This window comes from Triticum aestivum, chromosome 1A, assembly GCF_018294505.1.
Source record: "Triticum aestivum cultivar Chinese Spring chromosome 1A, IWGSC CS RefSeq v2.1, whole genome shotgun sequence".
Lineage (NCBI taxonomy): Eukaryota > Viridiplantae > Streptophyta > Magnoliopsida > Poales > Poaceae > Triticum > Triticum aestivum.
The window spans coordinates 303,224,832-303,296,920 of record NC_057794.1 but is presented as its reverse complement, the minus strand read 5'-3'; positions in this window follow the sequence as shown (position 1 = coordinate 303,296,920).

The window sequence follows — 72,089 nt, the reverse complement described above, 5'->3', positions numbered from 1 at the left end:
AGATTCATATATACACAAGCTCAGCATATCTATGCATCCAAATGATTGATAGATCACACGACAATATTCATACATAATTCACAAAAAGATTCAGATATACACATGTTCAGTATGTTTATGCATCCAAATGATTGAGATCACAACCAATATGATCCATGGACGAACTTTAATTACCTAGGGTACAGACTGGTAAATGGTGTTCAATCGGAGGTACTTCTTGCTAAAATTAGTTCTTGTACGAGTAAACTTTCGAGTACATAAGAGGCAGCACAGACAATCTGAACTTTGCTTGTAGGTTTATCCTCAAATAGTGGCCTCGTGCCGAGGGAGGTTTGAGCAACTTGGCCACTACTTTCATCCAACTAGTTTACTGGCTCATCTTGGTCCTGTATCTCGCCAAAATTCTACATTGCAGACGAGAAAGGAGGCGGTTGAGAAAATGAACCACCCAAATTTTTTGTGCAGTTCAACTGAAATGGAGCATCCTTGGCGTGCAGACTGATTAAGTGCCAGATGAATATACGCGTCAACCAACTTGTCTGGAATCTTTAGACTCCATGCCATATAGTTCGCTACCATATGTGCCGATAACCAAAAGGCACAAGTTGGGACCAAAGACTGGACTGCGTTTTTCTGGGCTATGCACCAAGCAATATTTTTGGCGTTCACTCTCCTAATACTTGGAGTTTGACAATTGGTTGACGCCGGTTGATACTCGAATGAATATAGGCACTTCTTGTCAACATCGATGCTTGTCTGAGTGAACTTTGGAGTACATAGCAGCAGCATAAGTACCTGTCCATCTGATCATTTTGTGCAGTTCTACTGAAATCACCCGATGTAATGATTTGCCTGCGAGTTCAGGCTCCAAATTACTCCTTTATGAAATCGGCAAACAGTAGCACAATACCAAATTACCAATACATATGACAGGCACAATAATCAGGATAAAGACCAGTACCAACCTGTGTGAGGTAGCATATCAATTACTATTTCCTTTGACTGGAAGCCGAGATAAGCCAAGCGACTGACAGCAAAGGAAGAAAGCAAGCGGAGATTAGCGACTGACAGGAAAGGACGGAAGCTGTCGAGGCAATGAAGCACCCAAAGTTTTTGTGCAGTTCCACCAAAATCGAGCATCCCTGTTGGCACATATATTGAGAGAGTGAGATTACTGTAATAGTGGGACTAGTTGATGAAACATACACTAACAAATAGAAGCACCCTCATTATCTTAATGGGTAAAGTTAGCAACATAGTAGTCTTGCTTAAAGAGAGGTATTAGTTTATTTAATCAGTGCCAATTAGCTCAACTCAACACTCAAAGCATTGCCATTTATCATAGGTTGCAAAACTTTAACGTGCAAAGATAAAGGAGTTTCTCATGACAGTAGCACGATACAAATAGAGATGACAGCAAACTAATATGGATGAAGGCCTTAGGCCCGTACCAACCTGAGAAAAAAAGCTTATTCATGTAGTCCCATAAGAGATGATAAAGCACTCACTGGAATCACACAATAGTATATATTTTTGTGCACTTCAAATGTATGGTTGAAATCACTCTTGTTTACCAGTGCTGAGATTATATCGAAAGATTATCAAGAACTTCCAGCAGAGTTAAAGCACTGGCTGGGATACAGTTCATTGTATTGTCTTGTGTAGTTCCACTAAAATGTATGATTGGCACAACATGATCCCTGTTTGCACAAGTAGGAACAAGGTGAAACCTTCATTAGCTTAGTGAGAAAGGATAGGAAGACATTAGCATATTACTCAAACAGTAGCATCAAATTCATGATGGACAATACGCAAAACATTGCCTCATTGAACCAATGGCAATAAATTGACATGCAAAACAATAGCACTATTATGTCATGACACTAATAATATTCCCTCCCTGCTCCACCACATGATTCACCTCCATAGACAAACATACACACGTACATGATTCAGCATAGGGTCCTACTAAAGATTTGTTTAACTCCAACAGGAAAATTAGGCAGTAATAAATTAGTGGTACTTAAGTACTCCTAATTAATTAAGTGAGACAGCAGAAGTGGAAGGGCTCCCTGGAGGATCGTCTCACATGTAAGGTAGTCGTTACCGGAGCCCTTGAATGGCCTCGACTGAGGCCTCTGGCTTCAGCAAGATCGCCTTGGCACTGTTTATTCTTCTTCTTCTTCCTCTTCATGCTCTGTTTCTCTTTCTCCTCACCAGTTGGTGAAACCAAGTACATGATTGGCCTTCTAATTCAGAATTGGTTTTGTCAGTGAGGGAGTACAAGTGTACTAGTAAAAAACAGCATTATTTTCTCATGGCAGTCGGAAAATAGAGATGAACACATGCATTAAATATCATTCTTACCTAAAGGAAGGTTATGGCGCAAATATGGATGATGAGGATTGGAACACAGATCTCCCTTTGTGCAGTTCCACCAAAATGAACCAACTGTTCCATTCTGACATTCCAGTTAAACAACACAAAAGTCACTTCTTTTAAGAAGAGTTTTGTGCAGTGCACCAAAAGGTCACAACAGCAACCAGGTGAATTGGATATCCCTGTTTGCACAAAAAGGCACAGAGGAAACAGTCAGAGTCTCAAACAATTACAGGCAAAAACATTTGGCTAAACTTGTCATGGCTTATAACAGTGGCATGGCTTCATTTTTACCAGGGACATTAGATTAAGAACAGTGGGTGCACCAGCAGTCCAGCACCATGTACGTAAACAGGGGCATAAAGTGGTGATTCATAGTTTGTTGCCCCGAGAAACAAACATCCAAGAAACATATCTGGGTTGGTCCCATTTTTGTTCACTCTAGCCACCTACTCCTATGTGTGGATAGCAAATCTAGTCCTGGTCATACCACTGTGTACAGCGTTACCCCTATATTTCCCTTTTCGACCAAGAGACCGGTTGGATGACCAGTCTGTACTACTTTCACCCCCTTTCCTTCCTGTTTGTACCAAGTCCGATGTACATACTAAATTCCCCCACCCCCACTTTATTTCTTGTTTGAACCAAGTACTCCCTCCGTCCGGAATTACTTGTCATCAAAATGGATGTGTCTAGAACTAAAATACATCTAGATACATCCATTTCAATGACAAGTATTTTCGGACGGAGGGAGTACAAGATTCGACTCCATGAAGTAGCTTTACCTCTAACAATAGAAAAAAAATGTGACGTTGGACCATCCGATCGAGAGGGGCTGAGAGGTAGAAAATGATGCACATGCAGCGACGTAGCGAGCTGGGGAAGTAGAGCTAAGGCGGTTTCGAACGAAGATATACCTGAAGGTCGTCGGGATGTGGATAGGTGGGCGGCGGGAGGCCGGATCCGCCCACAGGCAACGACGAAGGGATCGGAGGACCTCCCGCGCCGGCGCTCGGCCAGAGATAACGGTGCGGCCGGCAGTGGGTCTCCTCCCTCGCTGTCGACGACGGCCTAAACGCTGCCCCTCCTCCCCTTCACCGGCGGAGGGGGATACGTCCGGATCTGTAACCAGCGGTGAGGATAGAAAGCCAGTGTTTTTTGAAGGGAGAAAGACAGTGTTACTACCCCTATCTTGTTTAGATCTGGAGAGGATGAGAGTGTGTGAATAGAGCAACCCTAGCAAGCAAGCGCGGAGGCTCCGGCCTATATATACGTAGTGGGGTAGTTTTCCTTTTTCACTCCATCAAAACAATCGTTTAAAATTGTGTACTACTACATGCCAGGTCGCGGTTTTTTTAGTTGTTGATTGTTTTTTGAGATAGCTACCCGCTTGTTCCAAGTGGTGTTACGGTGTGCCAGGTCGCACTTTGTATCGTTCAAGTCTGGTACTACAAGTCCCTCCATTAAATGAACAACCACCCCCTCGTAAAAATTGTGAACAAGCCCACGGCTAAAATTAGCGGAAACGTGGGTTGCCCCAACATGCATTATTATTTATATTTTCTACTCCCTCCGTTCCTAAATATAAGTCTTTTTTATTAGCCACACCTAAGACAAGAATTTTTTTATTAGCAGTGAACCCCACATGTCATAGACACAAAAATTGTGGCAAGATTCCCTTAGGCAAGCCAAAGTGTGTCTAACAATTTGAGCAACTCAGGTTAGGCAAGTGTGGCAAGTGTGGGAAAAATAATGTGGCAACATAAGACAAACATAGTCACAATCCAAACAGCCCCGTAATTTTTTGTGACATGCATGAAAATTTGGTTAGTTAAATTTATAGTCAAAATTTGGCAAGGTGCATCAAATCAACACATGCAAGTATCAAAAGGAAAGTCACGGCATGCATGCATGCGTTGTACTCCCTCCGTTTCCAAATATAAGTCTTTTTAGAGATTGCAACAAGTGACTACATACGAAGCAGAATATGTCTACTCCTACATACGAAGTAGCCCATTTGAAATGTGTAAAAAGACTTATATCGAGTGCAGTGCTTTGATGTGTCGCGTCAACTCGTACAAGACCGAGAAATTTGATTACTACAACGCCCTCTCCCTCGCGGACTGAGCTCCGGTGCCTTAACTGCACCTGCCTTTGGCTGCATGACAGGAGGGCCAACCACCTGTTGGGCCCACCTGTCATAGACGCAAAGGCAGGAGCAGTAAGTAGAAGCTTTCGCTACACGCTATCCCTCCCGCACGAGGTGGACGGACATGCAGCAGTGGATTCGATACTGTAGAAGTAGGAGTAACATCATTGTTCGTCTTCTCGAAGAGGCGAAGAGCCAAGCGCAACCCGAACGTGGCAGTTGCGAACGCTCGCGTGGTGCGGTTCCTTGGAGTACTAGCCAGGCTCTTGCATGAGACAAAATTGCTATTGTTTAACAATTAAACTCCATTATCCATTGGTTGATACTCATTCTGCATAGGTCCACGCGCTTAGCACCGTTTCCTCCTGGGGTCACCAATGTTTATTTGCTAATTAATAGCATTGCATGCAATGAACTAGCCATTGCAAGTCATTAAAAGCATGCACACCTCTCATCTCTTATTGGTTGATATGTCAAGAAACAAGAAACAAGGTAGAAGTTAATGCACCGCGCCTAAGTGTTTTGGGACTATTTGGTTTTCGTAAGATGACTTACACACCTAGACGGAGGGAGTAGTATAGCCCTGTAAACCGGAAAGGAGTATTTGCCTTTCTAGAGATTTCAACAAGTGACTAGACTACACCGTGTGCAGTACTCCCCTCCCTTTCGGTTTATAGGGCTCAAATCTCAAATCTCATGAACCAAGGCATTTTGCGATTGGAGGAATGTATCTCGTACTTTACAAAACTACCCTAATTAAACTCATGCATTAATTATGTAGTTCTCTCGTTTTCCTCTCCGCCTTGGTCGCGGTGCACATGCGAGGACATTTCAAAGCATCCGGGCCCGCGTGCCATCCACCAAATCACAGCGAGGTGCTACAGTCGAGACTCACCTGTCACCCCGGTGTGGCCGTCATGACCCGTCATATCACAAAACCCACACCTTTACCAGCAGTGGTAAGGTGGCCTCCAAGTTGGACTAGACGAAGCAACCATCATTTCACTGGAACGCTCGTTCAAGCCCTTTCTTCCCTTTCTTGAAGAAAACCTCACTCCAGGCTACTCACTTCTGCCATTTTTCTTCTGTACCGACGAAGGAAAGGTGGGCGAATCAGTTATGCTGCTATATTTTCATTCCAAGAATCTTCTTTTTGCGAAGCACCGACCGATTCTCACATCCTATTCTTTTCCCGTTTTCATTGCGATTGTGGTTTCCTTTCGATTGCTTTTTGTTTGTCAGTTCATTGATGGATCCTGGAGCACTAGGCAAAGAGTTGCCGGCGGACAACCCACTGGAGACAGCGATCTCCAGGAAGCGAGCACCGACCAACGAGTTGACCATGTTGGCGGGCCAACCCATGGAGACGAAGAACTCGAAGAAACAAGCACTGGCCAAAGAGTTGAGGACGTTGGCGGACGAACTCCTCAAAGGAAGTTGGAAGAACAGCAAGGGCCCCACCGTGCCTACCCCAGGAACTCTGATTGCCACCTATGTGAGGCTCAAGACCGAGTTTGAGGAGATAGTCGCCGTTGAGAAGCAGTATTCCCCTGGCAAGGTGATGGCCCCCATCGAGGACGAGGAGATGGCCCCCGGAGGGATGAGATCCCCCGGTGAGCTGCACAAGGTAAAAAATAATGGCTTATTACCATAGTTGTGGTTTTTGATTATTTGCAATGTGCTTGCTAATATGTTAGGGTTGTGCAGGTGCCGGTGGACGTCCTTGATGATTCCGATGTCGTGGCCCGTCCTGTTGGCATCGCCCCGGAGATCGATTCCGATGCCGCTGTCCATCCTGTGGACATCGCCCCAGAGATCGATTCCGATGTCGCGGTCAGTCCTGTGGACATCGCCCCAGAAATCGATTCCCATGCCGCTGTCCGTGCTGTGGTCATTGCCCGAGAGATCGATGACAAGAAATAGTTGGTCGCGCTAATCCTTCAGGGTAGTTTGCATTGCCCTGTGTTTAATTACCAGAACGATGCGTGTTATCAAACCATCTTAGGGCTAGTGCACTGTCTTGTGTGGGCGGATCTTGCTACTTTTGTTTGATAGTGAATCATGCGATGAATCATGCGAACCCTCTCCGAGTTATGGAAACAGATGTATCCTCACCAGCTTTTGATGTAATATATGGCATGCTTAGATGTAAGTTTGAACTGTTTATCATATCAGCAGGGCTTGTTTGATGATTCTTGGTGTTAGTAGGCTAGCTACTGTGCGAGCTATAGTACTTGCAAAACACTCACCGAAGAGAAACGTTGGGGCTGATGAGCTCGTGGTACGCTTATACTTATCCCTCGTCGATCGACCAATAGCCCTAGCTCCTAAAATTGTAGGCTTAGCGATCGATCAGACAATAGTCGACATACATTCAGGCCTCATTTGGTTCATAGGGTAGGAAAATCGTAGCAAAAGTACAGAGAACGTGCAACACAAAATCATAGCAGTGCAGAGACGTACTCCCTCCGTTCCAAAATAGATGACCTAGGCGGGCTAGTTTGGCCTAGTGGGTTTCAGTGATATGACGTGGTACAGTGCCGTCCAGTCTTCGCGTGTGGTAGCAGTATTGCGGGTACAGTAAGTTTTCTTGAAGAAGCGGAATTCAACGAAGTCATGATGGTTCCTTCGTCCGAACAACTTACAGTGGGAAAGGTTGGGCCTGCGATACGACCGGGGTAGACCAGGATAATTTTGTGCATGGCAGGTGGACCAGGATGGTCGACGTCCCACATGTCGGCGAATGAAAGTATTCTTTCCGATATAGAGGACGAGCAACGAGTATTCATTGTTTATTTTTGATGAAAGCTATTGTCTCCACTGTTACGACGGAGGAGTGTGAAACACGGCAGCCCAGTGAACTTGGCATGTGCACCACTCCCTCCTTCCTCATGTAATGCCCAGGTTACAGCTTTTTCTCACTTTCTCTCTATCTATTTCCTCTCAAATGTTTTTTACCTTTCTTTTTTAAGACACAATTGTTTTTATGCCTTTTTTAGAATTATTTTTTATACCTAGGAGCACGTGTAGAGACGGGCTCTTGCAGAGCCCACTCCTTGACTTTGTCAATGCCTCTCTCTCCTCCACATAAGGAGTACTACTTGCTATGCATGCATGCGGCGGGCAGCTGGCGTCTTGAGGGGCCAGGGCGGTGAGAGCGGGCTCCGGAAGCGGTCCGGACTCCAGCATGGCCCACCTCACATTATCACCATATATTTCTTGGAGTCCGTGCGCGGCGGGCGGGCGATCTCTTCTCCCTCCCCCGTTTCTCTCTTCTCAGCCGACGCCCGCCGAGCGATTAGATTTCGGCTATCGACGGTTTATTCAATTACGGTCCCACATGTCAGTGAAATTGCAAGACAACGCGTGTCCCCTCTGGTGAGCGGCGTGCGAGCCGGACTGTCGGGGTTGCGACGCGTACGAGTCGTAAGTGTGCCGCCTTTTCCTTTAGAACTTGCGAAGCGTAACATTTTCGCGCGATCGATCGATAGAAATCCAGAACAAAATGACGAGGGCGGTGCTTTCCCGCTCGTTAGGCGGGCTAGTTCGAGTGATATGACGTGCTACAGTGCCGTCCACTTGCTCCATTTTTATGTAAGCAAGAGTTTACACTCTTACGCGGGAGGAGTGCGAAACACCGCGGATCTGATTTTGATCGAGGGATAACTGTTCCCTGCCAAATAATGGAGGATTGTTAGCGATTATAGCATGATAGTTAGGGCATCTCCAGCGCTGGCCCACAAATTTACACCGGCATCTGTCCGAGGACACTGATGGATGCCATCCGATGCTGCCCGCATACCTTTCGACAACTATATGAACTAACCGGACGAAATTCGTGCAAACAAAGCAAATTTCAAATTAACCGGATGAAATTCATTACATTTCGAAAACTTTTCCTACAAACTGGACGAAATTCATTACATATTTCGCACAAACCGTACTAAAACCTACTGTAAACCTAATCTAAACGATCGCCGGCGCCCGACCACCATGTCCGGCCATGAACCCGAGAAAGCCGGCCATTGCCTTTGCCTCCTCCTCATCCGCCTCGATAACCTCCTCCTCCGGAGCACAAGGTTATGAAGATTTCCGCCTCCACGTCGCCGTCAAGCGGCTAATCGGCCGCCGATGTTTACCCCACCAAGCTTGGCGTCGACTGAGTGGAGTAGCGGTGGCCTTCCCGGGACCAGAGCGGCGGCGACCTACCGTGTACTACTCTTCCTCGCTGCCGGCTGCGCCCGCGCACGCGCGCCGGCTTCGTGGTCGTGGCGGCGGAGGGCGGCCGGGGGGGGGTGGCGGCGATCTCCTTCGTTTGCTCCTGCGACAGTACGTCGAAGAGAGCTTTGGAGCGCGCCCGGAGCGGAGCCGCCGATGTCCCTCGTCTGCTCCTGCGACAGTACGTCCAAGAGAGCTTCGGAGCGCCAGGAGGCCATGGTTGAAGTGGTGCCGACAGAAGGAAGGGACCGGAGGAGAATAAGTGTGGGTCTTTGGCTATGGCTGGGAGCTGGGGCTCAAGTTAATATAGCGGGCGAATGGCAATGAGCCGCGGCAGACGGATGGACAACTGGCGCCGGAGTAGGTTCGTCGGGCGTGAATGCGGACGCTGCTTCAGTGACTTAACTGCAGATGCGTTTGGGTTACTGACATGTGGGCCCAACGGGCATCTGGCCCGCATGTCAGTGACACACCAATTGCACCTGCAGTTAAGTCCGGTGAATGCGGCATTGACATTCTGGAGAGACGGTGACCGTTTCAGGCGGGAAGCGCGCGCTAGCGATGGAAGGGGTTTCGGTGTGCAGTGGCACTAAGATCGGTCGCTCACGATAGTACATACTCCGTACCATACTACCATAGTACCCTCTCTAGCTTAGGCTGTTTTATAGATTGTCGTTGTGATGGACGATATACATGAGCAAGGCGGTCCGAGTATGACCGTTGGTGTTGAGCCAGGTGAATACATGCTCGGCGTTCGCGTAGGCCTCCATCAAACGTCTAAACAGTAATGTCAGGCACCGCCGGGGCGCGCAGGTGATGGGCTCGCCGTTTGCGTTGCGCCATGAGCAGGACTTTGATTTAGAGGGCGACGTGCATGCATTAGCATGCTTTGACAGCGTGAGCGTGAGTGTCTGACGCGAAGTATTTCATTTTCATTTGGCTGACGAGGGTGCGTTGCAGCGACGAGTCCGTGGTTTGATTCCCCACATACGCATAATTTTGGTTTTTACAGTATTTCTTTCTCCATTGACAGGTAGGCCCGCGTAGATAGATAAAGAACACGAGCTGATGAGGCGCATGCGGACTGTTTGACTGGTCAACCAGACAAATACGGAGCTATACGCTGAGCCAGTGACCGTATAATCACCATATCTCGTATACAATGATCAAAGTGAGCTATCAAGACAAGTTCGATGACCGCCAATGCATTTTACTCGGTAATAAATGACCAGGATTGAAGGGGAATCCAAATTTGCTTCGTCTTCTGTCCTTGAGCTCTTGACAAACCAATGCACTATACGATTGTCCGGCCACTCCACCCCAGAGCTCTCACCAAGCGTCGTTCATGCCACCGCGCCGCACACTAACCGGTAAGGCAGCGATGGCATCCCGCCGCGCCGAGTTCCTCGCCGCCCACGACCGCACACAAAATGGTAGGGAAGCGATGGCATCCCGCCGTGCCGAGTTCATCGCCGCTCGCGACCTCACAACTATGTGGGAGGAATTTGAAGATGCCAAGGCCGAATGGGCGGTAGAGCAAGAGGCGGCCAAAGCCGCACAGAGGGAGCGGAAAAGTCAGAAAGCACTCAAGAAAAGAGAGGCCCGCCGCCGCAAGAAAGAAAAGGACGCACGCGCTGCTGCGGAGAGGTCGGCGGAGATCCAAGCACGGTGGGGTGTCGCCGACAAAGCCGGGAAGGAGAACGACGGCGTCTGGCCAGCATGTGAGAAGTAGTAGTACTAGTAGTTAGTGTGTGTGTCTGTGTCTGAGTACGAGCATGTACCAATACTACTAGTTACTACTGTAGTTTTTAGAGCAAATTACCAGTACATTAGCCTAGACTAAATGGAAAAATTCCTATCCTAAGCATCAAATGGCATCTCTTTCTCTATAGGAATTGAGATGCATGTCATCTCACTTCCTATGATTTTCATATTCCTATCCTATGAACGAAAGGAGGCCTCTGTTGGAGTAACTACTGTAGCTAGCAGTACTGCTGGTACAGTAGTTTTCTTCAAGAAGCGGAATTCAACGAAGTCATGATGGTTCCTTCGTCCGAGCAACTTCAAAGTGGGAAGTGGGCCTGTGATTTGACGGCTCATTAGTCATTGTTACTGCGGCGCGACGACCTGGGTGACTCTCCCTTGGAGTTCTGCGTGCATGGCAAGTGGACCAGGATGGTCGACGTCCCACATGTTGGCGAACGGAAGTATTCTTTCCGATATCGAGGAGCAAGGAAACCGCGTGGTATAGTATCACTGCTGATTGGTTCGCAAAAAAATAGTATCACTGCCGATTTATAATTATTTTTTATTTCTGATGAATGCTAGCGTTTCAACTCTTACGACGAAGGGTGCCAAACACGGCACGTGCTGGATGTCCCACACGTCAGCGAAAGGAGTGGGACATGAACAGCGTGGTAGAGCCCAGCGTAAAAAAACAGCGTGGTAGAGCGTCTCCACTTCTTCCACTTCTGGGTCGGAGACCACACGTAGTAGTACTTAGTGGTATGAACGATACAAAGTGCGACCTGGAGAGAAAGACACGTCTAGTTGGAAGGTCTCGGGGCATACACGTAAACAAATATAAAAGTTAATATGTGCCTCCAACTAATATAGTAGTAGTAGAGTACTTAGGCACGTACTCCATAACATCACCGTGCATTGCACGTACAACATTTAGTGGTAGTACGTAGTAAGAGACAAATGCCGCCCAAGAGTTCCCTTCTCGACCTACTTTTGGGTGTTTGGTAGAGTGTATGGAGGGTGCATGAGTCCACACTAGTTTAGCACAAATACACTAGAAGCATGCATGAAGAGAGCATGCATGAAGAGGGGTGTTGAGTTGAGCATGCATGAAGAGGGAACAACTATGCTGAGACGAGAACGCAACCAAACACACCCTATATGCCACGCATGTTCATACCATTTGTGCCTTTCTACTTCACTTACTGCGCTACATTACTCAGGTTCGTACGTCCACTCCTGGGTACATGTCCGTCTCGTAGTTCCAGTCCCACGTGTTCTTCATATAGATGGAACGATCCTTGCATAACACGTGCACCTTGATGCTAGATGTCTCGCGTGTTGGCAAAAGGATGAACAAAGCTCACGTAAAAAAATAGAGTGGAAGAACATAGATTCCGGACGACCGAGAAGGAGCAAGGAACCTCGTGGTGGAGCGTCTGCACTCATAATATTTAATATTATTCAGCGATATAAAATTAACCAATCATCTCCACAGTGGACTGGAAGAGTACGAAACACGGCAGCCCAGTGTAGTTACATCATACTAGTACATGGCTAACCCACGCTATCACCATATTTCTTGGCTTCCGTGCGACACCTATCTCTAGTAATCCAGCAGCCCGTATCGCTTCTCCCTCCTCGTCTCTATCAAAGTGCGGCGGGCTGGCGTTTCTGCCGTCTATTGAGGTCGGTTAACTATCACATGTTAGCGACATGCCAAGAGCATTCTAAAAAAATTCCTTTCACGTTCCGTTTTCAAAAAGAAAAAATCCTTTCACGTACGAATTTGCCTGTATGCTTTGAGCAACTTGCATGTCCTATACTGCTCCTGTTTGATACTCTAACTTAGCTAGAGGTTAGACTAACTCATGACTAACCCTGAACTAACTGTAGCCAAAGAGGTGTTTGGGTGACAGGGTTAGATTGACAATAAATGCACTTCATGGAGAGAGAAAAGTGATTTTTCAGTGGTCCCAATGAGAACTATCTCCAGTTAGCACCTCTTGGGTGGGATAGTTTTTTTGGTGGGTTCGGTGCAACTTGCTCCAATTTAAACCCTCATGCTTGGATACTTTAGGGCTATTTGAGCCCCAACTAGCTCAAACTAACTCTAACCCATGGATCCAAACAGGGCCTATGGCCAGTCTCGACGCGGAGCAGTCGCGTGCACCGGGAAGCGGCGCTCTCTCGGCCGTCGCGCCACTTCAAAGCCGGCGCCAGTGAGAGGTCGCCTCCGCTCTGGCCGGGCATTAATGCGGCACTGACGCTCCAGGGCGACGCTGACCGTTTCACGCGGGAAGCGCGCGCTGGCAAGGGAGTATAGGTTTTGAACCGTTTCAGGTGTAGTACTGGTAGTTTGCAAAACTACTCAATTATTGCACTCAGTTTCCTAAGAAATTGTGGTAAAAAACGTTACTCCACAGCCCGCTTCCCTTCTCCTTCCTCTTCCACCGCCCGCGCACGTCCGCGGGAAGCGACCGGTCAACCCTTATATAGGAGTGCTAGCACAAAAAGATGCATGCATGACCACTAAAATTTCCATATTAAAGCGCCGCTCCGGCGGGAGTATGGCGTATGTTGTTACCTTCGGCCGGCCCATGGCTACCGGGCGACGGTGACCAGAGAAGAGGCGGCGGGAGGGGAATGAATGCAGCTACTGTTTGGGTTCGCCTTCCGGCTTAAATAAATGCGCAGCATCACGTGTACCCGCGGGTGCACAAATTGTAACATACGTGTCTGCTTAAGTGGGCGTCACGTAACTGGTGTGTGTGTGAGAGAGATTCTGAGAGACAGAGTGCGTGTGTGCGACTCTACTCTTCGGACATGTACTCAACCTTTTGCATCGGGATATAAGTATAATGGTATTTACTTTAGCTAGTGATTTACGTGGCCATGTTAACGTGGTTGTGTCAAAAAAATGTCACTTCCTGCTCGTGATTTGCGTTATATAATTACACGCAAGATTCTCGTGCATTGCAGGGAACATCAATATGCATTTTTTACAAAACACCTGTTGTGATTGACCCATGCAGGAGTAATCCCATGTGTAAAAACTAATGATATCTCGAGAATTTTATCGGAAAACTGGTATCTCGAGAATGTCAACGAAAAAAATGAAAGATGAGAGATAAGGCGAGGAGGAGTGGAGCGTGGTGGTGACTGGTGGTCGGAATGGGCGGAGGCATGGGGATGGACGGCGCCGGCAGGCGGCAGCGGCCACCATGCATGCTAGATTGTTCCAGAGACTTATTCCTTTTATAATTGCTGAGCAATGAGGTTGCGGGAGATAATTATGTGTAGAGAGGTGCGGGTATCTTTTGTAAAATTATCATAGTTTGCTTTCTATCCTCAGATATAGATCATATGGTCTGTATTACAAGATGGCAGGCACACCATCACCGCCAACTCGTTTTTTATAAGGGTACAAATGATAAGTTTTCTGACTACTAAAGTAAAGTGGAATTTGTCCATGCTATGCAAGTAAATAAAGGTGATTGTATCATACGGGTAAGGTTGGATGAAGGGTGGTAGGAACAAATGCTCCGCCTAGAGCATGTGTGTGTGAGATGGAGTCTTAGTGTGTGTGTGTGAGAGAGAGAGGAGAGAGAGAGAGGAGAGAGAGATGGAGTCTTAGTTTGTGTGTGTGTGTGTGAGAGAGAGAGAGAGAGATGGAGTCTTAGTGTGTGTGTGTGTGTCGCGGGGTCCTCTATGGCGGATGTAATTTAAGTGTGCATGGCTTCATCATAGAGAGGTGATGTGTATGGCAGAGGCCACCAACGATGGGGTGCGAGAGAGAAAATGCCCGTAGAGAGGGAAGAGAAGGTGTGTGCACGTGAGAGGAGTCGACATCGAGAGAACGTGTTTGTTCGAGAGACACTGAGGAAGACTACTATATATCGATGGTGCATGTAGGCGGGAATTAAACAAAGGGATGGTCTTATTGGTTTCGGGGATATAGGGGAAGAGTGAGAGGCGGGGGGGGGGGGGTAGCTAGAAGGAGATTGTTAAGTGTGAGTGTGTGTTTTACCCATCCAGGCGGAAGTTATGTGCACAAAAGAGGAGAACGATTCGATGTGGCATTAGGATTGAGGGTAATTAACTACGTATGGAGACATAGAGACCTTGAACGTGCATGTGTGAGAGGTATACATGTATACGTGGGATGTGTGTGTGTGCGCCGCGCGCATGATCGAGATAAAAGAAAGAAGACATAAGTCATAAGATCAACGACATGGGAGAGACGGATCGGTATGACAATATGCATGCATGTGAGAATGCAGGGAAGAAGGCCCGACAATTGAGCATGTGTTTTTGTCTTTAAGAGATAGTGGCGTGGGCTGGAGCATGCATCTATGGCGAGCAGAGGGAGTGAGGCGCAACGATTGTGCAAAAGAGACCAACCTATAAATGCATATGTATGGAGAGACATATATAGTGTGGGTGATAGGAAGCAAGACTCCGTGCGAGAAAGAAATGTTGACGGAGAAACTACAGATAGATACAGAGATGGAGATGCTAGCTAGAGGGACATCCGCTAGTTTGGGTGTTGGAGATGACCGTCGGGTGGTTCAAAGGGTGAAGTTATATATGTGTGTGAGAGGGCACTTGACTGCATGTAGAGAGAAACATATGTAGTGTGCGTGATAGGAATCAAGAGTGAGGGCGAGAAAGAAGGTTGATGGAGAAACAGATAAATAGAAAGATAAAGATGCTAGCTAGTGTGCGTTAGAGATAGGAGTCGAGTGGATCAGAAGGCTGGGTTATGTGTGTGGGTGTGAGAGAGATAGAGAGAGGGTGCATGTGAGTCACATACAAACAGATATCAGAGAGAAATGAGATCCAGAGAGACGGAGTTTTGTGTCTGCGAGAGAGAAAGATATTTCACAACGAGAGTGATAGCTAGAGAGACATACGAGGGAACGCAAGATATCTCTAGGGAGAGAGGGTGTGTGTGAGCGACATACAAGAGAACAATGGAGAAATATGAGACCCTGGGAGACAGAGTTTGTGTTTGTGTGTGAGAAAGAGATATTGAAGAGGAAGAGTCGTAGGTTCTCATATCTAAGGAGCGAAAGACATCTCTGTATGAGGGGTGTGCGAGTGGCACACATGGGAATAGTAGAGAGAAATGAGACCCCGGGAGACAAAGTTTTGTGTTTGTGTGAGAGAAAGAGATTCCACATGGAGAATCATAGTTAGAGACACATAGCAGGGAGCGAGATATACTTAGAGAGAGATAGAGTGATGAAGGTCGAGGGAGAGAGTACCGTCAGTGTGTTACGAAGATAAAAGATCATTGTCGACATACAGGTAGCACGAGAGATACCTGAGAGACGATGAACGCGTATAGGTCCAGAGAGATAGTCCTATATAAGCATGAGTGATAGCTATATGAGACGAATATCTGGATTAAAGGGGATTCAAATATTTAAACTGGAGATCACGACATCGATAATATCATAACGCAAATTGGTGTATCAAACATGCATATTCATTTGAATTTGGGCACACGTGTAATGTTATATAGTTTATCAATATTGGTGATCCATAGATTCTTCAATTACAAACAATGCATGGTTTATATGAAATTAATGTCTAAATAGGATTACACTATATGTTGCGTGTGTGAAACACATTATACATGTTTGAGAAGTAAAAAAACCCGCATGAAACACACATTAATTGGAGACAGTTAGTGAGGAATGCATACATTGGATTTCAACATAAAGTGGTTTCAAATATTTGAAAATCCATATTGATGGTTACAACCTTATGAATCTGAGATCATGCCATTTGTAAACCATATTTATGTATAAATGGTGTTGTGCTTTTGAAAGTATATATAAAAAATGATGTATATAGAATGTAATTCCAATTGAAAATGGACCCCGCCCGAAAAAATAGAATACAAACGAGATTCGAATTGAGTTGGCACGGTAAACGTGCACTCTGCAAAATTTGACGAAGGGGGGAAAGTCGCAGTAACCGCCCGAAACCAAAATCTGCGAGATGGAAATCACTACTGCCTATCCCTGCCACGCAAAGCCTATCTCCTGGATTTCTATAGGTTTCGATAGGGGTAGGTTTGTAATTTCACCCAAACGTGACGTAACCGCCTCTCACCCGGATTCATACACGGTGGGCGCCAAAACACAGTGTGTCCTCGGCCGAAATCGACTCCCTCCCCATTTCATATTCATACATGGTGGGCGCCAAAAACAAACTCTCGTCGGCAAATATTCAGTGTATGCGAGATTACCGTCCTATCCCCAACCGACTAAGGCCTTGTACAATGGGAGATGCTTAGGGAGGTGCTTAGAAAAATAAACCGAATTTTTCTGAAGCACCGGTGCCTATTTCTATTGGAGAGACACTTAGTTAAGCGTCTACCCTGTACAAATAAGCACCAGTGCTTAAGAAAAGTCTGGTTTATTTCTCTAAGCACCTCCCATTGTACAAGGCCTAATGTTGCTGTGATGTAGTAGAAATTTGAAATGGGGGCTAAGTTTGTAAATTTCCTCGCATTTGAGACAAGCGCGCCCTGAATACATGGTTCCCCCTTCCTCTCTACCTCCCTTTTCCCCATTCGTACTCCGTGGGTGCCAAAACACCCTCTCCGCCCCACCCTCCTCCGTCCGCCGTCGTCCGCCACCCCATCCACCGCCGTCCTCCTCCACCATGCCGGAGCTGATACCCCGACACCGCCGTCCATTACAAGAGATCGACCTCTCTCATCCACGGCCGAGATCCTTGCATCCCGTCCTCTCGCTTCATCCCCGCCGTCGTCCACCTTGCCGGCGCCGCTCCTACGATCGTCTCGTCCACCGCGCCCCGCCGCCACCGTCTGCCCTCCTAGATTTGTTTCCACGCTGTCGACAACCATCGCTATCGCAGCACCGTCAAATTCTCAGCAGATGCGTACATGGCGCCGCACCAGAGGCGGTACTCTTTCGTATCTGCTCAACTTATTTATCGCAGCAAGAAAATAGATCGCCACTGCTTTACTCTGATTTCTTGTCTTGGTTGCGAAGTTGCCTTTGTCCGGTTTGCACCTTCAGATCCGCCATGGCACGCTCAACACTATACTCCCAATGCTTATGGTTTTCCCCTTTTATATTCCACACTAGTTAAATCATAGTAGACTAAATTTCAAAATTGGGTCAGTCGATTTTTTAGAGCTCGCCGGAGTTTGCTGGTGCGATCGAAGGGGCTCGGGTGGTTGTGGGGCCTCGCCGAATGAAGAAAACTCGACGCGGGTAGGGGTTTGGGTGGGGGTGGGGTGGCGGAGGAACACAGACGGTGGGGGCCGATGGTCCGGCCGGCGGCCCGTGCGGTGTTCTGTATGGGAAGAATCAGAGACGAGGAAGAAGAAGGGTTAGGAGACGTAGGATCTTCATCTAACCGTCTGAAATGGTCGAGAGACAGCTGGGAGTTGCATTCTTAATGCGCTCTGGTTCATCATGTGTGGGCACTGCACAACCAACATTTTATTATCCAAAATCTGCTTGCTCTTCTTTACCATGTCCCTCTTCCGTTCTTCTTTAATATGTACTCTCTCCATTCCTAAATACAAGTCTTTGTATAGATTCCACCATGGACTACATATGGAGCAAAATGAGTGAATATACACTCTAAAATGTATCTGGATACATCTGTATGTGATCCATAGTGGAAATCTCTACCAAGACTTATATTTTGGAATGGAGGGAGTATGATAGTAGTACAGTATGTTCCTTGTACTGAAGATGAGCAGGGACATTTGTAGTGTAGAGGTCTATACGGTCGGTTGTGATGAACACTTTGAGCCTCTTTGATTCATAGGATCTTGTAAACATAGGAATAGGATTTGTAGTGGCCTGCCCACTTGAATCCTATAAGAATAGCAAGGAAATGCGGGGAGCTGTGTCGCCTTTGAGAGTTACACTGATATTAACAGTACCGCACCTTCACTTGAAGAGAGCTGGTATCCGAAGCCTTTCTAGCTGTACCGGCAATACTAGCACATATATTCCAGCAAGTTCCACTTTGCTGATTTTACTCTGATGCTTAAGGTTTTCCCGTTATATCTACACTATGATCTGTGTAGCTGCTTTGTGTCGCACTAGCAGCAGTCCACTCTTGAAGCTAAACACTGCAATGACTTACAAAATTGGCACCAAGGCATTGAGTGCCATTCTGGATGCAATGAAACTCATATGCTCCCCGCCTGTTGATTCTTGTTCAGAATATGGTCCTAATGACTATTCTAACCTCGAGGAGTCAAAGGCAGATGGCCTGTCCTGTTCACCCATCAAGGTGCCTGTTCTAATTTGGCAATGTTTTATTGATTGCAGGTATCTTGCATATGTTGTCTTGCATTTCTTCTACTTGCACCGCCATCTGCTTAGTTTACTCATCATATATGTCAAGATGCCATGCCCATCCATTATCAATACATATTCCATCTGTCATCATACCATGTTTTTCCACTCAAATGCTGTTCTTGTGCATCAGGCATCAAAAAGGAAGAGGGTGATTGCCAAACCTGAAGGAGCACCAGCAAAGTCCTTGAAAAATGTGGTGGTGCCGGAAAAATCAGACAGCATCCCACTTATATTGGCTGTACAACCAGTGACACAAAACGTAGGACCGACTCCAGCAGACTGTACCCATACTTCACTGGCCACACCACTAGCCCCACCACACAGGACTTGCACTCCAGCAAAAGGTATACCGATTTCATTTGCCATAGCACCAGCTCTACCACAGAAAAATCCCACTCCAGCAAAAAGTACAACAAGTCCACCGGCCGAAGACCTATCCCAACTGCAGAGACGGCCAATTCCTGCAGATTGGGACCCCGTTCCATTTATTCCTAGTTTAAAAGACAATGCTTTCAATGTTGTTAGGGACTACGTGCATATATTCCCATCATGGGAAGATTATTGTGAAGACAAACACCATTTTCACATCTTCCTATCCAACTTACGTGTAAGTGCTATTATTCATGGTTATTATTTTCCTGTTTTCTGCTGATTGAACACATCAATGATTTACATTACATTGTTGTAACTAGGCGAGGGTCAATATGGATAGTCATAACGAGCAAAGATTTCTTGTGCTTTTCAAGGAAGCATTGCAGCAGTATCGGTGTTACCTGAGGAAATCACACTTTGATGGCAAGTCTATAAACGAATTTCCGGTGAAGTCTCCTGTGCTAAATTTAGAAGACATTGAATGGAAAAACCTTGTTATGCACTGGTCTTGTTCCCAGGATGAGGTACTGTCTATGAAATCACATGACAATTTGAACTTATACTTTTCTGCATGTGCCTTACGGATCTTTTTTGTAGGAAATCTGCTCGAAGAAGAATTCCGGTTTGACAAGAACGACAGGATATCACAAATATGCTGCCCGCTGCTTTGCTCTTGTTAGTACCAGTTGTCCTCTATCACCATACTTGCATACATACCTGGTTCATTATGTGACAACAGTATGCACGATAGCTTTCTTATCAATTGTTCGCTCCAAATTATCTGATCTGTATGAATGGTTACATTAGTGTAGAATATATCCAATGCCAATGTTTTTTTAGCTCTGCATTGTTCTTGTAAGTACATGCTGTCCTTTATGAGTGTACTTATAATGACAGGTAGTTGTTCATGTACCATCACTCTGCAGCTTATTTTCCTTTGCCCTCCATTTTCTACACATCAGATCTATATTTACTCTTACCATAAGGTTGGTACTGAAGAAGTTTACCTGTGCATTGCTCTTGGCTGTACCTTTTGCCTGTATCGCTGCACTTACATTTATAGCTACTTGGTTATGTAGCATCACTCTTCATCTTATCTTAAATATTCTCCATTTTTTCGTATATTATCACATCTATATTTACTGTTAACAAAACGTAGAATAATGGCAATGCTTTTGAAGAAGATTCTATGGTAAACTTCTTGAATTGCCCCCCCCCCATCAGCATGGACAAGGCCTTTATAGAGCCTGTCTTCACCAATAATGTAAGTTTGTCCATCTGAAGCCTTGAAACTTTATTGTATATATTTGGTTAGGCATGACTGCAACAACTGTTTATTTTTGGTGTTTGCATCAAATTGCTTGTTTAAAGTTTACTATGTAGTTCATAAATAAAAGTTTGTCCTTTCTCAATTTAAGTTTTCAGTTGTACAACCAAGTTCCTTCTTCATACCATGTAAACTAAACTATACAGAGCAAGTGATCTTCTTTTGCACTGCATGTATGCTTCTGTTCTTCATCCGTAATCTAGTGGTGTGGTGAACCTACCCACTATAGCACAATGTCTATTCTGTAATGTCTTAACTATGAACAATGTCATATCATTCTACTATTATTTAAATCGTCTCTTTATTTGGCAATCTGAAATGGTATAAATTGACAGCACACTAACCATTAATACTTATGAGTTCTTGATCTGTAATCAAGTGGTGTCGTGAAGCTGTCAACTCCTTCACAATGTCATTTCCTGCCATGTCTTGACCTGAACAATACCATATTGTGTTAATGCAATTTTAAACTGTGTCACTTTATTCGTCATTAAGAAATGTGATGAATTGTCAGCACTGATACTTTTATGTGCAAAACCTGTCATCTATCTGCTTGTTTATCTTTCAGAGTGAGGAAGATATAAGTGTTGAACAAGCGCAGTCTCATCATCTTGCTCAGCTGCTTGTGCTGCAGATCCCCAGCAGGGCTAGCCTTTCTTGAACTCTATTGAAGTGCTGTCAGTTTTGTATATTATTTTGTCGGCGTGTTTATTTGCACTGGTGGTGATCTTTGATGCCCAGTGTATGTAATCTGCTGTCTGCTTGTGCTTTATTATCATAGTGGCAAACTTTGATGCCCAATGGATGTAATATGCAGTAATTTCTTTATTGTATAGTCTAGGTTTTTTCTTATTCACGATGCTGCAGTTATTTTACTGTATATATATCCTGTCTTCGCAGTAAACCGGCCAAACCGTAAAATTACGGTACATAATCGGGCCATCATGCAATCACGATGTAGGTTGGGCCTGAAATGTGCCAAACAGCTCATGGGCCGGCAGCAGCCCGAAATGAACCCGGCCCATGATTGTGCGAATCAAATCACGGGCTTTTAACAGGCCAAAATTGTCTCGGCCCTTGTTTGGCCCAATCAGATATCGGCTGCGAGCAGGCCGGATGCAAACCGGGCCATAGTTAGGCCCAACTATATGACGGGCTTTTAATAGGCCGAAATTAATATAGGGCCGAAATGTTAAACGGGCCCTTAACAGGCCAAAACTAATATCAGGCCGAATTACTAAGTGGGCCTTTAGCAAGTGGGCCCAAAAGCATAGTGTCCAGTTGACGAGCCGAATCTGATATGGGCCATAATTGAGCCCAAAGCCTCTTAAAGGGCTGGACCTGATCTCGGCCGTAATTTGGCCCAGAATGTGGTAGGCTTTTAACGGGCCGGATCTCATATGTGCCACTATTAGGCCCGGAGCGTGGCAGGCCAGTAATGGACCGGATCAAATATGGGCCGACATTTGGCCCAAAACATGGCGGCCAGTTAATGGGCCGGCCTATAGGGTCCTCAAAATCTTGTGGGGCTACAGTTGGGCCGGCCCATTAATGTCGGCGAAATCTCGTGGGCCTTTAGCTGGGCCGGCCCATTATGATCCGCAAGAATCTTATGGGCCTTTACCTGGGCCGGCCCATTATGGCACACAAAAATCTGGTGGGCCTTTACCTAGGCTGGCCCGTTATGGCCCACAAAATCTTGTGGGCCTTTAGCTGGGCCAGCCCATTATGGTCCGCAAAATCTCGTGGGCCTTTAGCTGGGCCGACCCATTATGGTCCTCAAAATCTTGTGGGCGTTCAGTTGGGCCGGCCCATATAAACTTGATGGGCCGGTCCACGTGTCAACATATCATAGGCGCATCTCGCCCATTGGATGAGTGACACCTGTGCCAATGCAGACCTGACACGTGTCTCCTCCAGCCAATGATGATTTTACACGTGGAAAATCCCCATTGGTCGGGGCTGTTAACGGGTTATCGGATCCAAAACCCGACCCGATAGCTTAACGGCGTTCTGTTACGGTGGATGCCACGTGTCGGTCACCCTTGACAAAAGCACTTCTGTGACGCGCGATTTATCGTCATGGAAGTTGAGACTTCTGTGATGATAATTTTGGTAATGTCATGGAACACTTCTACGACAGCACAGGTATGACTATCTTGATTCTGTCATAAAATCGTCATGGATGTACATGCATGACAAAAAACACGACCTACTGTGACAAACACGTATCATCACGGAAGTGTATTTTTTTGTATTGGTGGGGGGCGCGCCCTACCCCCCTGGGCGCGCCCCCTACCTCGTGGGCCCCCTGGTGGCCCTCCGATGCCCATCTTCTTCTATATGGAGTCTTTCAATGAGAAAAAAATCATAAGCCATCTTCCTGGACGAGACTCCGCCGCCACGAGGCGGAACCTTGGCGGAACCAATCTAGGGCTCCCGTGGAGCTGTTCTGCCGGGGAAACTTCGCTCCGGGAGGGGTAAATCATAGCCATCATCATCACCAATGCTCCTCTCATCGGGAGAGGGCAATCTCCATCAACATCTTCACCAGCACCATCTCCTCTCAAAACCCTAGTTCATCTCTTGTATCCAATTCTTGTCTCCAAGTCCGGGATTGGTACCTGTGGGTTGCTAGTAGTGTTAATTACTCCTTGTAGTTGATGCTAGTTGGTTTACTTGGTGGAAGATCATATGTTCATATCCTATATGCATATTAATATCCCTCTGATTATGAACATGAATATGCTTTGTGAGTAGTTACGTTTGTTCCTGAGGACATGGGAGAAGTCTTGCTATTAGTAGTCATGTGAATTTGGTATTCGTTCGATATTTTGATGAGATGTATGTTGTCTCTCCTCTAGTGGTGTTATGTGAACATCGACTACATGACACTTCACCATTATTTGGGCCTATAGGAAGGCATTGGGAAGTAATAAGTAGATGATGGGTTGCTAGAGTGACAGAAGCTTAAACCCTAGTTTATGCATTGCTTTGTAAGGGGCTGATTTGGATCCACATGTTTCATGCTATGGTTAGGTTTACCTTAATACTTTTGTTGTAGTTGCGGATGCTTGCAATAGAGGTTAATCATAAGTGGGATGCTTGTCCAAGTAAGGACAACACCCAAGCACCGGTCCACCCACATACCAAATTATCAAAGTACCGAACGCGAACCATATGAACATGATGAAAACTAGCTTGACGATATTCCCATGTGTCCTCGGGAGCGCTCTACATCATATAAGAGTTTGTCCAGGCTTGTCCTTTGCTACAAAAAGGATTGGGCCACCTTGCTGCACTTTATTTACTTTTGTTACTTGTTGCTCATTACCAATTATCTTATCACAAAACTAACTGTTACCTATAATTTCAGTGCTTGCAGAGAATACCTTGCTGAAAACCGCTTATCATTTCCTTCTGATCCTCGTTGGGTTCGACACTCTTCCTATCGAAAGGACTACGATAGATCCCCTATACTTGTGGGTCATCAAGACTCTTTTCTGGCGCCGTTGCCGGGGAGTGAAGCGCCTTTGGTAGGTGGAATTTGGTAAGGAAAAATTTATACAGTGTGCTGAAATTTACTGTCACTTGTTACTATGGAAAGTAATCCTCTGAGGGGCTTGTTCAGGATATCTTCACCCCGACCAGTAGAGCAAAGAGTTGCTCCTCAACCTACTGAAACTACTGAAAATGAAAATGTCTGCTTTGGAATTCCTTCAGGTATGTTAGAAAAACTGCTAGCTAATCCTTTTGCAGGAGATGGAAAAAAGCATCCTGATGAGCACCTAATATATGTGGATGAAATTTGTGGATTATTTAAGCTTGCAGGTGTGCCCAGAGATGTTATTAAGAAGAAGGTCTTCCCTTTATCTTTGAAGGGAGATGCATTGACATGGTATAGGCTATGTGATGATACGGGGTCATGGAACTACAAACGATTGAAATTGGAATTTCATCAGAAGTTTTATCCTATGCATCTTGTTCATCGTGATCGCAATTATATATATAATTTCTGGCCTCGCGAAGGAGAAAGCATCGCTCAAGCTTGGGGGAGGCTTAAATCAATGTTATATTCATGCCCCAATCATGAGCTCTCAAGAGAAATGATTATTCAAAATTTTTATGCTCGGCTTTATGATAACAATCGCACCATGCTCGATACTTCTTGTGTTGGCTCTTTTATGATGAATACTATTGAATTCAAATGGGATTTATTGGAAAGAATTAAACACAACTCTGAAGATTGGGACCTCGACAAAGGTAAGGAGTTAGGTATGACACCTAAGTATGATTGTGTTAAATCTTTTATGGATACCGATGTTTTCTGTAAATTAGCACTAAATATGGACTTGACTCTGAGATAGTAGCCCCTTTCTGTGAATCTTTTGCTGCTCATACCGATCTCCCTAAAGAGAAGTGGTTTAAATATCATCCTCCCATAGAAGTAAAAGTAGTCGCACCTATTAAAGTTGAAGAAAAGTCTGTCACTTATAATGATCCTATTGTTCCTACTGCTTATGTTGAGAAACCACCTTTTCCTGTTAGGATAAAAGATCATGCTAAAGCTTCAACTGTGGTTTGTAAAATCAATATTAGAACCTATACACCTCCTGAGCAAATTAAATTTGAACCTAATATTGCTATTGTTAAAGATCTCTTGTTTGATAATATTGATGGGCATGTTATTCATTTCCTTGATGAAACTGCTAGAATTGCTAAACCTTGTGCTAAAGATAAACATAGACCTGTGGTGGGCATGCGTGTTATTTCTGTTAAAATAGGAGATCATTGTTATCATGTCTTATGTGATATGGGTGCCAGTGCTAGTGCTATACCTCATGACTTATACAAAGAAATTATGCATGATATTGCACCTACTGAGATAGAAGATATTGATGTCACAATTAAACTTGCCAATAGAGATACTATTTCACCAATTGGAATTGTTAGAGATGTTGAAGTCTTGTGTGGGAAAACTAAATATCCTACTGATTTTCTTGTTCTTGGTTCCCCACAAGATAGCTTTTGTCCCATTATATTTGGTAGATCCTTCTTGAACACAGTTAATGCTAAGATAGATTGCAAAAAGGATGTTGTTACTATTGGTTTAGGTGATATGTCTCATGTATTTAATTTCTCTAAATTTAGTAGACAACACCGTGAAGAGGAATTGCCTAGTAAATATGAAATTATTGGTCTTGCTTCTATTGCCGTGCCTCCTAGTGATACTTTAGAACAATATTTGCTAGACCATGAAAATGATATGTTTATGAATGAAAGAAGGGAAATAGATGAAGTATTCTTTGAACAGGAACCCATCCCGAAACACAATTTGCCTGTTGAAATCCTAGGGGATCCTCCTCCACCCAAGGGTGATCCCGTGTTTGAGCTCAGACCGTTACCAGATACTCTTAAATATGCTTATCTTGATGAAAATAAGATATATCCTATTATTATTAGTGCTAACCTTTTAGAGCATGAAGAAGAGAGATTATTGAAAACTCTGAAGAAGCACCGTGCTGCTATTGGATATACTCTCGATGATCTTAAGGGCACTAGTCCCACTCTATGTCAACATAAAATAAATTTGGAGAAAGATGCCAAACCAGTTTGTGATCACCAACGACGACTGAATCCTAAGATGAAAGAAGTGTTAAGAAAGGAAATACTAAAACTTCTGGAGGCAGGTATTATTTATCCCATTGCTGATAGTCAGTGGGTAAGTCCTGTCCATTGTGTCCCTAAAAAGGGAGGTATTACTGTCGTTCCTAATGATAAAGATGAATTGATTCCTCAAAGAATTATTACAGGTTCTAGGATGGTAATTGATTTCTGCAAATTAAATAAGGCTACTAAAAGGTCATTACCCCTTACCTTTTATTGATCAAATGCTAGAAAGATTATCCAAACATACACATTTTTGCTTCCTAGATGGTTATTCTGGTTTCTCTCAAATACCCGTGTCAGCTGATGATCAATCTAAGACCACTTTTACTTTCCCGTCCGGTACTTTTGCTTATAGATGTATGCCTTGTGGTTTATGTAATGCACCTGCTACCTTCTAAAGATTCATGATGGCTATATTCTCTGACTTTTGTGAAAAGATTTGTTAGGTTCTCATGGACGATTTCTCCGTCTATGGATCCTATTTTGATGATTGCTTGAGCAACCTTGATCGAGTTTTGCAGAGATGTGAAGAAACTAACTTTGTCTTGAATTGGGAGAAGTGCCACTTTATGTTTAATGAAGGTATTTTCTTGGGGCATAAAGTTTCTGAAAGAGGTATTAAAGTTGATAAAGCCAAGGTTGATGCTATTGAAAAGATGCCATGTCCCAAGGACATCAAAGGTATAAGAAGTTTCCTTGGTCATGCCGGTTTTTATAGGAGGTTCATTAAGGACTTCTCAAAAAATTCTCAGCCTCTCACTAATTTATTACAAAAAGATATACCATTTGTTTTTGATGATGATTGCGTAGAAGCATTTGAAATACTTAAGAAAGCATTGATCTCTACACCTATTGTTCAGCCACCTGATTGGAATTTACCTTTTGAAATTAGGAACAATTGTATTGGTGCCCCTAGTTGGGTCACACTCGACTGATTTGCCCCTAGTTTTTCAATAATTGCGGTTTTGCCCAACTCACTTCACTCGCCTTGTGTTTTTGCCCTTCCGGGGCGGTTCCGACCAATGAGCAGTCGCCACGTGGCGAACCGTGATTGGTCAGAACCGCCCTGGAAGGGCAAAAACACAAGGCAAGTGAAGTGAGCTGGGCAAAACCGCAATTGTTGAAAAACTAGGGGCAAATCAGTCGAGTGTGACCCAACTAGGGGCACGAATGCAAAAATCCCTTGAAATTATGTGTGATGCTAGCAATTATGCTGTAGGTGCTATTCTAGGGCAAAGAGTGGATAAGAAATTAAATGTTATTCAATATGCTAGTAAAATTCTAGACAATGCTCAGAGAAATTATGCTACTACTGGAAAAGAATTCTTAGCAGTTGTATTTGCTTGTGATAAGTTTAGACCATATATTGTTGATTCTAAAGTAACTATTCACACGGATCATGCTGCTATTAAATACCTTATGGAAAAGGAAGATGCTAAACCTAGACTTATTAGATGGGTTCTCTTGCTACAAGAATTTCATTTGCATATTATTGATAGAAAGGGAGCTGAGAACCCCGTTGCAGACAGCTTGTCTAGGCTAGAGAATGTTCTTGATGACCCACTACCTATTGATGATAGCTTTCCAGATGAACAATTAAATGCCATAAATGCTTCTCATGCTGCTCCATGGTATGCTGATTATGCTAACTACATCGTTGCTAAATTTATACCACCTAGCTTTACATACCAGCAAAAGAAAAAGTTCATCTATGATTTGAGACATTACTTTTGGGATGACCCACATCTTTATAAAGGAGTAGATGGTGTTATTAGACGTTGTGTACCTGAGCATGAACAGGAACAGATCCTACGCAAGTGTCACTCCGAGGCTTATGGAGGACCCCATGCTGGAAATAGAACTGCACACAAGGTATTGCAATCCGGTTTTTATTGGCCTACTCTCTTCAAGCATGCCTGTAAGTTTGTCTTGTCTTGTGATGAATGTCAAAGAATTGGTAATATTAGTAGACGTCAAGAAATGCCTATGAATTATTCACTTGTTATTGAACCATTTGATGTTTGGGGCTTTGATTATATGGGAACTTTTCCTGCCTCTAATGGATATACACATATTTTAGTTGCTGTTGATTACGTTACTAAGTGGGTGGAAGCTATTCCAACTAGTAGTGCTGATCATAACACTTCTATTAAAATGCTTAAAGAAGTTATTTTTCCGAGGTTTGGAGTCCCTAGATATTTAATGACTGATGGTGGTTCACATTTTATTTATGGTGCTTTCCGTAAAATGCTTGCTAAATATGATGTTAATCATAGAATTGCATCTCTTTATCACCCACAGTCTAGTGGTCAAGTAGAATTGAACAATAGAGATCTCAAATTAATTTTGCAAAAGACTGTTAATAGATCTAGAAAGAATCGGTCCAAGAAACTTGATGATGCATTATGGGCTTATAGAACTGCATATAAAAATTCTATGGGTATGTCTTCGTATAAAATGGTTTATGGAAAAGCATGTCACTTACCTCTCGAACTAGAACATAAGGCTTATTGGGCTATTAAAGAGCTCAATTATGATTTCAAACTTGCCGGTGAGAAGAGGTTATTTGACATTAGCTCACTCTATGAGTGGAGAACCCAAGCCTACGAAAATGCCAAGTTGTTTAAAGAAAAAGTCAAAAGATGGCATGACAAAAGAATACAAAAGCACGAGTTTAATGTAGGTGATTATGTATTGCTATACAACTCTCGATTAAGATTTTTTGCAGGAAAACTTCTCTCTAAATGGGAAGGTCCTTACGTTATCGAGGAGGTCTATCGTTCCGGTGCCATAAAAATCAATAACTTCGAAGGCACAAATCCGAAGGTGGTGAACGGTCAAAGAATTAAACACTATATCTCAGGTAATCCTATAAATGTTGAAACCAATGTTATTGAAATCCTAACCCCGGAGGAATACATAAGGGACACTTTTCGGAACGTTTTAGACTCCGAAAAGGAATAGGTATGTGGTACGGTAAGTAAATCGACTCCAAAACAGTTCTAATGGCAATTTTCTTCCGTTTTGGAATATTTAGAAAAATAGAAAAATAAGAAGCAGTCCGGGAAGGACACGAGGGCTCCATGAGGGTGGAGGGCGCGCCCTACCCCCCTGGGCACTCCCCCTACCTCGTGGGCACCTTGTGTGCTCTTCGGACTCCGTTTTCTTACACGTTACATATTTTGGTCGGTAAAAATTCATTATATAATCTCCCGAAGGTTTTGACTCCTGTATCACACAAATATTTCCTGTCTTTGTTTCAAGCTGTCCTATTGCAGATTAGAGCAACATGTCGTCCCAAGATTCGGAAGGAGAAAGCTATGTGGATGATTACCTTACAGATCCAAAGGTCTATGGGGATGTGGAGCATTGTGATTGGAATACGGAAGAAGAAGAGGACTATGAACCCAAGGGAAGGGAGGAGACGAGCTCAGAAGAAGATGAAGTCCCATTACCTCAACCTGCGGACATGCATGTGGAGTTCAAAAAGTCAAACCTCCCAGATAGAGTAAAGAAACCTAAGATCGAGTGTATCCCTTTTCGCCTCTTGCAGGAAAACAAGCAGGAACTATGCGAAAAGATACTGAGCCTGGAGCAGGAGATTGATGACCTAAGGGACCAAAATTCTGTCCTCGAGCACAAATTAAGGAAGAAGCCTATGCCATCAACAAAACCATCATCTTCTTCACCAACAAAGAAGAACTGAGCATCGGTTATGGGCACTCCCCTTGGCAACTGGCAAGCTTGGGGGAGTGCCCCGGTATCGTATCACCATCACTTCTATCTTTACCGCTTTTCTTAGCTAGATCCCTTTTGGTAATAGCTTAATCTAGTGGCATAAAGTTTTAGTATGATCTAGTTGTGAGTTTTGCTTTACGATCCTTCTATGTAATCGAGTCCGTGAGCTATATATAAAAAAGATTAGTGTTGAGTCAAGGGCTTGATTATTTTGCCATGATCTTGAGTGAATAAAAGAAAAGAGAAATAATAAAAAGGAAATAAAAGAGTTCATATAGATCTTATGGAGAGTAATGAGCTCACATATAAAAAGTATGATGAATAAAAGTTGTTGAGAGTTGACAAACATAGTTTTGGTCATCGTTGCAATTAATAAGAAGTAATAAAGAAAGAGAGGCCTTCACATATAAATATACTATCTTGGACATCTTTTATGATTGTGAGCACTCATTAAAATATGACATGCTAAAGGGTTGACGCTGGACAAGGAAGACAATGTAATGGGTTATGTTTTCTTACATCTGAGATAAATTATATTGTCATGGATCATCCAACATGATTGATCTTGCCTTTCCCTCTCATGCTAGCCAATTCTTCGCACCAAGTAGAGATACTACTTGTGCTTCCAAATATCCCTAAACCCAGTTTTGCCATGAGAGTCCACCATACCTACCTATGGATTGAGTAAGATCCTCCAAGTAAGTTGTCATCGGTGCAAGCAATAAAAATTGCTCTGTAAATATGTATGACTTATTAGTGTGGGAGAAATAAGCTTTATATGATCATGTGATATGGAAGAAATAAAAGCAACGGACTGCATAATAAAGGTCCATATCACAAGTGGCAATATAAAGTGACGTTCTTTCACATTAAGATTTTGTGCATCCAACCATAAAAGCGCATGACAACCTCTGCTTCCCTCTGGAAAGGGCCTATCTTTTACTTTTATCTCCTTCCTTACATAAGAGTCATGGTGATCTTCACCCTTCCTTTTTAAATTTTATCTTTTGGCAAGCACAACATGTTGGAAAGATCATGGTATATATGGCTAACTGGATGTGAGTTTTCATGAACTATTATTGTTGACATTACCCTTGAGGTAAAATGTTGGGAGGCAAAACTATAAGCCCCTATCTTTCTCTGTGTCCGATTAAAACTCCATACCCATAAGTATTGCGTGAGTGTTGGCAAATGTGAAAGACTATATGATAGTTGAGTATGTGGACTTGCTGAAAAGCTCTTATATTGACTCTTTCCTATGTTATGGTAAATTGCAATTGCTCCAATGACTGAAATTATAGTTTGTTAGTTTTCAATGGAGTTTGTGATTCATACTTGCAATTGTGATTGAATTGTTACTCTAGCATAAGATATCATATGACAAGAATTATATAAGTTGCTATTCTAAGAATGATCATGATGCCCTCATGTCCGTATTTTATTTTTATCGACACCTCTATCTCTAAACATGTGGACATATTTTGCGATTTCGGCTTTCGCTTGAAGACAAGCGAGGTCTAAGCTTGGGGGAGTTGATACGTCCATTTTGCATCATGCTTTTATATTGATATTTATTGTGTTATGGGCTGTTATTACACATTATGTCACAATACTTATGCCTATTCTCTCTTATTTTACAAGGTTTACATAAAGAGGGAGAATGCCGGCAGCTGGGATTCTGGGCTGGAAAAGGAGCAAATATTAGAGACCTATTCTGCACAGCTCCAAAAGTCCTGAAACTTCACAGAAGTCATTTTCAGAATATATAAAAAATACTGAGCGCAAGAAGTTTCGGAGGGGGGCCACACCCTGCTCATGAGGGTGGGGGGCGCGCCCTACCCCCTGGGCGCGCCCCCTACCTCGTGGGCCCCCTGGTGGCCCTCCGATGCCCATCTTCTGCTATATGGAGTCTTTCGATGAGAAAAAAAAATCATACGCCATCTTCCCGGACGGGACTCCGCCGCCACGAGGCGGAACCTTGGCGGAACCAATCTAGGGCTCCGTCGGAGCTGTTCTGCCGGGGAAACTTCCCTCCGGGAGGGGGAAATCATCGCCATCGTCATCACCAACGCTCCTCTCATCGGGAGAGGGCAATCTCCATCAACATCTTCACCAGCACCATCTCCTCTCAAAACCCTAGTTCATCTCTTGTATCCAATTCTTGTCTCCAAGTTCGGGATTGGTACCTATGGGTTGCTAGTAGTGTTAATTACTCCTTGTAGTTGATGCTAGTTGATTTACTTGGTGGAAGATCATATGTTCAGATCCTATATGCATATTAATACCCCTCTGATTATGAACATGAATATGCTTTGTGAGTAGTTACGTTTGTTCCTGAGGACATGGGAGAAGTCTTGCTATTAGTAGTCATGTGAATTTGGTATTCGTTCAATATTTTGATGAGATGTATGTTGTCTCTCCTCTAGTGGTGTTATGTGAACGTCGACTACATGACACTTCACCATTATTTGGGCCTATAGGAAGGCATTGGGAAGTAATAAGTAGATGATGGGTTGCTAGAGTGACAGAAGCTTAAACCCTAGTTTATGCGTTGCTTCGTAAGGGGCTTATTTGGATCCACATGTTTCATGCTATGGTTAGGTTTACCTTAATACTTTTGTTGTAGTTGTGGATGCTTGCAATAGAGGTTAATCATAAGTGGGATGCTTGTCCAAGTAAGGACAACACCCAAGCACCGATCCACCCACATACAAAATTATCAAAGTACCGAACGCGAATCATATGAACGTGATGAAAACTAGCTTGACGATATTCCCATGTGTCCTCGGGAGCGCTTTACATCATATAAGAGTTTGTCCAGGCTTGTCATTTGCTAAAAAAGGATTGGGCCACCTTGCTGCACTTTATTTACTTTTGTTACTTGTTGCTCGTTACCAATTATATTATCACAAAACTATCTGTTACCTATAATTTCTGTGCTTGCACAGAATACCTTGCTGAAAACCGCTTATCATTTCCTTTTGCTCCTCATTGGGTTCGACACTCTTACTTATCGAAAGGACTACGATAGATACCCTATACTTGTGGGTCATCACGTAGTAGCTATAGGTTGGTGCATCGTCAGTTTGGTCACATGCGGTCCGACATGTTCCAGTGTTTCTAGCAAGATGCCCGTGCGTTGCACGAAGTTGATGGAAAATGTAAGCACAACTTACAAATTGACGGATGGAGTACGAGTTACAATGATGCATATAATTACGCAAAGGGGTCGCACATGTCGGTATTCACTGGAATGAGAATGCAATAGCACAATAAGAATTAAGGCCACGATGATGCGATCGCAGTGGTGGTTACAGGAGGTAAGAAGAAAGATGCATCCATCAACGTACGACCTCCTCCTACTCAACTTAGTGCGTCGGGCCACCGACCGGCGGCTAAGGAGCGGCGGCTTTTGTGGCGAGGTCAAGGTGCTTCTCAGCAAAGGCATCCAAGGCTTCCAGCCGGTTGAGTAAGGCCAACGTCGTAACACTCTCACTGGCCTTGTAGATACCTATGTACATGATTTGCTCGTACACGTGGGTGTGTAGGTCGACGAATTCTTGCAGGGCGAGGCGCCTCGCGGCGAGCGCGACCTCCAAGTGGACATTCTTCATGGCATCGGCGGGCAGTTGCAGGGCCACCAGTGCTTGAAAGAGGTTCCGACCTTGGAGGCCGATTAGGGTGGCAAGCAATGAGGAGCCCGGGCACGCGGGCTGGAGGAGTATGGCGATGTTGTCTGTGAGCTTCTTGAGGACGGTGAACTTGTTGGTGGTGGCAACGATCATCTGGTCCAACTAAGAGTTGTAGTTGGCATTGATGGCGGCCATCCACCAGCCGGTCGCCAACACCGTCTAGAGAGGATCCTCGGCGCCATGGACCATCTGGCACAGCCGCTGGCCGCTCGCGCGCATCGCCGCCATGGGTTTGGAGCGAGGACTTTTGCGCTTAGTGTAGGTGCTTAGGCAAATGCTTTAGGTGCGTACGATGTGGTAGATGCATTGGAATGGAGGGACGCCTTTATATGAGTGCAAACTGCGTTGCATTCACATCGTGCGACCTCTTTTCCCGGTCCTCCTCCCATTACTTCCCTCATGCATTCACGATGCTAAATTGAAGGAGGATGCATCATTGGCCGTTCAACATTTTGGGAACCGCTATCCCCTCCCCCGTCCGCATTAAAGCTGTATTGGGAACTGCGCTACCCGCTGTCAAATCAAATAGTACTGCGCCGCCCGCTGCACGCCTGGCTGAACACGCCTCCTCGCCTCCATCAAACCCCCCGTTAAACCTGCATGCAAACCGAGAAACCTAATGTGGCCACACGTCCATTCATGAGCGGGCCGGAATTAAATGCAATCACCGGCTGAGCTCCTCCCGTCCGCCCTCAGTTTAAACGAGGCCAGATGTCGACCAAGCTCCTATTGTCCGCCCTCTATTTAAATGAGGCTAGCCAGACAACAAAGAATCGCACCCCTCGGCCGCTCCCCCATCTCCTCCTTCACCATTTTCTCCACTCTTCTGATGGCTTCCGAGGAGCCGTTCTCCGGCACACTACCCGGTTGGGTGGCCCGTCGAGCCCTCCGGATACGGGCGAGGCCGCTTGGTGCTTCACCAACCTCGCTTGGCCCAATGAAGCCAGTTGCCGCCCCAAGCCGGCGCGTGGTTCAGCAACTCGCCGCTCCAATTCAGCTCGATGAGGAGTGGCGAGTTGCTCCACGCCGGCACGGCGGCGAGCACGCCGGTACGGGTGTCGTCGCTGCCGTGTCATACCGCGCCACCAGTGTCTGCGGTGGCCGTGCCTCCCGTGTTTGTCGGCGCGACTCCTGTGCCTGCAGTCGCGCCTCCCGTGCCTACGGTAGCACCATGCAGGCAGAGACAGAAGCCGGGTGCATGGAGAGCGACGAGTCGGTGGCCAGCTTCTCCGTGTCCGCCGCCATCATGGAGGAGAAGTAGAACACGGGAGGCCGCCGCCACTTGGGTCCCATGAAGGCCACCGCCGAGGTGACGACTGCGCATTCAGGTGGTTTCTTTGCTGCTTCGTCTCTTCCGAGGACCTTCATCGACCCCACAAGTCTCTGCCGGACATGAGGAAGACAAAGGGATCCGCGGGCAGCCATTTAGATTAGGTACTCCCTCTCCGTCTGGCGGGAAATTTTTGTTCTAAGAATGGATAAATTGGATGTATCTATAACTAAAATAAGTCTAGATACATCCATTTCTAGGACAAATATTTCCCGACGGAGGGAGTATTAATTATACCAAGAGAGTCGGATTAGCACCCCTTAGTTCATGTAAATGTGATGAAATCCATCATGTTTATATGAAGATCCAGCTTTTTTATATGAAATCCTTCATGCTTATATGAAAACAGTCCGTGTTTGCATGAATTTCATATGGTTGGTTAGAGTTGTGAAAATGTATGCCGCTGGCATTTGATGTCGTCCTCCGCGGAAGGAAGCGGGAGGAAATTTGCTAGCTGCTGTTGGAGATGCTCTTATGTTGGAAATAATAGAGTCACATCCAATCCATTTGAGTTAATTGAGTGTAGGATTCTCCCTTTATAAAAAGTTAATTGCATGTACAGTGTGCACGTGACTTGTAGGGTGGCTACAACTTTGTACAGAAAATTAAAAAGAAACAAGTCCATCCTTAATCTTGTATTCTAAGTACCGTGTGGGTTCCAGTGTCAGTACAGTATCGAAAGAAGTATATATTAAATAAGTAATATATAATATAAAAATCTAAAGTTAAAGACAAAATTCGAACTCAGGTCATCGTGTTGCGAGCATCTGGCGCTAACCAGTCCATCACATTTTTGTTGTAGACCATGTTGGAGATATCTCCATGTCTACTCTTATATTATACTCCATCCATTCCTAAATATTTGTCTTTTTCAGATCAAATGGACTACCACATACAGATGTGTACGTAGACATATTTTAGAGTGTAGATTCACTCATTTTTCTCCGTACGTAGTCACTTGTTGAAATCTCTAAAAAGATAAATATTTAGGAACGGAGGGAGTAGAAAACAGAGTTGGTGATGATGGTGTGAGTGCCATCCTACAATATAGGCCGCCGGATTTATATCTAACAGATAGGAAGGAAACTATGGCAATTTTGGAAAAAGATACCCACACCCCTCTCCACATTTGCAAATAAGGCCTTCCCTCATTCATCCTTTTCTCCACTCTTATAAAAAACAGAGTTGGAGTTGATGGTGTGCCTACCATCCTGCAATACAGGCCGTCCGATTTATATCTGATGGATAGGAAGGAAACTATGGCAATTTTGCAAAAAGATACTCACACCCCTCTCCACGTTTGCAAATAAGGCCTTCCCTCGTTCATCCTTTTCTCTCACAAGATAAACTACTCATAGAAATGCATCTTGATGTTTCATGCAACGCATGGGCATTTTGCTAGTCTCTCACATGATAAACTACTCATACAAATGCATCTTGATGTTCCGTGCAAGGCACATGCATCTAGCTAGTTTCTTTTAAAATAGTTATTGCGATACTTGGGTTGAAGTGATATATTTTATGTCTGCCCCGAATGATTTCAGATTCACTAGTAGTAACAAAGAAAAGGTTGCCTTGTTAATTAATAGAAAACAGGGTGAGAACTATCACATGAGGCCGGTAAAAACAAGGCACACTGGGTTCAGTATCATCATCACTACAGTTGTGCACGCGTGAGAAGTCTACATATCGAGGGGGCTACGGAGGAAAAGGCGTATCGAGTGTGTATGAGTGAGGCACATAGACACAATGTTTGAGAGACAAACCAATTGACATATTAAGATCAGATCGAGTTGTCACCCTTCTGCTATCATTGTTGGGGTTGGGGGGAGGGGGAGGGAGAGTAATACATATCGAGAGTGTGCACGGTAGGCATAGAGGCTTCATCCTCCGTGTGGTGGCTCCACTGAACTTTGCAAAACTTAATAACCTTGCTGCGGGTGACTCGGCTGGCATACTCAAGAATCTTAATTGGTTTCTCCTCATAAGTCAAATCACTGTCTAACTAAATTGCTTCCAGCGGCACTGTATCTCTCAGCGGTATATCAGCCATCTCCGCGTGGCACTTGTTTAACTGGGAAACGTGGAACACGTCGTGAACTCCTAACAATCCTTAGGGTAATTCCAACTTATAAGCTACTTCTCTCATATGCTCCAAAACCTTGTATGGTCCTACAAAACGTGGCGCTAACTTTCCCTTAACTCCAAAGCGCTTAACTCCTCAAAGTGGAGATACTCGAAGATAAACTCGGAATCCGACTTCGTAAACTGTCTCCTTGCATTTAGAATCTGCGTAGCTCTTCTACCTGGACTGGGCTACCTTGAGCCTATTGCGAATCAATTTCACCTTCTGTTCAGATTCCTTAATCAAGTCCGGTCCAGACAATTGGTGGTCTCCAACTTCATCCCACGACAACGGGGTTCTACACCTCCTTCTGTACAAGTCTTCGAAAGGGGCCATCTTCAAACTGGATTGATAACTATTGTTGTAAGAGAACTCTGCATAGGGAAAATTGTCATCCCAACTAGATCCATAATCTAGTGCACAAGCTCTTAGCATATCCTCCAAAATCTGATTGACTCTCTCGATCTGTCCATCTGTCTGCGGATGGAAAGCTGTACTGAATTCTAGCCTGGTACCCAAAGTTTCGTGTAACTGATTCCAGAACTTTGAGGTAAACTGGGTTCCTCTATATGATACAATGCTCCTTGGAACTCCATGCAGACATACGATCCTGGTCATGTATATCTTTGCCAACTTGGCACTGGTATAGGTAGTCTTCACTAGGATGAAATGAGCTACCTTTGTCAAACGATCGACTACAACCCAAATCGAGTCATAGCCCAAACGAGTTCTAGGCAATCCCATAATAAAATCCATGCCTAGCTTATCCCACTTCCATTCGGGTATTGGCAATGACTGTAGCAATCCGGCTGGCTTCTGATGCTCTGCCTTTACTCTCTGACATACATCACCAACTGATACATACTCCGCAATATCCTTCTTCATTCCGGTCCACCAGAAAGTATCCTTCAAATCCAAATACATCTTGGTATTTCCTGGGTGAATCGAATATGGTGAATCATGGGCCTCTTGCAGAATTAACTTCCCGATCTCCGGGTTATTGGGAACATAAACACGGTCTTCAAACCATAAGGTATTGTGCTCATCCTCACGAAATCCTTTAGCTTTTCCTTTGCTCATTTTCTCCTTAATAGAGGCATTCTCCTTGTCAATCTTTTGAGCTTCTCTTATCTTATCCATCAAAGTAGACTAAATCTCCAATGCCGCTACATAGCCTCTCGGAACTATCTCCAAACATAGTTCACGAAGATTCTCGACTAACTCTCTTGGTAAATCTCCCGTCATTAGGGTGTTGACATGGCTTTTACGGCTCAACGCGTCAGCTACTACGTTAGCCTTTCCAGGGTGATAATGCAATCTCATCTCATAATCCTTGATGAGCTCCAACCATCTCCTTTGCCTGAGATTTAACTCCTTCTGCGTGAAGATGTACTTCAAACTCTTGTGATCCGTGTACACCTCACAATGGTTTCCAATGAGAAAATGTCTCCAAGTCTTCAACGCATGCACTACGGCTGCTAACTCCAAATCATGCGTGGCATAATTCAACTCATGAGGCTTAAGTTGTCGTGAGGCATATGAAATAACTCTTCCTTCCTGCATAAGCACTGCTCCAAGTCCTCGACGTGAAGCGTCGCAATACACCTCATAATCCTTGGTCTGATCTGGCAAAATCAACACTGGTGATGTAACCAAACGTTTCTTCAACTCCTGAAAACTGGCCTCACATTCCTCAGTCCATTTGAACTTGGTATCCTTCTTCAACAACTCTGTCATAGGCTTCGCAATCTTCGAGAAATTTTCAATGAATCTCCGGTAGTATCCCGCGAGTCCAAGAAAACTCCGGATCTCTCCAACCGTTGTTGGGGCTTCCCAATTTGTCACAGTGTCAACCTTGGTGGGATCTACTGCTATACCTTCTCCAGATATAACGTGTTCGAGGAATCCAACTTCCTTCAACCAAAACTCACATTTGCTAAACTTGGCATATAACTGATGTTCTCTGAGCTTTCCAAGTACCAAACGCAAATGCTCCTTATGCTCCTCTTCATTCTTCGAGTAAACTAGGATATCATCAATGAACACTACGATGAACTTATCCAAAAACTCCACAAACACTTTGTTCATCATGTTCATAAAATATGCAGGTGTGTTAGTCAATCCAAATGACATAACGGTATACTCGTACAGCCCATACCTGGTGGTAAAAGCCGTCTTAGGTATATCCTGTTCTCGAATCTTCAGCTAATGGTATCCTGATCGCAGATCAATCTTGGAAAATACCTTAGCTCCTTGCAATCAATCAAACAGATCATTGATCATCGGTAGTGGGTACTTGTTCTTGATGGTTACTTCATTCAATCCTCGATAGTCAACAACCATCCTTAATGATCCATCCTTCTTCTTCACTAGAAGTACTGGCGATCCCCAAGGTGAAGAACCTGGGCGAATATAACCTCTATCCAATAACTCCTTAATCTGCTTCTTAATCTCTTCCAAATCCTTTGCGGGCATCCTGTATGGTCTCTTAGATATTGGCCCTGTGCCTGGAAAAAGTTCAATGAAAAACTCAATATCTCTATCCGGTGGCATGCCTGGCAACTCCTCTGGAAATACGTCAGGGAAATCCTTTACCACTGGTACTTCCTCCTGCACAACTCCTGTTAAGGAATTTACTTGAGTCCTCTTTGGCACATGCCGAGATACATACTTGATCCTTCTTCCTTCTGGCGTTGTAAGCAAAATTGACTTATTGGCGCATTCAATGTTCCCTTCATACTTCGATAACCAATCCATGCCTAATATCACATCCAATCCTTGAGATTCCAATACTATTAGGTCCGAAGGAAACACATAGTTACCAATCCTTAATGGTAACCGATCACACCATAGACTAGCCATATACTCTGCTCCAGGCGAGGTTACTAACATGGGTGACCTAAGGGCTTGGGTTGGCAGTTTATACTTATCCACAAATCCCCTTGAGATATTTGAATGCAATGCACCAATATCAAAAAGAAGGAGTGCAGTAAATGACTTAACCAAAAACTTACCTATTACTACATCGGGCTGGGCTTCAACCTCCTCCACATTAACGTGGTTCACCTGTCCCCTGTTGAAAGGGTTCGGCTTCTTCCCAGAGCTTCCATTGCCATTTCCATTATGGGATTCAGGACATTCATTGGCGTAATGTCCGGTCTTCTGGCACTTAAAGCAAGTTACTTGGCTCAGGTCTCTCTTGGCTGGGTTGATGGGTTGGTACGGTTCTGGCAGTTGCTTCCTCCATTCCCATTACCGTTCTTGGGGCCATTATGATTGTGTGACCTACCACCTCCACGGGAATGCTGAAAGTGTCCTCCCGGTCTAGGGGTAAAACATGGCTTTTGCTGAGCTCCAGAATTGTACTTCCCTTGTCCATACTTCCTTTTTGCGGTTCTCAATCTGCTGCTGCTTCCCTTCAATCATAAGAGCACGATCTACCAACTCCTGGTAGTTGTTGAAGGTTGCTACCATCAACTGGATGCTCAACTCATCATTCAGTCCTTCCAAAAACTTCTCCTGCTTAGCTGCATCTGTAGCAACGTCATCTGGGGCATAACGTGCTAGCTTACTAAAGTCCTCCACATACTGGCCAACTATCCATCCTCCTTGGTGCAAGTTGCGAAACTCATGTTTCTTCATGGCCATAGCTCCTGCAGAAACATGGGCAGTACGGAAAGCTTGCTGAAACTGGTCCCATGTGACAGTGTCGATAGGGAAAGTGGATGTGAAATTCTCCCACCATGATGTTGCGGGTCCTTCAAGCTGTTGTGCGGCAAACTTCACCTTTTCCGCATCTATGCATCCTGCCGTGGTCAACTCTCTAGCTGTCTTGCGGAGCCAATCATCTGCTACTATCGGCTCGGTGCTACTAGAGAACACCGGCGGATTCAGCCTAAGAAAACGGGCTAAGTGATCAACAGGTGGTGGTGGTGGGTTGTTGTTGTTGTTCCCCTGATTCTGATTCTGGACTAGCAACCGCATCAATGTGTTCTGCTGCTGGATCAACTGAGTGAGCTCCGGTGGGAAGGTAAATTCAGGGTCACGTCTCGGAGGCATCTGAGGGTTTAGAAAAGATCATATTAAGAATAGAGGGGGTCTAGAGAGAAAACACTACCCATATGCACATGAGGCAAAAGCAAACAATTCACTTCATTCAATCAAACAAGGGCATACAATCAATCTAACTATCGCAAAAGTGCTCGGACTACTATATTTACATGGTGGACTACTACTACTGATGAGGTGGTCTACTAGAAATATTCTTCGGTTGCAGACTCCATGATATCTGCTCTAGCTTCATCAACATAGTCATCATCACTATCATCTGGATCCGAGTCGGTGTCGTCGATGATGATGTAGTCTTCAGGGCAAATCTCCTTGGGTTCTTCGTCTTCTTCTACTGGTGTAGGGCCTCCCATGAATATTCCGATCTTCTTGATCAGGTCGTCATTCTTTTCCACTAGTACTTCGATTTCCTCTTCATAATCTTCATGTGTAGCATTGAGTTCTTCCTCCAGTTCCTTGATTCTTGTCCTCGCCTTCTTCAGATCTATCATGTCGGCGCACATCTGGTTCTCCTAACGTCGAATGTGCTGGTTTAACTCCTGGATAAAAGCTGCGATTGATCTATCCTTCTTGGTGTTGATCATCTCCCAGTGCTCATCTCGGCGCTCACAAATCTGGTAGATATTATCCTTGAGATCATTGCGGTAAACTTCTCCAATACGTCCCATGGCGATGTGAGCTGCCGTGCTCTTTCCTAGACTCCAGGTTGGTGCATCAAAGGAAAACTCTATGGGCTCAGTGATTGGTATGAACGTCCTTCCTGGAATTTGAACTTGAATCATCCAACACTCCTCTTTAGGTAAAGTGGCGTTGTAGGTTCCGGTGAAGCCTGGTACTCCGATGTTCAGGTACTTAGTGACTTCCTTCAGGTGATGTCCAAAGGGTGTATCTTCATCCGGCTGGGTGAACTTGTTCCTTGGATCCGCCATCCTAAAAGAGTAGAAAAGATGAGGAGTCAGAATGAGAACAGTGAGAAGTGATCTAGGGCTTTAGCTTAGTGGTCGTGTCCTACAATCAGCTTGTGCTCTGATACCATCTTGTAGTGACCAGACCTCAAACGGTCCAATCTCTATGCTCCGGTGTCATCCCTGGATCAGTAATGCTGACACCACACAGTACTTGAAGGATTTATAACAGAGTAGCAATCACACACTTATTACATCGAGTGTCTCAATAGAGAACTTATTACAATAAATATGGCTTAAGGCCATCTAATAACGATAACAGCGGAAGGCTTGGAAGATAAGTGAGTCCATCAACTCCAACGGCATCACTGAGTATAGAACCACGACCTAAAGGCACCTTACTCGTCGTCTGAAAAGTCTGCAACATGAACGTTGCAGCCCGAAACGGGTCAGCACATGGAATATGCTGGCAATGTAACACATAGAGAGCAATGAAAGAATAAGGCTATACTACATGCATATTTGGCTGGTGGAAAGCTCTATGCTTACAGTTTTGCGTAAAGCCAATTTTTCCCTACTACAAAGGAATAAATTTTATTTAACTATCATGGTGGTTGTTAAACATTGAGAGTGTAGACACCCTTCAATCCCAATTAAGCATCATCATTAAAACCCAACAAAGTTAATTTAGAGTAACATGATGAGATTCACATGATAATCCAAGTACTAGATACTCAAAACATCCATAACCGGGGACACGGTTAACCATGATTAGTTTGTACACTCTGCAGAGGTTTGCGCACTTTTCCCCACAAGACTCGATCTCCTCCATTAGGATTCTCGCACTACATGATGTTTGAGAAACGGATGACCGAGACATAGTCTTTCAGAAGGGCTTGCACCTTACGAACGGGTAGACCGTACCAACCTACATCCCCTACATCTGCTAGTCTACCACTGTAAGAGTTCGCATGACTTAGTCAACTATGCTAGAGCCCATAGTAGCTTGTGGCTGCACACGGAAGTTTCTAGTATGAATAATCTCATGATCCCTTTGAGCCTGGGTGGCGGTCCAAAAGAAAAACAGGCAATCGCTGGAATACCCAGGTGCCTCAATCCACCCAGATGTGTGTTTAAGTTGCCACCTTAGATAAACCATTAATTTAACAATCTCACATCTATCATGGATACACTCACCCAATCCACGTCTACTAGCATAGCATAGCAACATAAGCAAACATAGAAGTAACTCCCAAAGGTTTGATAATAAAACAGGTAATAGGTACTACCTCATCTACTTCCAAACCCACAATTTAATTAGATCCTAATCATGCAATGGTGTGAGGATTGATCTAATGCAATAAAAACTGGGTAGTAGGAGGTATGATCAAAGTGTTACTTGCCTTGCTGATGATTCATGAAACCTAGCGATTCGAAGTAGCAAGCGGCGCACTCCGGGTACTCTATCGCAAACAAACAAGCATACAATAAGTAATCAACTAATGCACAGGTAAAACTCAAATAAGAGATCTAACCAGATAGTTCAACTTAAGAACTTCGGTTGGCAAAAAGAATCAAATCAAACGAGGCAACGAAAGACAAACGACAAAAGAAACAAGCTTCGTTTACTATTCCAGATCTAGGTCAAATTTTACAGAGACAAAAACTTGTTTGAGTTGGTTAAACGGAAGGAGGGTTTTGAGATGAAACTCCATGCGCTTGAATCGCCTGATTCCGATAAACGAGCAAAAGTTAAACTAGAACGAAAATCGGATCAGAAATCACGATCAGAAATAATCGCGGAATAATCCGAGAAAAAGGAAAACGACGAACAGAAATAACGAACGAACGTTTGTTTTCTGGAACTAAACCATGAACGTGTTCCTTAAAACGAACGAACGAGTGAACGCTTGCTAAATAAATAAACCGTAAAAAAACCGATCTATTTAAGAAAACAAAAACAAGGGTTTTCTAAAAAAACCAAATCGTTTTTTCTCAAAAAACCGGGCGGCGGGGCGGCTACCTCGGCTCGGTCCAGCGGGGCTTCCGGTAGGCAGCAACGGCGGCGGCGTGCAGCGGCAGCAGCGGCGGGGCGGCGGGGCTGCGTGGGCGGCGGCGGGTGGCGACTCGGGGCTCCCAAGGGGGCCCCGGGGTGGCTATTTAAAGAGGAGGGGGCAGCCTTGCTTGGGGAGGGGGTCGGCGGCGGTGGTGTGCCCGGCTCGGTCTCCTCGAGTCTGGCGGCAGCTCAGCGAGGGAGGCGGTGGCTTGGCGGGCTGGCCTGGCTCGGCTAAGCCTTTGGCCCAGTCGGGCGCGGGTTTTTTTAAAACAATTTCGTCGAAACTAAGAAATAAAATCTAGAAAAATAAATAAATATCTAAAATTGCCAAAATAAATTTTCACCGTCTAAATGAAATATTTAGAAGAGGATGAACATTTTCTTGGCCCTAAATGCAATTTTTGAAAACATGCAATTTTTCCTAAATTCAAATAAAACCACAAAAAACTCCAGAGTAAAACCTTATTTGATTTTTTAATTAAATCCTCAATATTTCTTTATTTTGGGAAAGTCATTTTATTCCCTCTCTCATATTTTGATAATACAAATAATTGAAGATAAAATAAATAAAATCAAATGATCCTATTTTCAAAATTTGAGAAAACTCAAATATGAAAATAACGAAATACCCAACTCTCTCCGAGGGTCCTTGAGTTGTGTAGAATTTCTAGGATCAACCCAGAATGCAAATAAATATGATATGCAGTGATGATCTATTGTATAACATTCCAAATCGAAAATTTGGGATGTTACACCTACGATGGAATTACTCACGCACAGCGGTGAGCATCATGAAATTGGTGATGGAGGATAGTTGATGATGATGATGGCGACGGATTCCCCTCTCCGGAGCCCCAAACGGAATCCAGATCAGCCCTCCCGAAAACGCGATGAATTCTTCTCTCTGATTTTTTTCTCCCCGAAACTCAATATATGGAGTTGGAGTTGGAGTCGGAGACGCAACAGGGCGCGCCCCCACCCTCGTGGCAAGGTGGTGGACCCCTGGCCTTCATCTTTTGCAGGTATTTTTCTTATTTTCTGAAAAGTGGCTCCGTGAAGCTTTAGGTCATTCCGAGAATGTTTGCTCCTGCACATAAATAACACCATGGTAATTCTGCTGAAAACAACGTCAGTCCGGGTTAGTTCCATTCAAATCATGCAAGTTAGAGTCCAAAACAAGGGCAAAAGTGTTTGTAAAAGTAGATACGTTGGAGACGTATCAACTCCCCCAAGCTTAAACCTTTGGTTGTCCTCAAGCAATTCAGTTGACAAACTGAAAGTGATAAAGAAAAACTTTTACAAACTCTGTTTGCTCTTGTTGTTGTAAATATGTAAAGCCAGCATTCAAGTTTTCAACAAAGATTATAACTAACCACATTCGCAATAATGCTCAGGTCTCAAGTTCACTCATATCAATAGCATAATCAACTAGCGAGCAATAATAATAAATCTCGGATGACAACACTTTCTCAAAACAATCATAATATGATATAACAAGGTGGTATCTCGCTAGCCCTTTCTGAGACTGCAAAACATAAATGCAGATCACCTTTAAAGACCAAGGACTGACTAGACATTGTAATTCATGGTAAAAGAGATCCAGTCAAGTCATACTCAACGTAGACTAACAGTAATGAATGCAAATGACAGCGGTGCTCTCCAACTAGTGCTTTTTAATAAGAGCATGATGACTCAGCATAAAAGTAAATAGATAGGCCCTTCGCAGAGGGAAGCAAGGATTTGTAGAGGTGCCAGAGCTCGGTTTTGAAACAGAGGTGAATAATATTTTGAGCGGTATACTTTCATTGTCAACATAACAACCAAGAGATGACGATATCTTTCATGCTACACACATTATAGGCAGTTCCCAAACAGAATGGTAAATTTTATACTCCCCCTTCCACCAACAAGCATCAATCCATGGCTTTCTCGAAACAACAAGTGCCTCCAACTAACAAGAGTCCCAGGGGGAGTTTTTTTGCAATTATTTCGATTTAGTTTGCATAAAGCATGGGACTGGGTATCTCGGTGACTAGCCATTTATCTCGTGAGTGAGGAGCGGAGTCCACTCCTCTTGAGAATAACCCGCCTAACATGGAAGATACAGACAACCCTAGTTGATACATGAGCTATTTGAGCATACAAAACATGATATTTATTTGAAGGTTTAGAGTTTGGCACATACAAATTTACTTGGAACGGCAGGTAGATACCGTATATAGGTAGGTATAGTGGACTCATATGGAATAACTTTGGGGTTTAAGGGATTGGGTGCACAAGCAGTATTCCCGCTTAGTACAAGTGAAGGCTAGCAAAAGACTGGGAAGCGACCAGCTAAAGAGCGACAACAGTCATGAACATGCATTAAAATTAATCAACATCGAATGCAAGCATGAGTAGGATATAATCCACCATGAACATAAATATCGTGAAGGCTATGTTGATTTTGTTTCAACTACATGCGTGAACATGTGCCAAGTCAAGTCACTTAAATCATTCAGAGGAGGATACCACCCTATCATACCACATCATAACTATCTCAATAGCATGTTGTCATGCAAGGTAAACCATTATAACTCATAGCTGATCAAACATGGCATAAGAAACTATGATCTCTAGTTGTCATTGCAAACATGTTTATTCATAATAGGCTGAATCAGGAACGATGAACTAATCATATTTACAAAAAAAAAGGTCGAGTTCATACCAGCTTTTCTCATCTCAGCCAGTCCAAAATATATCATCATAATTTTCTTTCACTTGCACAACTGAATAGTGTGAATAATAATAATAGTGCACGTGCATCGGACTAAGCTAGAAATCTGCAAGCATTCAATAAAAGGAGAAGACAAGGCAATATGGGCTCTTTTGTCAGATAAACAATAAGGCATAGAAGAGCCAGTTCAACAATTTAATCATGTTCTTCTCCTATCGACCCCCAAAGAAAAGAAAAGAAATAAAACTATTTACACAGGAAAGCTCCCAACAAGCAAAAGAAGAACAGGAAAAAAAAATGGGTTTTCTTTTTAATTACTACTACAAGCATGGAAATTAAACTGATTAAAAACCACAACTAATTTTTTTGGTTTTTCTTAAGGTTTATTAAACACACAAGAAGAAAGCATAAAAAAGGGAAATTAAACTAGCATGGATGATACAATGAAAAAGTATGAGCACCGACATCTAGCAATGAGTGTGTGAACATAAATGTAATGTCGGTGAGAAATACGTACTCCCCCAAGCTTAGGCTTTTGGCCTAAGTTGGTCTATGGCCACGAATGGCCTGGCGGATATCCATAATAGTAGTTGGGGTCATACCGCGATGCAGCGGCTATCGCCTGCTGAGCTGCAGCATGGCGACAAGCGGCCTCCTCTCTCCTCTCGTACGCATCTGCCTCCTCTCTGGTAATAGTATATCTTCCTCTTGCCTGATAATCAAAGAAGGCAGGAGCAGGGAGAGTAATGCGGACAACATGGCGTCTGTCAAAGATTAGTCGATACTGGAGAGGTGATTCGTTCCTCTCGACAAACTGGTGGTGAACCATAGCATTAAAATCTAGATAAGCAGGAGGTAATTCAATATCATCTTCGCGTATGGCTACACCAAGAAAATTACCTATGCGAGTTGCATAAATTCCACCAAAGAAATCTCCATTAAATCTATTAAGATGCAACCCACGTGCAACAATGGCTCCCAAATTATAAGATTTATCTCCTAACACAGCACTCCTAAGAATACTGAGGTCAGGGACACACATGTGGCATGCCTCATCTTTACCCTTAATGAATCTACCTATGAAGAGAGCAAAATAATGTATAGCAGGAAAGTGAATGGTCCCTATGGTGGCTTGTGTAATATCTCTAGATTCTCCTATAGTTATGCTAGCAAGAAAATCTCTAAATTCAGATTTGCGGGGATCCCTTATACTACCCCATTGTGGAAGTTTGCATGCAGCGGTAAAATCCTCTAAGTCCATAGTGTAAGATTTATCATAAAGATCAAACAGGACAATTGGAGAATTACGTGAAGTTGAAAACTCAAACCTCCTCACAAAGGTACTGGTGAGGTTGTGATACTGGCTGCACTTCTCTTCCTCGAAGCTCACGAGATCAGCGTTACGCAAATATGCGTTGAATTCTTCCTTAATTCCCGCTCGATCCATAAAGTTCTCAGAGGGCCATTCACAAGGACGCACTGGAGCATTTCTTGGTGGCTCTTCATCAGCATCACGCATTGTAAGCCTGGGTCCTTGCTTCCTTCAGGAACTACCTTGCAACATTTTCCTAAGCATTTTTCTTTCTCTGAAAATTTCTGAATTTTTTTAGTAACTTCGAAATAAAAGTAAACCAAACTCAATAATATTGATAGCAACTACTCCTACAAGTTCCTAGGGCCTATATCATGCATCAAAACTACTTTTGACCATATAAAATTGACATGCAAGCTCAAGAACAGGGTCACCTAAGTAGCAAAAATTTGCAATGACTAAAGCACTAGAACAAAAACTAATTGGAACAATGGAGGAGTCACATACCACGGAACAATCTCCCCAAGCAGTTTTGTGAGAGGTACTTTGAGCAAGGAGATCGAAAATGGCAGCAAGATGAGCTAGAACTCGTGCTTGAGCTGGATATTCGTGTTTGTGGGAGGAAGAAGGAGTGTGTGGGTGAAAGAATAAGTGGAGGGGGGACACCGTGGTCCCACGAGGCAGGGGGCGCGCCCTCCACCCTCGTGGGCAAGTGGTTGACCCCCTGATGTGTTCTCAGTGCCAAATATTCTCAAATATTCTACAAAAATCATATTTAAATTTTAGGGCATTTGGAGAACTTTTATTTTCGAGGTATTTTTATATTGCACGGATAATCAGATAACAGACAGAAAAATATTTATTTTTATTTTATTTAATATAAATAACAGAAAGTAAAAGTGGGGTACAGAAGGTTGTGCCTTCTAGTTTCATCCATCTCATGATCATCAAAAGGAATCCACCAACAAGGTTGATCAAGTCTTGTTAACGAACTCATTCCGAATAACATGGAACCGGAGAAATTTCGAATAACACTATGTTACCTCAACGGGGATATGCACATCCCCAATAATAAGAATATCATATTTCTTCTTGACAGTAGGAAGAGGAAATTCAAAACCTCCAAATATAATCGATGGAATTTTCCATTAGAGTTGATACTGTGAACTTGAGGTTGTTTCCTCAGAAAGTGTACCGTGTGCTCATTACCATTAACATGAAAAGTGACATTGCCTTCAGTGCAATCAATAACAGCCCCTGCAGTATTCAAAAAAGGTCTTCCAAGAATAATATACATACTATCGTCCTCGGGAATATCAAGAATAACAAAGTCCGTTAAAATAGTAACGTTTGCAACTACAACAGGCACATCCTCACAAATACCGATAGGTGTAGCAGTTGATTTATCAGCCATTTGCAAAGATATTTCAGTAGGTGTCAACTTATTCAAGTCAAGTCTACGATATAAAGAGAGAGGCATAACACTAACACCGGCTCCAAGATCACATAAGGCAGTTTTAACATAATTTCTTTTAATGGAGCATGGTATAGTTGGTACACCGGGATCTCCAAGTTTCTTTGGTATTCCACCCTTAAAAGTATAATTAGCAAGCGTGGTGGAAATTTTAGCTTCCGGTATCTTTCTTTTATTAGTAATGATATCTTTCATGTACTTAGCATAAGGATTGGTTTTGAGTATATCAGTTAATCGCATACGCAAAAAGATAGGTCTAATCATTTTAGCAAAGCGCTCAAAATCCTCATCATCCTTTTTCTTAGATGGTTTGGGTGGAAAAAGCATGGGTTTCTGAACCCAAGGCTCTCTTTCTTTACCATGTTTCCTAGCAACAAAGTCTTTCTTATCATAACATTGATTCTTTGATTGTGGGTTATCAAGATCAACAGCAGGTTCAATTTCTATATCATTATCATTACTAGGTTGAGCATCATTATGAACATTATCATTAACATTATCACTAGTTTCAGGTTCATTACCAGATTGTGTTTCAGCATCAGAAGTAGAAATATCATTTGGATTCTCAGGTGTTTCAACAATAGGATCACTAGAAGCATGCAAAGTCCTACCATTTTTCTTTTTCTTCTTTTTAGAAGAACTAGGTACATTTGTATTATTTCTCTGAGAATCTTGCTCAATTCTCTTAGGGTGGCCTTCAGGATACAAAGTTTCCTGAGTCATTCTACCAGTTCTAGTATCCACTCTAACAACATTATCATTATTCTTATTATTCAATTCATTGAGCAAGTCATTTTGAGATTTAAGTACTTGTCCTACTTGAGTGGTAACCATAGAAGCATGTTTACTAATAAGTTTAAGCTCACCTTTAACATTAGACATATAATCACCCAAGTGTTCAAGCATATTTGAATTGTATTTCAATTGTCTATCAAAATAAGCATTAAAGTCTTCTTGCTTAGCCATAAATTTATCAAACTCATCTAAGCATGGGCTAGAAAATTTAATAAATGGGATTTCAGCTTTATCATATCTATAGAGAGAATTTACCTTTACTACCTATGTCGGGTTATCAAGACGATGAGTTTCTTCAATAGGTAACGGATTAAGATCATATGTTTCTTCAACAGGCGGTAAATTAAGACCATGTATTTCTTCAATAGGAGGTAAATTCTTAACATCTTCAGCTTTAATACCTTTTTCTTTCATAGATTTCTTTGCCTCTTGCATATCGTCAGGGCCAAGAAATAGAATACCCCTCTTCTTCGGAGTTGGTTTAGGAATAGGCTTAGGAATTGGCTCCGGAGGTGTCCAATTATTTTCATTTGTTAACATATTATTAAATAGAATTTCAGCTTCATCCGGTGTCCTTTCCTTGAAAACAGAACCAGCACAACTATCCAGGTAATCTCTCGAAGCATGGGTTAGTCCATTATAAAAGATATCAAGTATTTCATTTTTCTTAAGAGGATGATCAGGCAAAGCATTAAGTAATTGGAGAAGCCTCCCCCAAGCTTGTGGGAGACTCTCTTCTTCAATTTGCACAAAATTATATATATCCCTTAAAGCAGCTTGATTCTTATGAGTAGGGAAATATTTAGCAGAGAAGTAATAAGTCATATCCTGGGGACTACGCACACAACCAGGATCAAGAGAATTAAACCATATCATAGCATCACCCTTTAATGAGAACGAAAATATTTTAAGGATGTAAAAGTAACGAGTTCTCTCATCTTTAGTGAACAGGGTGGCTATATCATTCAATTTAGTAAGATGTGCCACAACAGTTTCAGATTCATAACCATGGAAAGGATCAGATTCAACCAAGGTAATTATATCAGGATCAATAGAGAATTCATAATCCTTATCAGTAACAAAGATAGGTGAAGTAGCAAAAGCAAGGTCAGGTTTCATTCTAGCACTTAGAGATTGCTTACTCCATTTAGCTAATAACCTTTTGAGGTCATTTCTATTTTCGCAAGCTAAAATAGCGAAAGAAGCTTCTTGATAAAAAACATAACCTTTAGGAATAACAAGTGATTCTTCATCATCACTTTCATCAGTATCATCAGATTCAATATTTTCAATTTCTCTAGCCCTAGCAATTTGCTCATCAAGGAAATCACTAAGTGACACAGTAGTATCAGGCATAGAAGTAGTTTCATCATAAGTATCATGCATAGCAGAAGTGGCATCATCAATAACATGCGACATATCAGAACGAATAGCAGAAGCAGGGGTAGGTGTCACAAACTTACTCATAACAGAAGGTGAATCTAGTGCAGAGCTAGATGGCAGTTCCTTACCTCCCCTCGTAGTTGAGGGATAGATCTTGGTTTTTAGATCTCTCAAGTTCATCATAATGATAAGAAGATATATATCCCAAGCGACTCAAAGAATAGAGCTATGCTCCCCGGCAATGGCGCCAGAAAATAGTCTTGATAACCCACAAGTATAGGGGATCACAACAGTTTTTGAGGGTAAAGTATTCAACCCAAATTTATTGATTCGACACAAGGGGAGCCAAAGAATACTCTCAAGTATTAGCAGCTGAGTTGTCAATTCAACCACACCTAGAAACTTAATATCTACAACAAAGTGTTTAGTAGCAAAGTAATATGATTGTAGTGGTAACGGTAGCAAAAGGTAACAGTAGTAAAAGTAATGTTTTTGGTATTTTGTAGTGATGATAGCAATAGCAACGGGAAAGTAAATAAGCGAAGAACAATATATGGAAAGCTCGTAGGCAATGGATCAGTGATGGAGAATTATGCCGGATGCGGTTCATCATGTAATAGTCATAACCTAGGGTGACACAGAACTAGCTCTAGTTCATTGATATAATGTAGGCATGTATTCCGAACATAGTCATACGTGCTTATGGAAAATAACTTGCATGACATCTTTTCTCCTACCCTCCCGTGGCAGCGGGGTCCTTACGAAAACTAAGGGGTATTAAGGCCTCCTTTTAATAGAGAACCGGAACAAAGCATTAACACATAGTGAATACATGAACTCCTTAAACTACGGTCATCACCGGTAAGTATCCCGATTATTGTCACTTCGGGGTTAACGGATCATAACACATAATAGGTAACTATAGACTTGCAAGATAGGATCAAGAACACTCATATATTGATGAAAACATAATAGGTTCAGATCTGAAATCATGGCACTCGGGCCCTAGTGACAAGCATTAAGCATAGCAAAGTCATAGCAACATCAATCTCAGAACATAGTGGATACTAGGGATCAAACCCTAACAAAACTAACTCGATTATATGATAGATCCCATCCAACCCATCACCGTCTAGCAAGCCTATGATGGAATTACTCACGCACGGCAGTGAGCATCATGAAATTGGTGATGGAGGATGGTTGATGATGACGATGGCGACAGATTCCCCTCTCCGGAGCCCCGAACGGACTCCAAATCAGCCCTCCCGAGAGGTTTTAGGGCTTGGCGGCGGCTCCGTATCGTAAAACGCGATGAATTCTTCTCTTTGATTTTTTTCTCCCCAAAACCAATATATGGAGTTGGAGTCAGAGACACAACAGGGGGCCCACGAGGTAGGGGTGCGCCCTAGGGGGGCAGGCGCGCCCCCCACCCTCGTGGCAAGGTGGTGGGCCCCTAGCCTTCATCTTTTGCAGGTATTTTTCTTATTTTCTAAAAAGTGGCTCCGTGAAGTTTCAGGTCATTCCGAGAACGTTTGCTCCTGCACATAAATAAAAACATGGTAATTCTACTGAAAACAGTGTTAGTCTGGGTTAGTTCCATTCAAATCATGCAAGTTAGAGTCCAAAACAAGGGCAAAAGTGTTTGGAAAAGTAGATACGTTGGAGAGTATCACTCTGAAAAGGCGGAATAGAACCGGCCCTTAACTTGCAACTCAATTGTGCGTGCAATGATGAATCACTCATGCCTGCTATAGTGTACATTTAGGCATCATCATACATGGCATAACCTAATACATGTGCATTCCATTGTAGAATCTGGAATATGCAATGTTTATGTTAGTTCATACATTGCACATGATGTTTAAATGCCCCTTAAATCTGGTCAGTCAAGTGATGGTCTTTAAGCCTCCTTCTTTGCTTCTTTTCTTGATACCCATCCTTCCATCTATATAGGGCCTAATGTGTTTTTCGAGACCGCCTTTAACTATTTATAAGACTAATAATACATGAGATGTATAATGTGAAAATTATATCATTGGAAGCTCCTTTCACATACGAATTTAACAGTATGCTTTTTGTAAATTGCATGTCATATATTATTGCTATAACACTTGGTCAAAGTTAGCCTCGAAAAACAATTAGGCCCTATATAGATGGAAGGAGGGAGTATGTAAGATTTGCTCACACATCTGTTTAATTGCTTGTTTGCATTAGCCAGCCATACCAGGACTGTTTGCTTTGATTACTTGTTGTTCTTGATCTAACACTCTAACAGAGCTTCCCAACGATTTAAACACTAAGGGATGCTGTAGTGGGGCCTTGTCTAACTCATAGGTGACATAAAGGTTTGGCTGTACACTAAAGTAGGCTCTCTAAGAGTACCTGGAGATCTAGTTCGAAGGTATGCCTAGTTTTTACACAGTGCACACATAGAAAATGCTCATTTCATTCTGTCCAAGTGCAAGAGATGTGGTATGTTTCATTATGTGGTGTTGTTTTGTTATAAGCTCATCCTTTTGTGTTGTTCATAGACGAGAAAGTATGCATATTTATCTTCCAAGGAGACGAGTAACTAGTTTGTGTCACCTTGTAGAGGGGGTGCAATGAAGATAAGATTGAGGATTTCCAAGTACAAGATGTTAGGAAGGAGCCTTGCAAGAGAAGTAGGAGCGGCGCAGTTAAGGTAAGTCACTATATCCAACTCAACAGTTCAATTCCTTGTTTGTTTCAGGCATAGTTAATTTTCTCTTTTCAATTTCTTTATTTGTCCTCAGTTAATGAGATGCCCAAACAATGATGCCTGGTGTTGGGTACTTGTATAACTATTAGTTGACATAATTAAAGGCCTTACCATTTAATTACTCTGGCGAAGTGCCTGAAGCTTTGAAGTCTATTAACAACCTATTACTGCATGAGGCTCACAATCTAGTTTATACTAGGCTAATGATTGCATAGTTTTGCTTGCTATAGTAGGTTTGTATGAATCCCTCTGTTGTTCATTATGCTCCCTAAGACTTTAATTGAGCTACAGAATGCCCAACTGTTTGCTTACTTATATGCAACATGTTGTCCAAATTTGTAACTTGTCCGTGTTTTGGATTTGGCCCCAACATCATGCTCCTCTGGTGAGCTAAGAGAGATTTCCGTATGCAGGCTGCACAAACTACCATTTTTATAATTTTTAAAAATATCACCTGCTTATGCTTCATGACATAATTTTTAAAAATATCACATTTTTTTGAAAGTGACATGTAACATTATTGTTAGTCCTGTTTTGCCATGTACAAAATAGTCTGTCTTACTCGCTTCACTATTGTAACTATATTTTTGCCCTAGTCATGTGTACTTACAGAAACATTTCAGGATGAAGTGACATCAACACAAAGATCTGCGAGTAGTGTGGCATGGCCATTACCGAATGATTATGGATTGGAATTGGAATGTGTTGATGTTCTCGAGCATCAACTAGAAGTGGCAAGACAATGTGTACATGATTCTCAAAGTACAATTAACAAGTTGAGACTGGACATGTAGGTATTAGATGCAGGAGTCAAAAGATGAAACAAGACATTGAGGTAACCACGAAGGAATTGGATATTTTGCAGACTGAAATTTGTGCTATCTGAATCCGGCCAATCCTATTTTCTGAAGAGATTATAGTTCAAATGGTAAGTTATGTTGATGCGTGTCCATGATGTATGAGCTTTATTTGTCCAGTGTATGTAATTTGCCGTTTGTGTACACTTTATTATCACTGGTGTCGAACTATAATGGGACAATTGCATTCTTACCCCTAGTTGGTTCCTACCCATGGGTTTTGCCCTTACTTTTCGAGCTTGCTCAGTTTTGCCCTTACTTTTTCCATCGAGGTCCCTCGAATGCCCTTTAACTGTTTGACAAAACTTTGAAAATTCATAACTAATTCATATGAACTCAGAAAAATGCAAATAAGATATCAAAGTGATCAGATAAACATTACCTTTATGGGCATATCATTTGCATCCAGGACAAAAGCATTGTTTAAACTACCCGAGGTAATTAATGTTATTAACATTAATAAAAATAAATAGGTATAAAAATATTTGTTTCATGAATAAAAATTACATGCAAATGTAGGTGATGTTTTTTGAACATCCTGATAACTTATTTGCATTTTTCTTAGTTTGTATCAACTTGTTATGAATGTTCTAAAGACTTTGACCATTATTTGGAAACTTCATAACAAGTTGATATGAACTCAGGAAAATGCAAATAAGGTATCAGGATATTGAGAAACATCACCTACATTTGCATATAATTTTTATTCATGAAAAAATATTGTTTATACCTATTTATTTTTAATAAGGTTAATAACATTAATTACCTCGGGTAGTTTAAATGATGCTTTTGTCCTGAATGCAAATGATATGCCCATAAAGGTAATGTTTATCTGCACATTTTGATATCTTATTTGCATTTTTTTGAGTTCATATGAATTAGTTATGAATTTTCAAACTTTTGGTCAAACGGTCAAAGGGCATTCGAGGGATCTCGACGGAAAAAGTAAGGGCAAAACTGAGCAAGCTTGAAAAGTAAGGGCAAAACCCGTGGGTAGGAACCAACTAGGGGTAAAAATGCAATTGTCCCAACTATAATGCCCAGTGGGTATATTCGGCTCTAATTTCTTTATTGTATAGTGTAGGATTATTCTACGTTTCTATGCCTTAGTGCTTTTATTGTATAGTGTATGTTTTTTAGAGGCGATAGTATGTCCAACACGCCCAATCATTTCCTAGATGCCATACAAACGAACAAACATGTGTAGTCAAAGCGGGCCTTAACTGGGCTGGTCAAAATAATATTAAGTGGATCCCAAATGATGTGGTCCACAGAAACAACGGCTCTTAGCAGGCCGTTAACAGGCCAAAAGCTCGATAGGGCCGTACAAATGGAAATGGTCCGCGGGCCTCTAGCAGGCCGAAATAAATGTCAATTTTGTCTCGACCCTTTTACTTTACGGGCCATTAAGGGGCCGAAAGTGTTATGGGCCAGAGGAGGCCCAATTTGCAAACTAGGCTTTTAATAGGCTAAAAGTCACGTTGGGCTGAAATGATGCCCTGTGGAACGTGGGCCCCTAATGGACCTAAAGTCAAAGGCCTAACTATTGTGCGGGACGTCAACATGCCGAGAGCAAAATGGGATAAGAGTTGGCCCATTTACCGAATGGGCCGAGGACAGGCCTAAAGTCACAGCGGGCTAGAATTGGTCCAACTGCAGAATGGGCCGAAAAATGGCCGAAAGACGTTCCGGGCTGTTAACGGGATGGAACTGACGATGGGCTGCTAACAGGCCGAAAGAAGTTCGGGCCGCAATTGGGCCTAAAGACGTAGCGGGCCGTTAATGGGCTTAAACTGACGATGGGCTGAAAATTGTCAAATCTAGAATGGGCCTTTGATGGGTCGATTCTGTGTAAGTTCTATGTGCCGTACTTGCATATGGGCCTAACTCAACTAGGCCACTAATGTGCCGGCCCTCTTATTTTGACAAGCCCAGACTTTTCACCAAAATGGGCCTCTATTGGGCCGTGCCACGTGTCCACCTGTCATAGGCGCCTCCTGTCCAATGAATGGATGACATATGTCCCAACGGTGAGCCAACACGTGTTTCCTCTGGCCAATGACAATTTTACACGTGGAAAATCCTCATTAATCCGGGCTGTTAATGGGTTATCGGATCCAAAACCGGACCCGATAGCTTAACGGCGACCTGTTATGGTGGATGCCCCGTGTCGGTCACCCTTGACGAAAGCACTTCCATGACGCACGATTTATCATCATGGAAGTGGACACTTCCATGATGATAATTTTGGTAATGTCATGGAACACTTCTACGACAACACATGTATGACTATCTTGATTTTGTCATAAATTTGTCATGGATGTACATGCATGATAGAAAACATGACCTACCATGACAAACATGTATCATCACAGAAGAGTATTTTTTTGTAGTGTTATATGGTACCAGCTACCTATATCCTAAACAGTGAGCATATATAAGCCATGGGATGAAACTAACCTCGATGGAAAACAACAGTCGTTCCCAAAATTGTCCTGTGTAGGTACATCGAGAAGCATGTTAAACACAACAGGATAAACATCAACCAAAATTATCTATGACAGACAAAATAATATCCAAAAGATAGCTTCAGTGTGCAGGTTTAAGCACGCTAGAAAAGCAAAACAAGTGGAAAGGTGTGTTAACTGCAACAGGCCTAACATTTAACAACAAGCAAACATAGTCATTCAAACTGGTATTGTGCCGGTCTAAGTACACTGGTTATTGTTAAAAAATGGAAAGGCGTGTTAACTACAAGATGCAGCAACCAAATGTAGCCATTCATAGTGGTATTGTTGAAACTGGTACTGATGAAATTGAACTGCACAGTTCATACTTGCACATATAGAACATCATGTTGTGAATAACTAGAATAAACAAGGCATACTACGAACAACCAAAGATAGCATTTGAAACTGGACATATGCTAACTACAAACAACCGAACAATCAAAAAACTTTAAAAGAGGCATATGCTAGCTATAGCAGGCTTAACAACAAGCAAATATATGCATTCCTATCGATATGTTTAAAACTGGATTGATGAAATGTACTGCACAGTAAATAATTGCACATATAGACCATCACATTATGAACAACTGAAATAAACAAGGCATACTACAAACAACCAGATATAGCAATTAAAACCGGGCATATTCTCACTACACTACAAAAGGGACTCGACAAAATGAATCATGGGTTTCCCTCTGTGAAGAGGCATGGCAAAACAAATCATGGGTTTCCTCACTTGTCACGGATAAGCTCGTTCCCGTGGGAAGAGCACGAACCCTGGATGCGCTCCATGTTGTCGCAGATGGGCTCCTTCCCCCTGGAAGAGCGCGGTTGTATGGTGCCCTCCCTGATGTCGGAGACGGGCGCTTTCCCCTTGGAAGAGCAGATGGGCTCTTTCCCCTTGGAAGAGTCAGAGAGGGAGCCCTCCTCGTGGTCGCTGTCAATGAGGTCTAACTTGGAAGCTGTGGATCCCAAGCCAGCATCGCAGAACATGTCCTTCAGAAAGATAAAAGGGGCTCGATGGCGATGTAGGACGGCAAATTGTTGACAGCGAGCCAATGGAGATCAGCGGCGGGGCCATGGATGAGATCAACGACGGTTGAACCCGAGGGGTTGGGGGTGGGCCACTTAACCTGTGACACAGCCCGCCTCAGGCCGTCGCAGTCGATGACCTCGATGTCGTAGCCGGCAGCTGAGACATGCCCGCATACTCTAGCCCACTGCTTGAGTGCATGCCGCCAGTAATGGTCGTCAGCTTCCTCGGCGACGTCGGGCGAAGAGACCGCGATACACCTCTTTTGGGCCAGTCGCTCCTCGAGCTCCATGGGAAGCATAGCCGGGCTTAGGATGCGACGCTCTGGAGTGGGGGATGGGGATCTGTGGGAAAGGGGGCGTTTGGCAGGCATCATCTAAGAAACTCAAGGTGGCCTGGGTATGGAGATCGGTGGGTAAGCTGCACGGGCAAACCAGCAGATGCTGACAACGGAGGCCTTGCGGTGGCGGCGGGGACCTTGCTAGGGTTTCGAGCGAGAGAGGGTGTGTGTGTGTGTGCGCGCGCACGCCCGAGGAGGTTTTGGTGTGTGTGTGTGTGTGGAGGGGGGGTGTTTGAGGATATGACGCGGGTACTGAAAATTTTACTACGCGGGAGTTAAATGCTGGGGCTATTGAAAATTTGGATGATGGTGAATCGCACACGGTCTGGATATAACAACCGTGTGTTATGAAATAGAAAAACCCTCGAGCCGAGCAGATATTTTCAAGGGATGCAAGAGGGATTGGGAACAAGAAACAGCACACACGGTCAAAACACAATAACCGTGTGTTATCAAACAAAAAAAAAGCTGCAGGAGGGTAGATATTTTTGAGAGGGGAAGCCTTGTGGGGCCCAATGCACACAGTTAGTTTGAGTGAACTGTGTCTATTGCGTTATCCGACTTGTCTAATGTTCATAAATTTGGTGAAAAATGACGCAGGAGAGGGTCAGAACATGAACATACTTGCACGTGGACCAAATTTATGTATGAAAAGGGTGGTTTGATTTTCAGATACCAAATGCAGCTTCGATGTGGCACATATCTCGCAAAGCGCACGGTATTGCTTTCCCCCACCCATCCACCTCGTGTTGGCACGAAGGGAATCCTAAGCTATGAATGCATGCCCCCTCCCCCCCAACCGAGGTTCACCTAGCAAAGTGCGAAGTAGCTAGCAGCCCCCCTCCCTCATGTCAGCACGAAGGGAATCCTAAGCTATGAATGCATGCCCCCCCAACCGAGGTTCACCTAGCAAAGTGTGAAGTAGCTAGAAGCCCCCCTCCCTCGTGTCGGCATGAAGGGAATCCTAAGCTATGAATGCATTGCCACCCCAACCGAGGTTCACCTAGCAAAGTGCGAAGTAGCTAGCAGCCCCCCCTCGTGTCGGCACGAAGGGAATCCTAAGCTATGAATGCATGCCCCCCAACTAAGGTTCACCTAGGCAAAAGTGCAAAGTAGATAGCAGCCCCCCTCATGTCGCCACGAAATGAATCCTAAGCTATGAATGCATGCCCCCGCAACCAAGGTTCACCTAGCAAAGTACGAAGTGCGTAGCACCCCCCCCCCCCACACACTTTCAGTCGGCGTGCCAGAGAGGCATATATCACCAAGATGGATCATAAAGCGGACCAAGAATAATCCACCTTGGTCTTACAACCTCTCTCTTGTTATTTGTCAAAGTGATGGCCGTCCATCCGACCCCGGAGATGGGCTAGCTCGCCAATAATCATGCAAGTAGCTAGTCCCCGAAGACAACCACTACATGCGTGTGGCCCAAACATATGTGTGGAGAGGTGTGTTTTTGAGTAACAATGGAACAACTTTGATGCGGCAGCATGATTTCGAACTAGGAATCCGCACACTGAGTGAGGGTTAGGTTGATGATGCATATGTATGTTACACCACACTTCAAGCCAACGACGGGGATTCCTGCATGCATGCATGCATAGTATATGCGCTCAAACTTAATTAGGTCTGAATCTCACCGACCTATACTACGATAACACGAACCAAATGAAGAATCCGCAATGGTAACCTATCTTGTTATCGGTCAAGGTGATCATGGATGTCCACGCGGGCCCATGAATATATAGGCTTGTTGCTGATAACCACGCGAGGGATTGTACCGTTCGAAGGCAACCACTACATGCATATGTATGGAGGTGATGCATGCATGCATGTTTGAACACCATTTCACAACATTGACGTGGCACGTGCGTCAAAAATCATACACTAGCTCCCCACACAGAGCGAGATCGGTTCATAACGTGCCTTTGTACTAGCCACTTTGACTCGATGGGAGGGATTCATGCACACACATGAATGTGTGTGTGCTCAAACTGTATCATGCATGTCATCCCAGAGCATCACCCGTATATATATATATACCGTATTACAAGCAAAAAATAATGATCCCCTCCTAAGTCAAATTAACCTCTCTTGTTGTCAGGCAAAAAGTAGTGATGGACCAAGCGGGCCCACAGATGGAAAGCATCGATATCGCTGATAACCACTTAAGTGGGTGTGAGAGGACAACCACCACCGCTTTGCATGTGGGCCAAACGTATATATGTTGAATACCCAAAATGCACAACTTTGATGTGCCACATGCCTCAAAAACCATAAACCATGCACCCACATAGAGCGAGGTTCATGAAGCGTACTACATATGATGGTCCCCTTCCCCCCTCTTCACTGCATACTATATGCTCCTGCCGTAATATGTACAACCCAAAAGAATCCTTATTGATGGTGAAATGAATTAACATCTCCCGATGTAGGTCAAAGTGATGCATGCATGCATCAACGATGGCCTCATGGGCCCATAGATGGAAGCGTCACACGTGAGTGTCCTAGTTAGGATAACCACCGCGTGCATGCATGTGGCCCAAAGAGGTGTTGTGTGATGTTTGAATAGCCAATTTCACAATTTTGATGTGGCACGTGCCTCGGAAACCTAAAAGTCCCGACACTAAGTGAGGTGTACTTGTTCACAGATGCGTACGTATAGTACATGTGCTAGTCCCCTCCCACCTCTTCGACGCGTACTATATACCACCATAACACAAACAAAAAAGATTCTACCTTGCTGGTCAAATTAAACTCACTGCCAGCTGTTCGTTAAAGTGATGGACGACAACCTCGCGGGCCCACAGAAAGCGTCACACGCGAGTATTGAGTGTCGTGTAGGACAACCATCGACTGCATGTGGCCAAAACATGTATGTATGAAAGGGTTGTGTAATGTTTTGAATAATGAATTCACGACTCTGATGTGGCACCGGCCTGCCTAACAGAACGGCCAACCCACATGGTTGCTCACAACTCGTACTGTACTGCGAGCCACCCAGCACCCCCAGACGCACACACCGTGAATCCACCGCAACTATGATGCCTGTTAAATTAATTATCCCGTGGTGAACATATGTTACCAAAGGAGGGACGTTTTAATTTCAAAAAATATCACAGATATCATTAAGACGTTTTAATACATTAACTGATTGATTTTCTATGGGTATAATGTGCGAAAATCAAATTTGAGCTACATGCACATGTGACAGTGCACCTAAATGGATTGCAAAAACACATGTGTCTCATTGGGTGCATGTTTACTCCCTGTGCAACAAATTTCAAACATTGAGAATCTTGATTTTTAAATTCTAGTACATCCAAAACTTATTTGAAGTTCATGAAACTTATCATGTTGTCATATGGACACCAATACAAAGTGGCATTGTACTTTTTTTTGTCAAATTTGAGACCAGTTTTGATGTAATATTTATCTAATTACAAACGGGAGATTACTAATAATTGGGAACCAATATCCCAAACGGATTATTATTCAAATGGTGAGCATTAGACTAACAATGGAGACGTGCCATGCTTCGTTTAAGCAATAAAGCGGCAACATTAATCATCAAAATAGAACAACAATATATGTGCCGCCGCGCGACCCGTGTGCCGTGCCAGCAGGCGTGAGTTGACGGGATGCATGCGAGCAGTCCACCGTGCAGGCAGACCAGGAGGCATGCATGCAGGTATGTGAATTGACGGAGGCATGCTCACTGTGCAATGTCATCGTGAGGTGTGCGAGTAGTTGTGTGAAACTTTGTTAGGCATGCCAGCAGTCCGGTGCATAGGATCACTGGGAGGCGAGCCATCAGTTTGATCACTGCCAGACTCTCTCCCACAACTCCTACTACTCCATATTAATGGTGCGCCCGAGCGGCCGCATCCGCATCCTCGCCACACACACAATCCTCTCTCTCCACTTGCATCCTCGACGCCACTCTCAGTCCCCAAAGCCGCCAGTGTATGAGGATGCCAATGGTGCGCCCCATCGGAGGGAGTGGCGATGGTGGGGCTGCTAAAGCACGAGAGCACGGCGTCGAGATGGAGACAAAGGTTGCCGTCACCGCCAGCGAGTTATCGCTGCGCCCTGATGTCGTCGACGGCGTCGAGCTTCCACAACCGTAGGCAGAGTTCCACACAAACTCTGGTGACGACCCCGGTGACGACTCCAACGACGACTCCGGCGATGACTCCGACGACCACTCCGGCGACGACTCCGACGACGACAGACAGCTGGTTAGTCATCTACACCCATTTATGTGTCATATAGATCATAGGGTTTCTTTGGTTACTCCTGCCTCCCCCTTTTTGGAATAGAAATCATATGGTTATGTTCTCCCAATCCACAAAATCTGAGTAAGTTTCATTAGATCCATGTAGTGTATTGATTGTTTGAATGGTACAAGTGATAAGTGATTAGTTGTTTCATCTATGCAAATGATTTCTGCTAGTAATCCGACTAGGGTTAGTGTTCGTGCTAATAATTCCTAGTCAGGACTTGACAATTGATTTTGAATGACCTACATATGTTTATGCCATTATTTTCTTCAAGATTGGTTTGTACATAAACGTCTGTGCTTAAAAATCGAACCAAAATCTCTGGATATGTATAAATAAATAGCCATAAATTCCTAATACTACTTCACGGCATGTAATCATTGATTTGATGCCAAATTTGTTTTACTATTTGTGTAGGTGCTGTCTGACAATGTGGACAGCTAGGATGAAGATGGCCATAGGAGGTACAAGAGGCAAATCCCGAGGGAGCTTTATGCGGGAATACATAACAGACGTATTAGGATCTGAAACGGCGGCTATCGATGCCCATTTTGCAACCACAAGCTTCATGGCACATATCTAAGTATTCTGGCGCATGTAAGAGAACGGGCCCTTGGCTCCTTCAAGCAGAAGTATTCTCACAGGGTGGCGCACAGCGCGTACGCTGAGTACCTTGAGAAGCTTCAGGATCGTGCCGGCATGTGAGATGAGATGTGGGATTGAACTATGTATGCTTGAGTATGCTTAATGATGGTTGAACTATGTACTTATGGTTGAACTATGCCTGTGGACGTGTACACTTATTATCTATGTCTGAGTATGTTTAATCTATGTTTACTTATGTCTAACCGTGGGATATGATGCAATCAGTTCAGTTAATGGAATCTACCTCCATATTTGTTTATTGGTCCCTTTGTAATTTGTGTTAAATTTTGACCAAAGGTTTAACTGACAAAATGTTAGTGCAGGTCAGCAAAAATTGTATCGTTGGATGGGTATTTGAGCATAGTGTTCAATGATATAATTTTTGGTGACATGCATAAACATTTCTTAGTTAAACATTTGGTCAAAATTTGCAAAAAATTACAAAGGGGACCAAAACAACAGGATGGAGGTAGTACGTCAATCACACACGGTTCCCAAAATTGTAACCGTGTGCAATGAGTTTCAATTTGTTTGTTGCGTCAATCACACACGGTTGGCTCTAGCAAACCGTCGCCTCCAAAATTCTTTGAGGGACAGAAAACCCTCACCACCCAATTCAAAAAAGGAAAAAGAAAACCCTCACCATCCCCACATCACAAAAACACTCACCCCGCCCGCCACCCCCTCCGGTCCCCATTCACACCTGCACAAGCTCCTCCGTGTCTATGCATGACACCGCTTATCGCGGCGGTAAACACTTAGCTCAATGCCTACCTCCACCGCCAGGCTGCCGTCAAATCCCACCGCATTTCCCCACTTCCGCTTGCCGCCTTGCCATCGACTTTCTCGACGCTACTTGCGGTCGACCCAGCTCCGCTCGGTTGGGAAATCTGCCGTACCGAGGGTTCTTTCTCATGGACAACAAGGTAACTAATTTAATGATATATTATCTCATCTCTTATCCCAGTTCATCTGCCTCCTTTAATGACCCGGCTAGAATCGCCATGAATTCATTTCTATACGAGCTGATTTGAGGGTTTTCTTCCGTTCATAGAGTGTACAGTGCGCGGATACATCAGGACCTTGCGGCCTCCGCCAAACATTCCATCTCACCGTACCAGATGACTTGAGGATGCGCGGGGTATGTTCAATCTCACCCTAAATCGGCTGGCATGGCCTACTTTCCTGAAAATATTCTAAATATTACTACATTTGGATAAAAGGTGCCACATGCGCCATATATGTCAAAGGGGATTTTCCCCCTCTTCTTTCTATATTAGGCAAATTAATGGTTTATTGTTCTTTCGATTACTCTCATATTTCCATGACATCATGTTTACCCTATCTGTTTAATTATAATTTTTTGTCCTTCAATTTCGACTGCTATACAGTTCTTTCAATTTGGCCCCATATTTGCATGTCACCATATTTTCTTTGACAATCCTACCATTTTCTGCAGCGCGTCCCTTGCTATGCAACAAAATATGTAGTGCGTAATCTTTCCCTTTACATAAATCAAGACTGCAGGGATGTCATATTGCACATAAACCATGGATTTACAATCGTTGCTACTGTAAGACTTGATGAACGTGGTGACTCCTATTTTGGCATTGGCTTTTGGAAAGAAATTTCTAAGTTTTATGAACTGAAAGCTGGCACTATAATTGCACTGCACATAAAACGGCCTGGTCATGAGATATATGGTAACTTCCCCGACGATATCATCCGTCCAGACTTTGTTTGAAGTAAGTTTTATTTTCAACTATCTGGATGTTGACTTACCCAGCAATATCAAATGAATTGTGTAGTATTTAAGCAACCATCTGTTATTCCCTTTTCTTACTATATTCCTACCTAATAACTTCTAGTTACCAATACACTTTTGTATTTCCCTATTTTAAATAAGTATTCCATGTACTCCCATTTCTATCAGAAAGCGCCGCTGACAAGGAGACTCCGGAGGTGGAGAACGGGGCTGCCAACAAGCGGAGGCGGGGCGAGCTAGAACCACAAGCGACTCCAGCAGGCCTAGACTTCATCAGTAGCCTCCCCGATGATATGTTGACAATCATCATCTCCCTCCTCCCAATGAAATATGGGGCGTGGACAATCGTCCTTTCCTGGTGGTGGCGCCCCCTATGGAACTCCATCACTCTCGACCTCATCGACACCCACGAGCTCTGCCATGGCTATCGCAAAAGCTTGGATGCATTCTCCAAGATCCTCGGCAGTCACCTTGGCCCAACCAGAGCCCTTAGAATGGGCAAGTTCCATTCCAACGGCAAGGACCGAGCCAAGCTTGACGACTGGTTCCGGTCCCTCGCCTTAGATCAGCTTGAGGAGCTCACTTTTGATGATGGGCATATGCAGTCGCTGCCAATGTCCGCACTCCGCCTCGCGCCCACGTTGTGCGTCACCAAGTTCAGGAACTGCCATCGCCCCCTTAATGACGCGCCCGCTCTTATTCTACCACGACTGAAGCACCTCGAGCTCGTCAACGTCTTCCTCTCAAACGGTGACATGGAGCGCCTACTCCATAGCTATACTGCACTCGAGTACCTTCGTCTTCAGGCGATCAATGGGTTGAGTACCTTCCACATCACCTCCATGACTCTCCGGACTATTTATGTGTGTTGCTGGTGCGGCAGGAAGACATCACAAGATGTGTACCACGGTATGGTCATTGAGGACACACCTGCACTTGAGACATTACTTGTAGTTGATCAAGAAGGTCCAACAAAAATCAATGTCATTTCTACGCCGAAATTGACAGTGCTGGGCTACTCGTCCGACAAATACTCCGAACTTGTTATTGGATCCACACCCGTTCAGGTACAACAGCCGCCTTCTACCTCTCCTTCTACAAGTTAACATTATTTCTAATTTTGAAGATGTTTGTTCGTTTGTCATTCAAAAAATGATTCCGACAAGCTTGACCCTGAAACTGCGCACAATGATGGTCTTGGCAGTAGAATCTATCGGCCCCAACCTGGAGCAAGTTGTCAGTTTCCTGAGATGCTTTCCGTGCCAGGAGAAGCTATATATCGAGGTGGTGTTCCTTTCCTGTTAAATGTTAACCATAAGGGAGTTCAATTTGTGACACCATTTTCCAAGTTTACAATGACAATGTACTACGATTTCTGAAGGATTCTTTTGGAGGATTTCAGTATATACATGTCCCCCCCATATTGGTTGCTTGATTCATCTGTACTAGTTTTCTTAGGGAACTTTTCAACCACTCCAACCTCTTGTGAAGAAGGCTGCATTTTTCTAGAATGTAATCAAATGCCCATGTTAATCATATCAGGTCGAAGATGGCATGTTAGTGTATTTTACAAATCCTGCAAACCAAATAGGCATGTAGTAATGTTCAAAACTGCATGTAGGCACTAACACATTTTCTTCTTTTGCAGATAAGATTAGGCCCAGTGGTGGATAATGTGATACAATATAACAATCACGTCGAATGCCTAGATCTGCATCTCTCATAAATAACTTTGAACTCCTACCAAGGGACCTTACCGGAGATTATATTCGCTAGGTTCTTTGTTCTCAGAGCAAGGGTGCTGAAGGAAATGAGTTTTGCCCTACATTTATTTTGCAAAAATGAATGGTTTATTGATCAGCACCGGTGCCTGCGGTAGAATGGAATAGGCTCCAAAAATGCTGAATTTCATTTTGGAACTTTAGATGACAGAGTAATCGAAAGTCATCGTGTCAACCACATGCATGACTTCTTAGTGGCTGACCCCTTTGCAAAAATTGTGACGTTTTGAAACCAGACTTAGAAGTGGTAATATTAGTATGAACCTCTCTGATATCCATGTTCAGCAGATCAAGGCGAGCGTTTGCAGATGATGAGCTGAATTTCATTTCTAATATCAGTTTGAACCTTGTAATGTTCGAATTTGAGCCATATAACTCTGGAATTTGAACCTTGTAATATTTCGAGCTTTTGTGGTACAATCGCTGAAATGGCATTGTATGAGACTCGTATATTGGTAGCACTATTTTGACCTTAGTATGCAATGGTCTTAGATTTTATTAACCATTATTGAATTTGTTTACCTTGTCGATCTCACAGCACACGATCTGTATAGCTAACTCGACTGCGATCTTTGACATAATTGCACACAGTGGTTTCTTCCACCATGTGCCCTATAGAGCACAAAATTAATTATCGCACTCGAGTGTCCATCATCACCCTTCTGTGTAACTTTGACCTCATCACCCACGGGTTAACATATGACCAAAGTCATTCCACACACTTCATTTTTACAAAGCTTTTGGCCAATAAATACCCATGATTTGTCCCTCTTATAGCCAACGCATGGCCAAACTAGCCGGGCGGGAAGCTTGCGTGGTAAACTACGCGGTAGCGCGGGAACAGGCTCACCGACGATACATTTGGCGCCTATTGAAGACCACGCGTGCGGTGCGTTGTTGTCAAGCGTGCACTGGAATCCTCCGCTATGAACGCCATGACAAGATGTGACGATTACAGGCCGGCCGGCCCCCATTTATTACAGCGGCCATTTAACCCTCGTGTCTCTTCAACCTTTCAATCGCGCCCCACCATTGCAAGAAGCACACCCACCACGAGAAATTCTTAGAGGGTATCCTGCGCGGCTCCAATGGCGCTCCGAGTGGCCGCCGCCGACGAGCAGCAGTTCACCATGCGTGCCATGGTGGACACCCACAGAAGGTTCATGGACCTCTCGATGGTGTACACCAATGACCCGGTCTGGGTGGAGCACTCCATCCATATCATGGAGCTATTGCTTGCCGAGGAGAAGTACAAGGTGGTCGGGTTCGACCTCGAGTACACCCGCGCTCGTGTCGGGTCTCTTCCCAAGGTCCCCGTCGCCCAGATGTGTGTGCGCCACCACGTCCTCGTCTACCACTACTGCCTGGCCACAAGGCCTTGCGAGCGTTTCACTAGGTTTATCAACAGCCCCCACTACATGTTCGCTACGGTGGAAATCACCAATGATGTAAAGGCGCTCGAGAATTCGGGCATCGCCTGCTAGAATCTTGTCGACATCCAGGGCCAATACAAGATCTAGGGCAGCAAGGAGCATGTGAAGGACTCACTGGTTGACCTCGCTGAGGCCATCAGTGACCCCTACTACCGAGACATGAAGGATTCATGCAACAAGGACAAGTGTGCCTGGCACTTGTCCTGGATGGAGAAACTCGACAAAGCTCATGTTGTGTATGCGTCCAAGGAGGCGTACACGAGCTACGACATGTACAGGCTGATCGTTGACATGAGGAAGTGCGTCCTTCCCCAAAACGGCCAGGAATCTAGCCGGAAGCAGAGCAATGGCAAGCGTCGTCGCAACAATAAGTAGATGATTAGATCCTCGTTTCTCCTACTTTAGTATGCATGTAATTGCTTACTTTGGTATGTGGAAATGTTATGTGTGTAGTCACTTGTGTAATTGTATGCTTAATTTGGTTATGCAATGCTATTTTTTAAGTATATATGTTGATGTTCTATAGACAGAGCGTAGATGTTGTGCGGACAAAGAAAATCACATCGCACAAATACTAAATAATGGAACCTGTCGGTGATGTTTTCATCAATCACTCACAATTGTATACCAGCGATCGTTTGCTCACAACATACACGACTCGTTAGTAGTAATCGTTTGTGTTGTTATCGGTCTTCGCACACGTTTCCGATTACAGACCTGTTTGCCGCGTATCACACACATCTTGTAAAGTTGAACCATTTTTGTTCTCTTGTCTCAATGCAAACAGTTCCTCTGAGTGAACCGCATGCCGTATATTGCACACACACCTTGATCTGGCTGACCGTTTCTTTTGTGTTGCCTAGCTAATCACAAACAGTTCATCCAAGTGAACCGTATGATGTATATTGCACACACCTTCATCTGGCTGCCTGTTTCTTTTGTTCCTCCTCATCGCAAACAGTTAATTGAACTGAACTGTATGCCCTGCATCACACACGCAACTAAAATCTGAACTGTGTTTGATGCATCCTCCATCGCAAATGTTTTGCACCTTTTTTGACGGTTTTTACACCATCATATGCGATTATTGCATCGCACACAGTTTCGTCGAAGGGTGTCTGATCGTATAGTGTTGCGTTAGCAGCATCCTACAGTAGTGGTGGCAGTGCGTATAATCCATGGACTCAACATTAGTCATAAAGAACTCACATACTTATTGCAAAAATTTGTTAGCCCTCAAAGCAAACTACTAATACGCATGCTCCTAGGGGAGATGTTGGTAGGAGTTAACCATCACGATGTCCCGACCTCCACACAAAGGATGACAATCAAAAGAATAAATCATGCATCGACTTCATCACATAACGGTTCGCCATACGTGCATGCTTCGGGAATCACAAACTTTAACACAAGTATTTCTACCAATCCACAATTACTCACTAGCATGACTCTAATATCACCATCTTTATATCTCAAAACAAATGCAAGGAATCAAACTTCTCATATTATTCAATGCTCTTATATGAAAGTTTTTATTATATCCCTCTTGGATGCCCATCATATTAGGACTAAATTCCTAACCTAAGAAAATTACCATGTGGTTTAAAGACTCTCAAAATAATATAAGTGAAGCACATGAGAGTTCATCAATCTCTATAAAATAAAACCACCACCATGCTCTAAAAAGATATAAGTGAAGCACTAGAGCAACTACCTAGCTCAAAAGATATGAATGAAGCACATAGAGTATTCTAATAAATTCACGATTAATGTGTGTCCCTCTTAAAAGGTGTGTACAACAAGGATGACTGTGGCAAACTAAAAAGCAAAGACTCATATCATACTCCAACAAAAACACATATCATGTGGTGAATAAAAATATAGCCTCAAGTAAACTTACCAATCAATTGAAGACGAAAGAGGGCATGCCATCCGGGGCATCCCCAAGCTTAGATGCTGGTTGTCCTTGAATATTACATTGGGTTGCCTTGGTCGTCCCCAAGCATAGGCTCTTGCCACTCCTTATTGCATTGTCCATCAAAACTTTACCCAAAACCTGAAAGCTTCACAACACAAAACTCAACAGAAAACTCGTAAGATCCGTTAGTATAATAAAATAAATTACCACTTTAGGTACTGTTGTGAACTCATTCTAAATTTATATTGGTATTATATCTACTGTATTCCAACTTGTCCATGGTTCATAGCCCCTGATACTACCCATAGATTCATCAAAATAAGCAATCAACAAATAGAAAACAGAATCTGTCAAAAACATAACAGTCTGTAGCAATATGGAAATAACGTATACTTCGGTTGGAATCGGAGCTGCAACCGAGCTATCTAATGACGGAATAGCGCCATTGAGAGTCATGTCAGAGTCATGCCCTTTGGCCCGGTACAGAAGAAAATAGAAAATAGGTTCTTGTCGACTCCAACATTTTAGAAAAATTAGGAAAACATAGGCAATTTGTATATCAATCTTGTTAAAAAAATCAGAATTTTATCGTGCTCTAGTGAATTTAAACAACTCTGTTATTGGATGCAAAGTTTCTATTTTTTCAGCAAAATCAAATCAACTATCACCATAGATCATCCCAAAGGTCTTACTTGGATCAAACACTAAATAAAACACTAAAACACAATTACTACATAGGTAATAATGTGTATCTATTGAAAAACTGGAGCAAAAACAAAAAAACACAAAATAAAAAATTGGGTTGCCCCTACCTGGGCATAATGCATAGATCTAATCACTGTAATAAAAGTGAGGGAGATCATCCATGCTCATCTCATACTCCCTCCTTTCAGCAAGCAAAGAATACTAAAAGGGACTAAATTTAATAGTGTAGGGATCTATAAGATCAAGTTTGGGAGGAAT